This window comes from Parasteatoda tepidariorum, chromosome 2 (genome assembly GCF_982258835.1).
Source record: "Parasteatoda tepidariorum strain Cologne lab strain chromosome 2, Ptep-v5.0, whole genome shotgun sequence".
In the NCBI taxonomy this organism is placed as follows: Eukaryota; Metazoa; Arthropoda; class Arachnida; order Araneae; family Theridiidae; genus Parasteatoda; species Parasteatoda tepidariorum.
Genome location: NC_141756.1, coordinates 73154889 through 73226977, shown reverse-complemented (window position 1 = coordinate 73226977; position 72089 = coordinate 73154889). Strand labels below are relative to the sequence as shown.

Here is a 72089-nt window from a genome sequence, read left to right as displayed (position 1 = left end):
GTTTGTTTTCCCTGTGAATAAAATACTCGTAAAATCAAGATATCAGGATTTTGGTATACCTGAGTGGGCTTTTAAAAACTTTCAGGAAAATTGAGAAAAATCACTCTTACACTATCACTCTTACCAATCATTATCTAACCTATCACTATCTAAACTATCACTATCTAACCTATCACTATCTAACCTATCACTATCTAACCTATCACTATCTAACCTATCACTATCTAACCTAAAACTATCTAACCTATCACTCTTAAAAAGCACTCTTAATCTACCTTTTTAACCGGAAAGGAAAAGTTATTTTAAGTTTGTGTAATAGGAAATTACATTAGTTATAAGCGAATCATAACAGCAAATTTATTTTGATTCTCAATTTAATGCTTTAGAACTTTTCATACAATGCAAACTGATCCCGAATTAATAAAAAATAATTTAAAAAAGAGAAGCAAAAACAATTTTTTTAAACTTTTAACAAAACTTAAAATGAAAAAAAAATATTTTTAATGAAAACAAATAATAATTTTTATTAACTCTAAAAGTAAATATCAAAATATGATTATGAATCGAATAGTATGTAGAACAAATGGCTTTAGTGATTTTGCTGCTGCGCAAACCGTTTCACTTTTTTTTTGTTCAAAGTTTTGTCCTGGACTTGTTGGTTTAAACTTTTTATTAAGCAAAAATCTGTATGATGTGAGCGGAAAATTTTAACCATCAAAATGGTAAGCACTTGACTGATGGTAAGACATAACAACAATGCGCGATACAGAAACAAATTGGTTCTTTCGTAAAATGGAAATTTTGAATACTTTAAACCGTCACTTGATCAACTGTTTTTTCCTTTCTTTTTGTTGGTTATATTTTTTGCTCAAATTTTGCAAAATTCAAATAGTTGGTCGATTTTGCGACCAACGGCAAATTTTAACGTAGAAAACAGTGAAAATATGGAGAAAAAAAATTAAAAATATAATAATGACAACAGAAGCTGAAGTCGTCAGGGGTTACCAGCCCCCAAAATCGTAAAAGTACAAAACCTTTTCTATCAGGAGTGCGCGTCAAATGTCCAAAACTTGCTCTCTCTGTATTCCAAAGGTTCTGCAAGAAGTCCAGGAAAAGGAGAATTCAAAACACAAAAACAAAATATTTTGTATTATGCATTTTGTATTAGAATATTTTGTATTTTGATTTTGTATTTACAAATCTTTTACAAAAAAGTGATTTCAAATCGGTTGTGGAGAGCCTGGAAAGTACGAATCGTTTTCTTTAATACATAGGAAACGATTGCATTTATTTTTTTCCCAAAAATATTAATCACTAAAGCATTCGCATTTTTTACAACACAAAAATGTTATTTATTATTTTTAGCATGTTATCTAAGTAAGTAAATCCAATCATCGCAAAATAAACCATAAATACAAAAAAAAAAGTTATTCTTTAATGCGTTTCAGGAAACAGATGCAATTGATAGGCAATTTTCCCTACCATTTGCTCAGCCTAATTTTGATGTTATGCTGCTAGGAAAGTAAATTGGTTGTTTTATGCTATTAATTTTATTCTTAAGAAAGTTTTGATGTTTCATAAAATACATAAATTTCTGATAAGATAAAAAAGTAAATTGCTTTAATTCTTTTAAGTATCAATAAGCTTAAACAGTAATATTGTTTTAATTTTTGTAATGATTGCTTTTTAAGATTTTTTATTGACTCAAATATTTATAATGATCAAGAAAAGTAATTTATATTCAAGAAGGAAGAACATAAATTGGATTTTTTCCTTTTAATAGCCAAATAGAAAAATATATTTTTTTATAAACAAAATTCATTACAAATAAATTAATTTAGTTTCTAATGTAAAGGCAAAATATGGTATAGGTAGGAAATTTGAATGATTTTTCTTACTTAAATTCTGTTGTAAAAACAATATTACAATTACTTCGTTTTGTAAAATAATAATTGTCAAAATGGAAAAAAAAAGAAAAAGGTTTCAGGATGCAAATTTAAATAATTTGTTTATATTGCTGAATTAATAGAAAAAGATATGTGCGTAGTGAAAAAAGCTCTTTAAACAAAATTTTATCGATAAATGTTTTTTTATTAAATGCTTGAATTTTCAGTTTTGATTTTTTTTATTTTGCTGTTACTAGTGCTAAAGAAATATGAAAATAAAAAAAAGTTTAAATTTTTTTATTAAAAAGAAAATTTTATCTTTTTCCGTTTGTATTTTCGTATTTCGAAACTACAACAAAATAGCTATATGTTTTGATATGTTGGAACTAAGAGTGCTGTAAACTCTAAGAGAAACATTATTAAACTCTTGATTTTTAATATTATATAATTTGGAATTTCTTTAAGTTCTTGGATAAAATAATAGAAAAAAAGTTTTTTATTATTTCATTCCTTTTTTCTATATTTCTTTCCTTGTGTGCCTTAATGTTTCATTTAACACTCATAAGAATTTAAATTTTATATAAATTCACTCATGAGCAATAAATTAGAGTATTTACTAAACCACGCGTGTATTCGATTCCATATAGTTTAATGCTACTAAATAATTAAGCAACTTAATGTAAAAAAATCTAATCAAAATAATTATCCTAATCCTTTTAATCACTGGCCTATCTTTATCTCTGATTAAAAAAAATAATAGAAAAATATATTGAATCTGTTAAACAGAAAATTATATTTTTTGCAAGGTCTCTTTAAACGAAATCAGTTTCGATCTAACTGCACTTAAATTTACAAAGTTTCTCTTCCATTTCTAATTTAAAAATTGTCGACTTTTTGGTACAACATACACTTGATGTAGTGTTAAATTTGATTAACTATTCGTTTCTTTAAAAAAATAAGTCTTTGATATTTTGTGTCTCAAAGAGAAGAGTTTGAACAATAACATAAACGGAATTCTTTATACACACTAGTAATGCTTGATTGCTGTTGTGTCATGGACAGAAAATAATTTCAAATGTGATCAAAGGTCCTATATACAACATCTGCAATTTGAAGGCAATTTTCTTCATTTAAGTCTGCCCGCGGATTGTCACTTATTGGCTGCAATTGCGCCAGTATAGCGGGACAGTTGAAAAGATGTATGAGGGTTAGTTCTATGTCTGGGCAATTTTTGCAGAGGCAGTAAGTCCTTGTTCCGTCACCATGAATCTTCATCCCCCTAAAGTGTCCTGTTCGGAGTCTTGTTAGTGAGCTGGTGAGAGTTCTATTGGTACTGATTTCAGGTATTAGGTGTTTGATTTGGATTTTCCTATCATTGAATTTTGCCCTAGTCACTGAATTGATGTCGCTGAGAGTGACACAAGTAACTTTGCTGTTGTTTAATTGTCTTGCCTCTTTTGCCAAGGCATCAGCCATCTCGTTTTCATTAATCCAGCATGCGCGGGAATCCACTACATGTTTTCTTCAAATGGAAAATCATACGAAGTGTACTGTGTATATTTATAATTATCAGTGAAGTACCCCTTTGAATTGCTTGAAAAGCAGCTCCACAGTCGCTGAAGATGATTAACCCTTTGGCTCTTTCTTTTTCTTCAAGATTTATATACTCATCTAGGGCTTTTTGAATGGCAATGAGTTAACAAGTGTAGTGTGAGGCTATTTTGCCCCCTACGATATTAAATTGCTTTGTGCTTCCAATCTTTGGGAAAGTAAAGTTGACACCAGCTTCTCCGTTGTCAAGAGTTTCATCTGAGAAACCGTCGGTGAAGTTAAGAAGTTAATCCTTTAAGTAATACGTAGTTGAAAGCTCAATCATTTTTGCGACACAGCACTTGAAACAATTAACTATATACAAGATGTCTATTAAATGGCCGACCTAATTTGAGCATGTTATTGGCTTGTTATTGAACTGCATTATTATTAGAAAATTAGTAAATTTTGAAAAATGCATAGCTTTAAAAATAGTCCCGAATTTCACCATTAGATGGCGCTGGCAGCTAAAAACAACTTAACAATATTTTCAATATAGCCGCCCTTTGCAGCAATTGTGTGCATTGATTGTTCACTGTCCACAAAAGTGTGGAGTTTTTCCTGGAAAACCTCCTCTTTCAAGTGCCTTCTCAGAAACATAACACAAGGATTCAAATCCGGGGAATAGGGAGTCCAGTACATGCCTTTTATGTTTGTTCTGTCTGTATTCCTATAGTGGATTGACGGCGAGCTATGGTAAACTATTTTTAAAACTACGCTTATTTTACAATTCATTCCTTTTCTAAAAACAATGAAGCTGGAAGATCATTTTTGTCTAAAACAGTTTTTTTTCTCACCCGTTCAAAATGAATCAGTGATTTAGTGGACACCCTGTATTTGCAATACTAATGAGATCATTTTTAATTTCTATAATCTTGGATTTGTCTCATTTAAAAATAATAATAAGTAAACATTAATTCGCTTGGAAAAAGCGTAAAAATCGTTATTCTACCATTCATGCCAATGATGCTTAATTTTGGCAATGGATCCAAATTGGAACTTAAATTTACTGAATTATTTTGTTTTTTAACAGAAACTTTTTCAGTGCAAAGATCCAAGGTACTATATTTGGAGGTTCAAAGTACAGTGGACTATTTTACCTCATTTAGAAAAATAAATTCTAAAGTGCATGTCATTATTTGTTCACAAAAACTCATACTGATGCACAAAAATAAGCAATGCTATCGTTATAATGTGAATTACTTCAATTACTGTATACCTTATTGAATCTCATTCCAAAATTTTTTTCCTGTAGTACAATAATGGAAAGACTGTAGAATTACATGCTGTTAGGTTTCACATAAACCGAAAACAACTTTCTCAAACTTAAAATTCATTTTATAAAACAACGAATTTAACCAGTTTTTATAATTTAATCGTCTTAATAAACTAAAGTGAATTCTACGAGCAATATTACATAAAAAATGTATAATAGGCATTTTTTGTAAAACAGATGTTCCTGACTAGCAGTCATCTCACCGGCATTATTATCTTTATTCTGTTCTTAAAAAATGAACCAATCAAGAGGATGTTTAAGTTATAATCTCTTTAAAAGCTTTTTGTTGCAGTTCCTTGATACATTTTAATTTATTTGATGATGAAAAAAAAGTTGTTTTCATTGCTTTAAATTTATTTCGCTCCATTAATTAAACTCTTTGAAGATTCCTCTGACAATGCGTTTTATAGATAAAAGTTTTAGTAATTATCTTCTATAAATATCTAAAAAATTCTCGAAATTTTTTCTTAAATTATCTGGAAGTTAAATTATTAGATTCTTAGTATAAAGGGTAGTATTTGAAGAAGAAAATTTAGTTTATGATAGATTAATTATTAGTGAGAAAGAACAACTGGTGATTTTTTTAAAAGAATACTGTTTTAAATTTGCATGTGCATTAGAAAGGAAAAAGAAAATTATTATCATCAACGTCTAGGAAAATTGTTTCTAATAATCAACATAGTTCAAATGATGTTAAAAACATCGTTAAATAGAACTCCGAAATGTGTTGCATTAAAATGAATAAATTAAACTAAACTCAGTGACACAGCAGCCGATTAAGGGCCAAGGCCTATCGTGTCCATCCCAGTTTTCTTGACCTTGGGCTTTGGGATACAAGGGCTGATGTTCCAGTTGGGTGGTCAGAAAATGCGGAACCCCAGTGTTTAGTCCCCAAGCATGCTTGATCCTTATTTTACCGACCCACTGATAGGATAAAACAACTGTAGTAAATAAAAATTTATAACATTTAATTAATAAATACTTTTAGAGATTAGTTTACTTTTCAAACTGAAATTGTCCTCCTATTGCCTCAATAGGTGGCAGCACTAGTTAGCTCTGCTTATTATCAAATTCTTGTAAGCTTTAATTGTGTATAACATGATGTGCATCCAGGTGGCAACAATATGATAAGTTTTAAAGTAAATCACAATAGTGATATTTATCTTACATTTTAGTTATCTTTTTAAATAAGGAATTATTTGGTCGAATTATGTTTATTTAAGTTTATTTATATCAAATTAGTATTGTTTTATCAATAGTATAAAATATTATTTCATTCATGACTGTTTTTATCGCTGAACTATTTTTTGCGTGACGTTCACTGGTGTTGCGCTACTGCTCGTGAGTGGAAAGAGGTCAGACTGAGATTCATTCGCTTTGCTGATACGTTGATAAAGGTGGTTAAGAATGGCTGAAAAAAAGATTAGTGATAGTGGAGAGAAAAGTTTGACCGGAGCCACTAAATAAGAAACGGATTGCTTTTCCAATTCCTCCCACTGCTGGTAAGATGAAAAATTCCTGTTGGGAAGAGTACCTGTGTCGATGAATTAAAAGGAAATGCTGTGGTGACAATCTTGTTCCTGTAGTGTTGCCTTCGGGACGAATAATAAAAGTGTTTGGGTGCTTAATATCAGAAAGCTGATCCACATGTTCCAGCTGCAATACTAGAAAAAAGCGGTAAATGAGTTTCTGTGTGCTGCATATGAGACAAAGGAGTGTTGACCTGACCCACGAGTTCTGGCTGCAGTACCGGTGAACATTCAAAGGACTTGGTACAAAATTCGGTGCAAAGTTAAAAACTCTAAGTTCAATTTCAGAATAGTTTTAAAGAATAATATGTCTTTATTTTTAATTGTTTTTACTTGATATATCGAGTAATGTGTCATGTACTTTTAATTGCTTTTATTAAAAAGATAATTTTATATTGCTCAATTTTAGACCATAAGTAATTGATAATTTGCACGTGTGTGATGTCTGCATAATAACTTTCGGAAATGGTTTAGGATGTTTTTTGGAAAAACTAAGTATCAATAAATTCGTTTGCAAATGATTAATGTTGTAAGTAATTTCTTGATTGACTTTTTTTTTTACTCGATCCTGGGTAAAATTGTTACCAAATTTTTTATATTGATTAATAGCTAACGTAAACTTAAGTTTTAGAGGTAACAGTACACAACTAAAACAACCTTGCCCGGTCCGAAAATCGGACCCAGGACCTGTGGCATGGAAACGTGATTCACTATCACTCAGAAGACGGGTGACGATATAAGTAAAATGGCTATAAGACTTTTTTATTCATTATTTCCTTATTTTATATAGTTTATTTCATTAAACACTTCGACCGCTTATTAAAAATTCCTAACCCCCATACAAACTATATTGAACCCTTTTATTTGTGTTTCCATAGAATTTTAAACTATCGAGTTACCATTTTTTTAATCAGAAATCAAAGCAATCTAATTATAGAGTGCAAAAATATTGTTTTTGAAATAATTATGGAAAAGTTTGTTTAAACTGACCAGACTATTGAATGATTCTCTTAACAGTAATATTACATATGGAGTACTTTAATTCACTACTGATATTTACAGCCTGTTATTTTTTTTTATTTGGAAACTAATGAACAACGAAGCCGGAAATTATTAGGAAATTCGTAAAGAGTTTTTTCTTGTTTACCATACAGAAATTTAAAAATATTTAAGCAAAAAAATAAATGCGAGAAAAAACTGGAAAGTCATGTCTCAAAGAAAGCAGCACACAGCACAGAAAATTATTTTCCGAGCATTACAAAAATAGCATTTAGTATTGAATGTCTTTGGGTTCAAGTAATGAATATCTGAGTTTTATTAATGGATGTTTTAGGGTTTTAGTAATGGAGGTCTTTGGGCTCTAAAAGTGAATATACACCGAAGAGCCATTACATTATGACCACCCTGCTAATAACATGTAGGACCACCTTTAGCCCTCAAAACTGCTAGCACCCGCCGTGGCATTGATTCCACAAAGTGCTGATAGGTAGTCTAAGGTATCTGGTACCAAGCGCTCATCAACTGGTCTTCCAATTCCCTCACATTGCGAGGGGGTAGCGTGGCAGCACGAATTTGGTTTTCCAAGTCGGACCACAAATGCTCTATTGGATTAAGGTCAGGTGAATTTGGGGGCCAAGACATGACTTGAAAGTCACTGGAATGTTCCTCGAACCAATCCATGACGATTCGACCCTTATGACATGGTGCATTATCCTGTTGGTAAACACCATCCCCCGCAGGAAAAACTGTTGCCATGAATGGGTGAACCTGGTCGGCAACTATGTTCAAGTAGCTTACTGGCGTCAGGGATTGTTCTATGAGGATTATGGGTCCTAATGTGCCCCATGAAAACATTAATCCTGGGCGAGAAACCATGAACACCTGGGAGAGCCCATTGTTATAGATGGAGGGTGGTTGTAATGTAATGGCTCTTCGGTGTATTTAAGTCTTAGTAATGAAAGTATCTGGGTTCTTGTAACGGTTCGATTTGGGTTATAGTTATGAATGTCTCTGGGTTCTAGTAATGGATGTCTTAATCGTAACTGCAACATATTGGTGACAGCGACTTTTCATGTTGTTAAATAATTAAAATGCTAAATTGGAAAAGAAAGCAAGAAGTAGAATAGCCAGCAGAAGTAGAATAGCAATAGAAGAAGTTCCAGCGTGTGAAGTACTCAAAGTTGCAAGTTGAATACCAAATATTACCCATTCGATTCAGATTCGATTCAGAGATTTGGTTTGCCAGTACTTTCTATAAATATCTTCATGTTCTTTTTTTTTTCAGAAGTAGATAGTTGTTTTTAAATTCATTTATATATTTTTGTGCCAATCAAGAAAGTGCGGTTTAAAGCATATTTTCAACATATTTCACGTTTTTATGCTCATTCATTTTTAACAAGATCAAGAAAAGATATTACACTATATTTTAAAAGTGAAGTATTAAGTTTATTTTAATTTTTAAGTGTTGGTTCAAGATATGATGTTCGCAATTAGACGTCGAACTGAGACTCAAAGGTTCTAGAGTCGCCTTCGTTACTTTCAGTTACATGATCTTTAACTCCTTTTTAATATAAAATAAATATGTTTTGATAGCTCGTATTTTATTAAAGTCAATTATCATTAATTAAAACAAATTGGTCTTTTCATAAGTACCCAATAATTTAACATGGAGCAGAAACATTTCATATCTTGAATTAGTCTTCATTTTTACGGGGCATTTCTCCGAGTTAGAAAATTATCACAATAATCCATCTTTGTTTTCCCAATTTTCCAACTGATGACATTTTAACTGCAACCGATGATCTAATTGGACACTAAATTAGGTTTGTTTCTCTTAGAACTACTCATCCAACAGAGCTGGAGAAATTATTTGTATCTTTAGTTAGGTGTTTTAATTACTTCGCTCCTCTTTGTTTAAATTAAGTTTATTGATATATTCCACTGATAAGCATAAATTTATTATTCCCTTTTGCATATTCTGAATAATTAGTCGCATTGTTCAATTAAGCAAATTCATGCAAGGGGAATTAATTGAACTTTTCAGTCAAATATAATTTTAAAAGAACTCTAGCGAGTTAAGAAACTTTAAAGATATTTCTTATTGTATGGTTAAAAATCGTTAACAATTGTCTTTAATATAAATTTAAAAATTCAACGAAGCCAATCAAAAATATTCTGCTTGTTTGGCTTTAATATTTATTATTCTAATAATAATGAAGAAATTTTTTTGTGGTTTTAAGTAACAAGTTTTTAATTTTTTTTTTATTCAGAGGAATTAAAATTAATTCGTAATGGTGATAAGATGTGAGGCACTTTGTTAATCGGTTTTCAAAATAAAATTTTAACTTAATTTGATTTTAAAATTAAAATTTTGTTCAGAAAATATTAAATCATACCCTGAACTCATTTAACTGTTTTTTAATTCTATATTTTGACTGTCTTAGTTTTTTATCATTTAATTTTAACAAAAAGCATTACCATTTCCTTAAAATTTCAAACTCTAAAAATTGACCATTTATCTCGAAATTTGTTGAGCGGAACATCATGAGTATGACTAAGAAAATAACATTGTTTAAAAAATAAACCTTATGATTGTGAAGAATATCAACTAAGATAATGTAAATCAGAAAGTTAATTTGGAAGAGTTTTTACTCTTTTATTAAATTTTGATCATACTTAAATTCCTTAATTTTTACTACAATTTTCAAAGACTGTTGTAATCTTATGTCTTATTTTTATCAAAGGAATGCAGTGTCTTTTTTTAAAATTTATTTTAAAATCTTTGAAGTTACCATTTATTTAGCATTTATTTTAAAATTTGGTGAAAATTATATAATAAATATAACTATGAAAATAATAATTATCTAAGTTTTTTGTAAGATAAATTGTCAATAATCATTGGTTAGGACAAATTCAAAAAGTTTATTTGAAAGATTTATTTCCCTTTTTATTAAATTTTGAAGAATAAAATTTAATAATTCTGAAAAAAAATTCAACACCACGATTTGTACGAAATTTGCATTAAAAACTAATTACAATACTTTTTCGAAGTATAATACTTATACACGATTTTAATTTCAATAACGCTTTATAGTATATATTTTGTTGATAAAGTTTCTTAAAATCAGGGGGGAAGCATTGAAGTAAAATGCAGTTAGTGTAAAAAATATTTGATCTGTAATCCTTAACCGAGCGATTCCTTTCTGTTAATGTTATAACAACGCGTATTTTATCTCATGGAATTGCATATTCATTTTTTACGATAACTTTAATCACAGACACTGGGTAATATACGCATTAAGTTTCCAAGCATTTGATGAACTAGACTCTTGTAGATCTCTGATAAGTGCAAAACCGAAACTTAAAATTTAATTGTAGTTTATCCATTTATAACCTTTCAAAAGTTTCAGCACTTAAAAGTTAAATTAATTCTTTAATTTTACTGACGTGCCAGAAAAATTAATGACGAAACCAAATTCTCAATGGTCACCAGGTTTATTATTATTAATGTAGTTGTAGATTTACATAACTGTTAACTGTATAATAATATATTGAAACTATCATGAAAATAGTAATTTACTCTCAAATTTATCAGATTCAATATTTACTAATATTTACTACAGAACTAATATTTACTTAAGTAATCTTACAAAATACAAACTTAATATACTTTAGTGATATTAAATTAGATTGCTTAAAAAATTAAGACATGAAAAAATTATTAAACTAATGTTTCTCATAAAAATATTAATTTAGTAAACTAATATAGTTTTTTATACTTGAACTTAAATATCACGAATAATTTTAATTCTCTTATCACTGTTCAGTTTATTAAAAATTGAAACATTTTATTGACTTCAATAACATTCTTTTGAATTGCTAAAGTGAACCCAGATTATGAATTAGACAGACTTTATGAGTGTACTATGTATAACAATTAAATGAACTAATTGCAACTGTACATTTAGTTTAACGATTCTAAAATCTCTTAAAGGTACTACGATACGCAATTTAAGTATTTAAATGATTGTAAAATAAATGATTGATCAAAATCTGAAGCAACTCAAATTTAATTTTTTAAAACTGCGGGCATGATAACATTGCGTAAATAAATCTTGTTGAATAAATTATTTTTGTAGTGTTAAGGTGAGCTCATAAAAATGTTAAGGCATGTTTATATTTCTGCTTTTCATTTTGTTCAACTTAATAGTTTTTCCTAAAACTTTATTAGTTGCTAAACTTATTTTTATTATTAAAAACTAAGCCAAATAAATAAGGTAACTATGCAGACTAGCCATACAGACTGATTCAATCGTTTTTTAGAGATATAATTTCAGAAATTCTAATCTAACAGAGTAATTTTCTGCAATTTTTTAAGCAATTTTTCAAAAGCTTTTTCGCAATTTTTCATGTATTCATTCACATTCAATTAATGTATCTTAACAAGACGAGACCGCGCGAGGGTTAAAAGTAAGAGCTAGATAAATTCGTTATTGAAAATCACGAAAAATTTTCTTTAAAACATTTTTTCAATTGACTTTTTCAATGCAAACAATAGGTGATTATCATATATATTGAACTCTCACATTACTCATTCTATTAGGTTAAATCCTTTTTAATAAAAATAAAGTGTTTTGTTGAAATATTCCTTTTTTTCCTCTTATATAAAAATATGTATTATTAGAAATAAATGCAATAAAGATGAATTCTGTAATTGTCAATAAAAACATTCAATAAAATATAAATTAACTATATAGTAATAGAGAAGGGATTACATTTTATCATTTTGTACTTTTTTCAAACACACCAGGAAAAATAATTTATTTTAATTTATGCGGTCAAAAATCCTAAAATATACGCAACTAAATTAATAAAAAATAAATAACAACGATAAACCTAGAGTGTTATAAACATTAGTAAAGTTTATTTCAGTTTAAAAGGATAGCTAAAAAAATTATAAGCAAAATTTTCTTGTAGATTTTAGTTTTTTTACTAAACATTCGGCCTTTATGTTAGAGAAAATTTAAATCCTGTATTTATTTAAATTGTAAGAAATGAAATGAATACTTCTATGAATTTCACTCAAAATACAATAAAATAAATTTTAAAATATTTTTGTTTTTATATTTAATTTATTTTTTTCCTTATTAAGTGCGAATTTAAATGAGGAAGATATTTTGTTGGCTCTTAAAATATCCCTTGTTATGCTGAATTTTTTTTTTTTGAATTGTAATTTTATTTTTGAGAACAAGAACTTGAATCTAAATGAGGAACTAAAACAATCATTTCTTTCTTACGAAAGAAGAAAGATATCCCTTGTAGATCTCATACTCATTTGTTAATCTTTTTTCTTTTCACTTAAAGTTTTTTTTAAGCATTAATTTCAATTTTAAGAGAATTACTCGGTTCCTGTTTTCTAAACAAAACATCTTGATACTTTGCATGCAGAAACTGGAGAAGTGAAAATATTATCTTTTCGTAAATAGTGCTTTCTAAAAAGATGAGATTAATACTTCCTGGCTTTTTATTTAAAAAATAAATAGATAAATCATAACAATTTTTTTTTAACTGTATATTTATTGTAATATATTGGTTGCTTGTTGTTATAATCATTTATTGCTTAATATAGTATGTTTCTTAAATGTTTTTTTATTTTTTAGCATTTTATGTAGTACATAATTTAGTTATTTAAATTCCAAATAATAACATGTTTAAATCATTTCAAGCTTTACAACTTAGGGTCAAGAAGTCGAAATTTATGCACCAAGCAGTATGCTTTTTGTAGAGTTGACATTTATGCATCAAACTGTTCATTTTAACTATTAATAGACAAAGAGTTAGATAGATTTATTTAATATAATATACAACAGATTTATTTTAAAATTGTCGTTGAACATTTTTTGGGCTTACCACTACCAATGTTCTACTCCGTAGTCTTGTAATTTTGAACAAAATCCAGAAGATAAGGGAACTCTTCGACCAAGTATTGGACAAGTTTGCCTTCGCGGAGGACTTTTTGATGGAACTATAACGCAATTGCGTTACACGGAGAGGAAAATCACAAAAATCTCCTACTGTTAATCTGACGTCAAGGGGACTCTAACCCATGATCCGTCTACCACTGAGGATATTTTACGTTAGCACTGTGGTTGGTATGAGCCGGGTGCAGAATTCGTATCGACCAGCCATAGCTGGAATTTGAGCCCGGTTCACCACATTGGAAGGTGAACGCTCTGTCCTCATTTAACTGTTCTACCTTAAAGTGTTCGACTTCACGCGAAGGGTGTCGAGCTACCAAATCAGGGAGTCTTCCCTTCTGCAGAAGATCAAATTTGTGATAGTATGTCTTCGGATCATTCTGAGGGTTGGATTTAAAATCATCGACAAAAGTTCATTGGGCAGTTCTAGTGTGACGAAATAAAGTACGACTATTTAGATATGAACCCTTTAATCACATTGTATTAGAGTGGAATCTAACAAACTAAAACATAAGCGAAGAAAGTGCAAATCAGACAAACAGCTTCTAGCACGAGAAATCAAATCTTAGTCGAAGCTGGGTAAGACCCTCCTCGTGTTAGCGGAACACTCAGTTATATGAGTTTGAACTATAACAAGAGGAACTTAACAAATATTCTAGGTTTTCTCGCTGTATTGCTAAATAAATTTTTAATAGTGTATTCTAAGTATTTTAAATGTTTAAATTTAAATTATGAAGCGGCAAGTTGATGCATTTAAAAAAGAGCTTGATTCGTCTTAATCTTAAAAAATATTTATTAAAAACCGTGTTAACCTAGAGTAACACATACGCCACGCCAATTACGAAAATTCTTATATTAAACAGCACTGTTTTCACAGCAATCAAACATCTTTCATTCTTTTCAAAAATCAAGTAGAAGCTAACAGAAGAAGGTAGCCATTTAGTTAAAAAAAAAGAAACCTTTTTGTTTAATAGGAGCTTTGTTTGCGTCATGGCATATAATATATTCAAACGTTAATGGTTTTTAAATTTACTTTTCATTGTACTTTTAAGAAGTAATTAAAATAAATAGTTTTATTTCTAAAACATCAATACTAAAATTAATTTTAGTTACAGAATACAATATTAGAGAACTGTTGTAAAAGTGTTCGGAAAATTTTTAATCAAAAACGTGGAGAAATAGAAAAATGGGGATTTTTTACTACATTTTAATTAAAAGTGAAATATTGAGTTTCTGGTGAAAATTTAAGCAGCAAAGTTTCATTCCGTTATTCTCAACTAGATTTTCCTTCACTTTCAAAATCATTTTCCCTATTTTAATTGGCTTAAAATGTGGAGTATCATAATTTTCCGTTACGACTACAAACCTCAAGTTCTCTAATATATTGAAATGGACTCTCACTATACGACAAGATGTTTCCTAAGGTAATGAGTTTTCGAAAGATTAACATAATGAATTTCTACTTAAGATGGCTAGCGTGCTATACATATTTCAAGAGAGTTTCAAAATTAAAGGAGCGACGCCGGAGTTTATTAAACTAGAACTTGAACAAGCCAATTCACGCGTCTTCTAAAGTATTCTCTAGTCCAGCTAACGCATGCGCTTCATGTGGAACCTGCCGGCTATCGTTTTTCTCTCTTTCGATTCCGAATATTCTCCGATTGTCAGTTGGATGAAGCTAAAGGCTTAGATTAGAGGCGCAAGAGCAAAATCTCATCCAAACATTCGATCGCATGCTGATCTTAAAACTTTGTGAGAAAGGCAATGTTCTTATTAAGTTTCAGAACTTGTTTCGAAGAGATTTCCTTCGATTTTCAACTAGATATATTATCGTTTGGTCATTAAAATATATTGAAACTATTTTATGATGTTTTGAAAAATAATGACCATTTTTTTAACTTAAGAATTTTTACGCCATTTTTTCTTCTAAATCATTAATTGTTTTTCGGAATAAAATTTAAATATTATATATCGATACACTTCCTTAAACTAAAATTATCAAAATATATAAAGTTTTAATTTAGCAAAATTTAAATAATGACCATTTTATTAATAATTTTTAATGACATATTTTGAAGTTTTCCTCTGAAAGTATAGGAAAATAGTATTTAAAAACCTTAACTATTAGTTGTTTAGTTAAATCACAAATTTATAATAAAAACTGCGATATAAAATAATAGTAAACCATATTAACCGAAAATAAAAAAATTATATTAATCCAAATTCTATACATATGATTATAGATATGCATATGATTATTCAGCTACTTATCAAATTTCTAATTCAAGAGTTGAAGAAAATACCCTAAGTATAATAAATTCAGTACATAATTGTTTCCACGCAAACAACAATGCATATTTTGCATTTACATAAGCACGACATAGTATATCATCAGAATCAAACATATTCTATCACTAAAACACATAGGCATAAAACTTACAATGGGTGTATTGCCAAATATATTTAAAGAACTTCTTCTTTTGTTGCTGATAATTCTCAAAACTGTGAGCTTTAAGCAAATGGAATTGGATTCCAGGCATTTGAGTACAAGAGTGGTGCATACAAGGTATGGTATGTTACGAGGATTTATCAGTACTTTGTCCAATCGGCAACTACAACCAGTCGAAGTGTTTTTAGGAGTACCATATGCTGGAGCACCAACTGGAGCCTTAAGGTTTATGCCACCTGTAACGTCACCACACTGGAAAGGTGTGAGGTTGGCAGACAGTTTCGGATCTGTGTGTCCACAAAAATTTCCGGACATTAAAAATGAGACCGATGCATTAAGGAAAATGCCTTTAGGACGGTTGAGATATCTTCAGAGACTTTTACCACTTTTGGCCAACCAGAGTGAAGATTGCTTATATTTAAACATCTATGTACCAGCAGTAGGTAAGTTAAGAAATATTTTCTTATTATTTTCATTAAAGACTGTAATTTATTTTAACCCGTAACGCATTTATTATAGGGACAAAAACGTAAATGACTAAAATATTAATTTTACCACGCTTTAAAAAAATCAGGATAAAATTATGGTGAAAAGTACTGGTATTCAGGAGACCGGTACTTTTTTTTCCAGAAAATTTATTTTTATCATAAAAGTTTCGCGAAAAATCAATCGAATGGACCATAATTTTTACAGTAATACTTATTGTAAAACCACTAATTTAATTTAATAATAAAACATTATAAAGTTTTACTATTCTAATTATATTTACTATTAAAGTCGTTCTATTATTGTTTTATAAACTTATAGCGTTTCGGTATAAAGTTTTACGATACAAATAGATTAAACGGGTGATGCACCCAGGGTTCCTTTTTACTGAAATATTAGTACATTACATAGTTCCATGTTTGAAACATTACGCGTTCCATGTTTGAAACACAATATCATTTATTTTTTTAAGCAATAATTAAGCTTTATTAAATGAAATTCGCTACAGTTTTCTGAATTTTTGCTTGTTTGGTTTTATTTGTTTTCTCAGGTTAAAATATATTTAGTTAACTAAAATGTTTTGCAGAAATATTTATTGCCCGCAGATATAATATGAGCTAATCCTGTCAGTTCTATCATTCTTTTTAATTTTAAGTTTTGGTTTAGCAAAAAATCAAATATAATGATTCAATCTAAAATAAATAAATAATAAAATCAGTTTATAAAAACTGGAGATATGTATATTGTTTCCTACAAATGCATGTTAAATGAAAAGTTTATTTTTTATAATCACTAAGTTCATGAATAAATATTTTTTTTTACTATTATACGTATTTTTAAACTTCCATAACTTTACATTTTTTTCATAACTTTTAAGAATGCAATGAAAAAATTTCAATCAAAATATTTCGTTCACATTTTAAAATATATATTAATTTTTTTACCAAGCTTAATTTATAATTTCTTATGTGTACTTTTTTTAGCAAATTAAAATACAAAACAAATTTTTCACAAACTTGTTTCTACTACATGCTACTGATTGTTTCTGCTACTAAGTTTTTAGCATATGTAGCATGAGTTTGAAAATTCCAATATTTCTCTTAAGATTTTTATTTTAATTGCATATTTCTCCTTTTAAAATAAAGAATTATATGTACCAATATTTCAAAGAGTAACTCGTTAAAATATCTAAACAACTTCTCCCGTCATTGCTGCTGCACTTTAGGCTGTTTCAATCTGCATTAAAGGATGAAACATTATATAATGTGTAAAAATACAGAGAGGAAAATGTGCTAGAATAAAAGTAAATGAAATTAATAGTAAACAACATAAATAATTTAAAAATTATTAGTACTCGAACATGTTTAATATCAATTATATATTTTTTTTAATAAAAAAAAGATTACCTATACTTACAGAACCAGTCAGAAAAATAGTCGAAAGACATTTCTTTAGAACATTAAATACGATTCTGAAAGTTACAAACTGTAAGATGAGCAATGTCGTGTAAATAAAATAGAAAATCCAAATAAAAATAAATTTTAAAATTAAGATTAGTATATTTGAACTCGGTTCCAAAGCAGAAGTTGAATTTGGAAGCGAAGGATAATACACATCTTATCAATGCAATAAAATAACATTTATAATTTTGCTTTTAAACATTTTTTAACTAAAGACTGTTTATTCCGTTGCTTTGAATATTATGTATCTTTATAAAAATAGGAATTCTTTCAGTTCGTGTTTTTTTAATAAATAAAATTAATAGTTTTTTTTAATGATTATTTCAATTAAAAAGTTCAGCAACGTTAGTAAATAAAACAATTGAAATTATATTTAATTTTTATGAAATTTTCATAAAAAAAGAATCATTGGAAAAAGTTTATATAGGATGACATCTTTACTTAAATAACTAGAAATGCTTTAATGAAAGATAAAAGAATTTACATTAATTGTTGAATTTGAAATAATTCCTGGTTTCAAATATCTGAGAATTAAGTATATATATTTTATTTAAATCTTTCTTCTCAAATTTGTTATTTACGATAATTATAAATGTCTTTTTTACAGTAACACCATAAATAATTGTCAAGTAAAATTGAAGAGTTTGAATTAATTCCATACAGTCGTTTTATAATACCATATATTCACAATATATATGTTATTACTAAATTTCCTCTTTGGTAAATAAATTAAGATATTTGTTCAAATTTTTGTTTTTCCGTTTTATTCAACATATTGAATTTGATAATGCCGTTTCTTTTTATGAGATTGAAATTCTGGTTGTTAAGTAAACTAGTAGTCCAAGAACGCATCTCATTCATTTGAAAATTATGAGCTTTTCTAAATGAAAAAAAAAAGTTTTAAAAATTAGCCATTTTATTTTTTAATAAAGGAATTTTTTTTTGCTTAAAGCAATTTTTAATAAATAGATACCAATACAAATAGTTCCCTCACATAGCATTTGGAAGAAAAAAAGAAAGGAAAACGTTTTGTAAGATTCATGGGATGTTTCAAAATGGCAAGCAGAGCTGGAAATGTTCAGGCATTTCCATATTTAGTGTCATTTACTTTTATAAAATATTATTTTTCTCGCACAATGTATTAAAATCTTATTGTCTGGGAAAATAAACTAGAAAAATATTTTTATTTTCTAGAATATTTATTGTTTCTAGAATTTTAATATTTTCTAGAATACAATGATTTTTTTATTACTATAATATATATTTCATTATAAAATTGAGAAAGTAATATACTGCATTTTAGTTTCAATAGAAAATTGCTGCTCGAAATTAAACTAATATATTAAAATGCTATTAATAACTATTGTTTCTAATAGTTATTAAAAATTCACTAACTATAAGCAACCTGGAGTAAAATGAGTAGCTTAGATTTAAAAAAAATTATTATTAGTCAAAATTAAAATTGTATTCAGCTTACTGGTTCTTTACAATCGATTCTTTTGAATTATTTCATTCTAAATCTTCTACAGTCACGTCACACTCCTGGGACTAAACACACACCCAAATTAAAAAGGGGGGATTATGCTAAAATTAAAGGGAATGTCGCTAAATTATAAAAAGACTGACTTGTCGTACAAGAATTATTTTAATGTTACCACGAAAAGTAATCATAAGGGAATTATCTAATTTATGGCTAATAAGCTAAGGTAGATATAATAGGAGATAGTTATAAAAATTTAAAGCTCATAACCAAAGGCTCATAGTTATAATAATTAAAGCTCATGACCCAAAGGCGGTTTGCTAAATTTGTGATTAATTACGATTAATTAATTTTTACTGATGAGAGTCTTAGTTTATCATTATCTTAGTTTATCATTCTTAGTTTATCATCTTAGTTTATCATTTATCATCCTATTCGCATGTATTTATTCACTAAGTAAATGATATGAATCTTTAAAACATAAATGACTTTTTGAAAACTTGTAGAAAAATATTTCAACGAAAATCAAATTTCGAAAATTATGTTTAGAAATATTTTAAATAATGTGTTTATATTCTTCAAAATTTAAATATTGTTTTTCCTTTTAATTGTTAAAATAAGTATTGTTTTAATTTTAAAATATAAGATATCATAATATGTATAAATAGATTTATTATTAAGTATAACATTTAATGTTATTTCATTTTACGTAGATCACTTTCTACGACAACTGCAGACTTAAGGAAATATACATTCGAAAATAATTAACTGTTGGAAAATTTAGTTTTGTAGTTAGACTAAGCTAAATTATTTCAAATTTTGATAAAACTTTAAGTCATAATAAAAAGATAAATAAGCAAAATATTGTGGCTTTAGTTATCCCGAATCCTTCATAAACTAGCAGTAAGAATTCAATATTTAGTTTATATTAAAAATTGACGGATCAATAAAAATCTGGTGGTGAGGTAATCAATAAAGTAAAACAACTATGAAAAAATAATTTGAGATAATGTTTATAATATTTTAAAAGGAGTACAACTTAAAATTACAAAATTGGTAATAAAATTTATAAAAAGTTTTAAGTTTATGATAAAATCCAAGATGCCTAAATGTAAAAGTTTATTAACTTACCTTATGCATAACAAATATATACTAAAACACAAGATAAAAAATGTAACTGAAACCAGGAACTTATCGCATGAAAGGAAAAATCAAATTCAAAACTGTATTGCTAGAACCGGCATCTGAAATTTTCCCAGAAAAAACAGCCTTGGATTCTCGTAAAGGTTTAAAAAACAGTACTTGCTGTAATGATGGATCTTGTTACAAAAAGAGTTTTATTTGCATTAATAATATTTTTAATGTTGCTTTTTTCCTTGAAATAATATATTTACATGCATTATTTTAGGAAGGATTATTAATAAGAATGCCTAAATATTTTTAAAATTAATAACTTGCATCCATTTAATTTCAACAGATGTCACAATAAATTAATAAATTATTAGTCTGGTTCAAAAATCTATTTGCGTTTGATTTCTTTGTAAATAAAAAGTTTTAAGCTTGAAAATAATTAAAATTTACTTACCACAAAGACAAGAATACCAAACATAAAAAAGATGTCAGATAGGTAAAATATAAAAGCACAGAACTCTATTTTAAGTGATTTAAAATTTTTGCACAGCAAAATTCCGGGTCAATTTGTCCTGCCATTTTATTTAACATTTTAAAATGTGGAGGTAGTGGATTGGAATCCCCCCTTGATGCCGGGTTCATCCTTGAATTCCTTTTATCTAATTTGTGTTACATGATTTTCAATTTTTCGAAGTTTCATAAGCCATAATTTTAATTGAATATGTAAGTCTGCATATTTATATGTTTACAAAAACCATTGTTGGCCAATCGGCTTCATCGTTTCACAAAACCGTATGAAGATTGGAGGTAGAAGGTTCAAGCATAACCGTATCTTTGTGTTGTCCTTCTCTGACTTGTTCAATCTGTTCTTTTACCTGACAAGGGCTTGTATGTATATGTACACACACAGAATGCATAATTATACGCACATCTTCGTACAAGCAAAATCCATTGGATACCTCTTCAGATGCGCAAAATCAATGAACGGAATTAAATGCTTCCCAGTGTTTACTCATTTGCTTATTCAAGACTAAACTTGATTATGATCTCTGGTGTATGCATAATGCAGTAAAGGCAATTCAGTCAGTTTGGTGGATTTAATGTTTATTTACCAAGGCATTTGGCTGGAATTTAATTCCCTATGTGAAGGTGGATGATCGAACAACACTTTTTCTGCAGAATCATGTAGCAAAGAAACCGCTGTCAGCAAATATTGCTGATAATCTCAAAAATCTTTTAAAAAAGTTAGGTGAACACATAACCAGTAATTTTTGAATACTTTGTAGTTGTAGCAGCACTGGAGTATGTAGTAGCAGTGTACTAATGTTGGCGGTCATAGAAACATCCCCTTGGAAGACTTGAGATGCCATCACAATTTTGATCCTTTTCCGAGGGTATGGCATTCCCGCTTCAGTAGCCCGACGACTTTCGCGTAAAGTTGACTTTACGGTGAAACAGTTTAACGAAGATCAATACCATGAATTATCAGTTCTTTCACATGCTGATCAAGATGGTCACCCACCCGCTCACTGACGTTATGCTCTGTTATGCTTTATATCGGTTCTTTACTGGGAAGCGTATTTTAGTGATCAGTTCTCTGCGAGAGTAAAATGTATTTATATATGTGTGTACATTTGCAAGCACTTTGTTTTGCATCTAAATCATAGCAATAACAAACAGTAAATTCAAAAACTATTACGTACAGTGAGCAAAAAAATGATATCACCCTGAATAACTCCTATTCTAATGATCGAAATTTCACGTACTAAGTGACAATCTTAATGGTTCCTGGGGGTGACCTTAAATAAGCTAATTATGTAGTGCTAACTATTAATTAAGTTACAAAATTAGACACAAAAACGTACTTTCTCTGAATAAGCATAGACTTTTTTTACATATTTGAATTCTTAACTTTCAAAATATAGGGGGTAGCCGTCATCTGGGAAATAATGGTTCCCATTGTTTGGTCTCGAGAGCGATTCAAAGTTCAGACCTCTTAATGTTAATTTCACTTTTTGCGTTTTAAGTAATATTTTTAAAACTAATCAAGCAATTAAAAAAAATTGCACCTACTCATAAAATTCGTTTACCCAAACATAATTTCATGCAAAAAATAACTTTCAATAATTATTTATTGTTTAATATATTTGTGGGTGATTTTGAACGAAAATTTAAATTTTGTCGTATAATGTTTCATACCATATTAATCAACGTATTTTTCTATTGCAAAATCTTAAGTTTTAATTTTTATTTGTTTAAGTCGGGAAAAACAAAGATTTATTATTTAAAAAAAAATAATTTGGTAAAAATGAAGAAATATTTAAATGTTTTTAACTTATGAGGAACTTAACTTGCGAGCGCGTAGAATAAAATTTCAGTGATATTTTTTCGATAAGAACCAATTGCTAATCCTTTTTTTTAAATTATGAAATACGATGTTTCTTTTTAAGTCGTGTGAATATTTACTCGTAATTCATCAAAGCGATTAGAATAAAACATTTTATTGAATAAATACAATTTATTCAACGAATGTCGAGTTTTATAAAAGTATGTTTTCGATAGAATGTGATTAAAAAAACATCAGCCTTTTTTAAGTTTATTTTTTAGTTTGATCTTTCAATAATTGATACAATTTTAATAACATACAAAGCTATGCGTAGATTTGGAATCATATGCTTATCAATTCCTTCAATGCATAATTTATAATTATTAATAGGAATGCGTAGTCAACATTTTAAGCATCTTAAAATTTCTCAACATCTTATATATCGTCTTAATCTTAAAATAAATTTGTTAATTGCCTGTCCACGTGTGTTTCGTAGAATTATTTTAGAATTATAATTATAAATTTCTCAAAATCTTACAGCTTATCTTATAGCTAGCTAAGAATTAAATCTGGTTGAGAAATTAAAAATTTTCTGCTGATTAAAATTATTTGATGCATAACAACTGACTATTTACTAAACATACTATTTTTTCGAAAAATGAAGATAAACTATTGTATGTCTTTTTTTATTGTTTCTTATTTATTTGAGAAATGAAGGATAAATGCGTATATGTGCACAGCAAAAAATACAACAGTCTACTTTATTTTTTAAGTAAACAAAAAATTATGGACACACAATTTTATTTCCACGTTCAAAGTTATTCTTACGCTCAAACTTTACTATAGTTGCCCTTTCAAAAAGGATAATGTTACAAAAATTTGTTTAAAAAGTTGTTAATATTATTTTTCAACTTTAGCACAATTCAAAAATATATTGCTATAGAAGGTAAATACTTGATATGCCTTATTTTGTTAAACAGCAAATACTAAGAATAGAAAATTATAAAAAGATTATAACCATGCAATTTTTAGAACCATCAGCTAAAAAAGTTTTTCTTTTTTTTCATTAGAAATTCCTTAATGCTAATATAAGATATGTTAAGAGATTTTTGGGTAGCAAATTATTTATCAATGCAATAAATATGTTTAGTAAATAGTTTTAAAATACTTTCTTTCGAAATTATAAATAGAAATTGTTTTTCTATTTTACCGTAAAAAACAAGAATGTTAATGTTTCTTTTATGCTCAATTAAAACGTGACAGTTATTAAAGTAACCCCGGAATTGAAATCTGTTTGAGCGTAACATTTAATTGCTTGAAGCAGTTAGAAACAATTAATCATTAGAAATTAAACTTATTCTTTTATTTCGTTAAGAGCGGTAGGAAAAATGAGGAAAAGTAGTGAAAAGTCCCGTTTGCCATCATACTTACTATTCATATATTTAATCATATAACTTGAGTTATTTAACCAAATTAATAAAACAAAATAAAGGGTAAAATATAAATTCTATTGAAATACGTCAGTAAGTATGTACTAAAATGTATCTTGAATAGATTTTGGATCGATGAATGAAAAATATATTTTCCAAAAATTTCGAATAAGGCAAGAGACGTTAACATGCCGAAATAATTGACTTATAACTATACTTAACATTGATTCCAGGGTAGAGTGGTCATTGTATTGTTTCATTCGACTTTTGAAATTTTACGTGTAGACAGAAATGTTTAATATCCTGAAAAATAGTTTTCAGAGCAACAGACGAAAAATAAATTAATAAATAAATAAGTAAAATAAGATAAAATAAAATGCTTTGTACTTTCTGGAAAGTTTGAATTATATATTATTATTGTTTCCGTTTTCAATCTAACAGACATAATCATTATCTTACGTAAAACTAATTTTAATATCACATTGAATATTTTAATTTAATATACTGGGTCATAAAATGAATAATCCCTTGAAACTTAAGCGGGAAAATAAAAATCTCCTTATCTTCAAAAAATATGAAAATTTAAATAAATGTCGGTATGTTTTGATCACTCAAAAAATCACGTCGTGAGTCATTAACCTCTAGCGATCCCTGAGAATGGCAACATTTGAAGTAAGTCATCGTTCAGCACGCTCAAAAGACTAAAAGAACACGGTAGAGAAGTCCCTCTTCAAGAAAACGATAAATCTATTACTGCACATCTTGGGGATAAATTTAATCTTGATAATGACAAGATTCTAACCACACCTGCCACATCAGCTCATCTTGACACCCGGGAATCTTGTTTTGTTCACATGAATGCCGATTCTCTTGTTAATGATATAGTTCTCTCCATGTTTTCCGATATTAGTTCTCACACCATCTTCTCCATGGAACGTGAGAATGCATTTTTGATTTTTTGATATTTGATTTAACTCTTGGAGTACTGTGGTTTTATTTTCAACTTTTATTTATGCTTTTTCGTTGCAACTTCACATATCTGTTTTATATCAATTTTTTCTTCATTTACGTCATGCGAGTCTTAAGAATGGGCTTTTATTTTCTTCATATTCTTTGACGCCAATAAAGTTTCTACCATCAAGTATAATGGATCTTTCCTGATCAATATTTTGATCTGAATATTACGCTGAAAGAATCAAGCATCTCCAAATTATTATTTCAACTGGCTTCATGCTGTCCTTAAAACATTTATAAAATCTAGGCAACGATATTGAAATATAAAAGTCATCTTTAACTTTAAAATAACGAAAAGTTAAAAGTTAAAAATTTGTTGCCAGATATTTGAAGTATACATTGAAATTGATTATTTAATACTGCGGCGAATACAATCTTAATAAAATACTTTTATCTTCTTAGTTTTTCTGCCACTATTACAGTTTTTAAGGACATTACGAATTCTGCTTAAAAGGTGACTATTGTATTAGATGTATGTATGATGGTAAAAATCGTAAAATTGTTATATATTAGTAATAAAAGGAATATAATAGCAATATTTGGTGATTGCAAGAGTTGAACATGTTAAGTGACATTTTATGGGGAATTTGTGAAAATCCATTTCAGAATGTATAGAAACATCTGGATACTATTTGCGAGTTATCTTTATCTAAAGAAAGTCACGTAACTCATAAATTTGTAGAATGAAACATTTCTTTTTAAAAGAAAATGAATCGTACCTACTATATTCTTAAACATATATTTTTCAATCTTTTTAAAATATCACGTACCATTCACTGATTTTTTCAATTATAAAAAAAAGAATAATTACCATAAAGAAATTTAAGAAATATCGAAAAGAAGAATTAAAAGAAACATTGAAAAGGAGAAATAAAAGGAAAAAAAATATTTTGTTTTTTTGCTCACTGAATATAAAAATTTTATGTTTAACAGGGGTTGTGCAAATGCTGTGACAAACTTCTAGAGAAGTTAGGGTACATCATCAGGAATAAAATTTTATAGGAACCAATGCCCTGAAATTTCGTTGTACGCGACTGGGTGTATTCTCTATTCAGGAGCACTCGAAGAAACGGTTCATAATAGGGAGGCGACCCTAGCGGAGTACGGCAAATTTCCAGGAATAGGTTTGCATGCAATATATATTCTGATTAAGTGGCCCTAATTTCTCTAAAAGTTTCTCGCAGCATTTACGTGACTTCCTGATATATTTAATACTTTTAAACTTGTGCATTTCAACAAAAATGTCATTATTAAAATGTCATTTAAAAAAATGTAGATTGAAAAGATAATCTGATTTCAGGTTTGAAATCAGTGATAAGAATGTACCTAAGATCTGTTAAATCTCATGCAATAGGGAAAAAAATTATTTCCGAGTGCTATCGGGATTTTACTGTATTAAAGCGCTTAGCTAAGAATTAACCAACTGAAACAAATATATTTGTATTTTGGATATGCATTTAAGTCATAATTTATTGAGTAAGAAAGGAGCTTGTGCAGTTTTCTATCCCTATTTCTAAATACAAAATAAAAAAAAAAATATTTAAAAAAAATAGTTCTTCGAAAATTTAGTCTTAAAAATGGTGCGGTTATGGGATGAAAGAGTAAGAAGTAAATGTGGGATCTAGTGTTATTTAAAACTAAATTGTTTTTCTTTAGCAAAAAGAAAGATTCTTTGTTTCTTTAAAAGAGAACACAAAATTTGTTTTTAGGTTTACCTTACTTAAGACGTTTCTTTTAGAGAGCTTAGAGGAAACTTCTTAATTGCTTAAGATTGAGGAGAAGGAATTTTAAATGCTAAGCTAAAATCACCTGAATTTAACGTTCATATTTTTTTAAAACGAAAAGAAAAATGTTTTCGTTCATTCTACTTACTCTTTTAAAAATTTCTTTTAATAAATAAACTCGTTTTTTGTTTGGTTGCATCGCTGTAAAATTCAGAAAAAAATTTATTTTAGCGATTATAATCTTATGAGTTGAAAACAAGATTAGATCTTTTCATTGCTAAAATTTCTAAATTCTAAACTGATATATAGATTTTTAATTTTCTTGATTTTTGTTCTTTTTTATAACTATATACTTTAAAAAATGTTCACACATATTACCTGGCTACAGAAATGAAACAGGGCGAGTATTTAAATTCTTTATTACATTTAACTCATATTGATAACACCGAATCCGTTGCTCATCAAGAAGCTTGAGTGCTTCGTTTTTGATAGAATGGATTATTTTGATAAAAATGGTGCAAGAAACTTCCAAAACTGGGGAAAACTAACTATTTTCAACAGCTATTACAGTTAAGGTCAAACTAGCCAAAATTCTTTATCAAATGCCCATCATTAAGGTAAAAATTATGAATAATTTAATTTGATTATTTCAATTAACTTGATTTTTCAGCATTTAGCAACAAAGAAGCACTTTTTTAATAAAAAAAAACGTAAGCGTAAAAAATAAGCAGATGGTTTAGAACAGCGGTTTTCAAATGGTGTTCGGCCGAACCCTAGGGTTCCTTGGAAGAGTCATTAGAGACTGTGATTTTCTAAACCAGTATTAATTAAATTTAAATCCAATTACAATCCATTATTTATTTAATATTTCCGTATGAAATTATTTAATTGAAATGCTTGTGAAGGAAGAATGCTCAAAACAATGTTTTTTTTTCAAATAACTATATAATTAATTAATTATGAAAGTATATATGCATTTGAGAAAATTTCCATTAGTATTTCACATCGAATAAAAATAATCAATTTTAACAATGAAGAAGTATGCTCTCTGAAAGAAAATCATATTCAATCTTTAATTTTCTTCCTTTTTCGTTCTTACTTTAATAGTAACCATATTTTAGTCATTCATTTTTCAGTTTATACATGCACTAAATTCAACTGGAATATAGTTTCCACTTTAGACTTTTGAATTCAACTGTCTAATGTGAAACTCAATTTTTAGTTTAATATTGATAAAGCGATATGATGAAAAAATTTCATTCATTCACAAAATATTTTCAAAATGATAAATACAATTTAGTCCCTTACGTATTTTCAAATAATCAATAGTCTTTCCTTAATTAGTATATTTAAAATAGCTATGAAAATTTATTCATTCAGTCTCGTGGTTCCATTAAACAAGGTCAATCATTTTATATTCCACAGCCGAATTAAAGGGAGAACCACTGGTTTAGAAGCGTTTCAAAAATGGCGTGTGGTTTTTGTGTTTTACTATGTGTGATTTACCATAATATAAAAAATTTAAATAATCAATAATTGCAAAAATTATTAACTATTAACTTTTTCATAAAAAATACCACGTGCTCCACCCTTCATACTACAAAATGACAACTACAGAGTTGATATTTGCCATTTTTATTTGAAAAATTATACACGATTCAAATTTTATTTTTTAAAAATGAATTGCAATTTTAATTTCTTTTTTCACAATTTTTTCTCACTCTCTACGTTAAATAATGACTCTATGCCCTCTGTTGCAAAGAGAAGTAGTAAAATTTATTTATTTCTCAATTTATTTCATACTATTACTCTTCTTTGCTGCTTAGGGTGGAAGAAATGATGGGTTGCCGTAAAAGCATCAAGGTTTTCCCCAACTGTTATTTAAATACTCGTTTACAAAGAGAAATGGTTTTGATAATAATAGATATATGTCGACTGATCAAAATTTATATGTCGACTGCCAAAAATGTATCGATAAATTTATAAAGATAGGTTGATTTTTAGGGAAAGCGGAAAGATATGCATTAAAAAATTTAAGTTAACACCATGATTATGCACTGTACTTCTAAGAATATGAATTTTTTTTCTCAAGTATGTATCAGAACTTTTTTTAATTACAATAGAAATTTGTACTACTGTAAATGCAAAAATTTTGCTTGCATAAAACCATTCTGTTGAACCATCATCAGTGGTAGCTAAATTGAAAGTTTGGGTTTTGTTTTGATGGTAATTTTGCTGATTTTTTTTTACTCCTTTTATCTGATGCTACATAACTACACAGGCAAGTCATTGACGTCGAGCCTGTTTTAATACTTGCCCTTGTATTTGGATTCAAAATTACATTAAAACAAAGAGATATATGACATATGAACTACTTTAAATAAAAATTGGAATTAGAGGTATTTGAAATTTTTATTAACTGAAAGTCCATTTATTGATAAATATATTTTATTAACAAATTCTTTGCTAGATAATTATAACTTATTTTCCTTTACAAAATTTCTCACCCCTTCATGAATTAAAAAATTAATTTAAGTTTCGATTTCATGAAAAAATATCGATATATTGTAGTAAAACAATGATGAATACTTTGCAGTCATGAGTTGAGAGGGGTATCACAGACTTTTAAATAATTGAAAAGGAAAAGCGTCAGTTGTTTAATTGTAACAATGCCTAATGCTAAAACTATGGAAAGAATTCATTTTTCAAGTGTTTCTCGTCTATGAACTAATTGAAACTGTTTATCAACTTTTTGACGGAGGGGGAGGGGCAGTAAAGTTGCCCCTTTGCACAAGGACACTATTTTTTTCTATATTTATAAGAGAGAATCATTTTATTATTATGATTATTTTGCTATTATGATTATTTTCTCTTCATAATAAATATTGAAATTGATAACGTGATTTCTATTACAAGTTTAATGTTATTTCCGGTCATTTCCAATGATTTCATACTAATTGTTGTTTATTTACTTTTCTCAAATAATGCAGGCTTTAAATTTGGGATTTTTTTAAAAGTTTTACATTTTCAAAAGCCTAATAATAAAATATTTTAAGCTATTTGAATATATGTATATAAAAAGCACCATCTAGATGTTTTTATATATTTTAGATAATAAACGTAACTCTTAAAAATACGAATTTAAATATTTTTTGAACTGATCGAGACAACATCCCTGAGGAAATTTATTTCATGAGCTTCTTTTCCGGCTATTCTGATAAAAAAATAAGTATATGTCCTTCTGTTTGCTTCATGCCCTTTGAAATATAAGTTTCTTTGAATATATCTGTTTATGGATTTAGTATTCGAAAATAGCCTGTTAGCCATAGAAAAACTTCCAATAAATAAGAGATTTAGGAATAGTAAATGGTAGCTTATCCAGATTTTGATACAAACGTAGCGAATAAGAATAATGTATTGGAAATCCCGAACAACATATCTATGGAAAAAGTCAACAAATTTATGATATCTATTTTACGATAATCCTTACCTGATAGCCAAAAAAATAGCCTATTATGTTTCAAAATAAGTTGTCCGAAAATCTATTGAAAAAAATTAGTTTAATATTTCAATAAAAGCCTTGTTATTAGTAATCGAGTATCATTATAAACTAAACTTGAAAAACAAACAAAATTTTGATACAATTGTAGAGAGAATAATAATAATGTATCGGAAATTAAGAACAACATATTTAATGAAAAGGACAACACATTTAAGATATCTATTTGACGTGGACTATATTCCTTACCTAATGGACAAAAGTATGACCGATTCAATTAAATAATAAGCTGAACGGAGGACTGTAGCAGGAAATTTAGTGTAATATTTCACTAACAACTTTGTTGTTTATAATCGAGTATCATTGTAAGGTGAAAATGAAAATTTTGATTCGAAAGAAGCGAGAATAATAATAATGAAATGGAAATTCTGAACAACATATTTATAGAAAAGGGCAACACACTTGTATCTATTTTAAGGAGAAAGCTATAATCTCTATCTGATAGACAAAAGAATGACCGATTCAGAATAAGATGCCCGAAAGTTTACTAAAGACAATTTAGTTTGATATTTTAGTAACTACTTCGTTATTAGTAATCAAGTATAATTATAAAGTTAACATTAGGAATGCTCATGACGGAGAGAAGCTTTAAAAATCTCATATGAAGAGAAAATCTCAGAAAAAAAACTCAGTTTTCTCGCTTTTTAACTAAGATAAATTATATAATGACCGTAAAATTTGATGCTTAATGTTTTCAAAATTTATGATACAATAATTATGTTAAATTGTTATAAAATACCCAGATTATTCCAATAATATACTGCAGAGTTTCGGATTGTGCCTAACTTGGTTTTTTAGGCCGACTGCAAGCAACATTTCCATTTTACCCTGAGCCCGACGTGCAGCATATTGACAAGAGTTCTTGATAGTTCTTCTTGATAGTTGAAGAGTTCTTCAAGAGTTGACAAAACATGGTTTCTACTAATCTATGTCTTAAACGACTCTTGCAGGAGAATCTTCTTCAGAGACTCGTGTTTTGTTTGTGATCAAGAACAAACAAAACATGGTTTCTACCAATCTATGTTTTAAACGACTGTCGGCAGAGAATCATCTTCAGAAACTCGTATTTTGCTGGTAATCAACAAGTGTCAAGTTGAATTTTTCGTGTCATTTGGCAGTTTCGTGTCAAAACAGAGACATTGTTAGCAGAAGATCTTAGGCGTGTTTTCTGGTCGTGTTAGTCACAGTGGTGATTTAGTTCTATCGGGTAGGTTGGTGCTACTCGTCATATTATTCTAATATAATTCCTCGTTAAAATAATTTTTCTTCGAAAATATTTGAAGTATTATTTATTAATTAATATAAACAACTATTAATTAAATTGTGATTCAAATAATTGTTGTCACCGCAATAGTTGTTCTTGGCTCCAAAAAATGCGGTTTTGGCCTATCTACTATTTGTGTTTCAGAGTTTGTTTGTGATCAAGAATTCTTGGTAAGATGTTTCGCAAAAGCCTCATGACAAAATGGAAACATTGTGTGCTGGAGAATTTATGCGTGCTTTCTACTCGTGATAGGTTGTTGTCACAGTGGCAAGCTATAAAGATAGCAGTTACATATTTTATTATTCTAATAAAATTAAATCATTGAGATAAATTTTGTTGAAAAATATTGAACGCGTTGTTCATTTATTAATTAAAATAAATCATTATTTTAGCTGCAATTTGCTTGTTGTTAAAATGGGAAATGCTGTTATTATTTAAAACGTTTCTAAATAGCGTTTGTCTGTGAAGCTTCTACAAGTGCTACACATAAATCACAACTTAAATGCTTGGTGGGTGGGAAATAAAAATCGAATTTTATTAAACAACGAAATTAGAACTTAAAACTATTTTTTTTTTAAAAATGGTTCCGATGGCATCTGATTGAGGCTATTCGAAAGGCATCCAGTCTACAGCGAGAAAAGGCAGCAATGTATAAAATCATAGTTCATATTTTTCAAGATTTTAATTCTTAGTCACAAATTAAGATATTGTTTTAACTTTACCACAAACAACCATACTTTACCACGAATTACCAAACGATGTAGCTGTGGAATGTTTGATCGGAAAACTGAGATTACTTATTCATGTTGTTTTACAGAAATTCCAAGCAGGATAAAGTTTTTACGTGTCATTTTTCATGTACACTACCCATTAGATTTCTAAATTCTTCGGTAAAAATGCTCTCGAAATTTTTCAAAGCCAAAAGAAACCTTTTTTAAAGGGTTGGCCGTAAATTTTCTTTGAAAAAGGTTTGTTTTCTCACAATATTTTACGAAAAAAAGGGCTCTGGTATCATTCTTTATTCAACTGTATGAACATTCATGGTTCTACTTTTGCATTCATGAAGTGGACAAAAAGCTAACAGTTTTATCTGAGTATTTAAAGTTGTTTTTCTCTAAATGGAAAGTATAAGAAAGCTATACTAATCTTTTTTTAAGAAGCTTACAGTAATTAATTTATGAACTACTACTTTTGAGAAATCTTTAAGATCTTTATTATGCCCTATTATAAATAAAAAAAATTAACAATCAAAACTATTACATAGAGCAATTATTTGGGTAGACGCTATAGATTTCTTTTTTTGTAACTTTCAATTTTTTATTTTAATAGCGCATTTTAGATTAATAAAATATTAATAAATGCTTGGAAAAGTGAAAATATTTTAACCTTTTTCTTTCAAAAAAAATTAAGAATTTCAAGCATGAATCGGAAAACTAATTTATCAGTCTCAAATTAAATCACTCCCAAAAACCTGTCATGCCAAATTGGATTACATGTATTCGGTATAATTAAAGAAGATGTGAGTTTAAAAACGTTTTAATTGTTTATTAACATGATAAAAATAGTTAAGATTTCAGGAATAGCAGATATTTTATTACTATTTTTTCCATTGATAATGAATACGTTAATTCCATATAAATTTATCACCTTACTGAGAGTCATTTTGACCATTATTTTTAATTTCTTTCTACAAAGTGAAAGAATTCATTTACGCATTTCTATTCTGACAGTAATTCAGAAAATGGCATTTGAATTAAAATGCAAATGTAAGTAAATGAGATTCTTTTAAGGAAGTGAGATTCTTTTTTTCTAAAGCTTTGGTTAATAAAATTGTAACTTATTAGCAAATCATTAATTAAGCTTGAAAATCAGTGGTAAGAGAGTATTTACTGCTGATGAAATTTTATCCAAAATTGAATACATTAAAAATGATATATTTCTTGCTATATTCAATATATTGAAGCAACGCTAACACTTTTTTTCGGCGTTTTAGATTATGTTACATTTTGTTTTGCTTTACAAAAACTATAAGAATCTGAAAATTTAAATTACAAACGGCTGACAAAAAAGTACATAACGTACGATAAAAATAATAATAATAGTAATAAAAAACTTTGTAAATGACTTAAAAAATAAGATCAGGAGTTTTAAATTAGAATTATTGGCTCAACAATTGTTAATTCGATAATTAGTTAAAGCTATTATAAACACAATAAAGCTTTCTGTAAAAAAAAGCATGCAACTGATCTACAACGCGCAGAATTGTAACAACAAAGATGAAATTTGAAGCTCTGAAAAAGCTATTTTTATCCAAAGATATATTTATTGCATGTTTCTTTCTGAATTACAATTTGTAGGGGAAATTGATAAAATTTTTAGTAATTTCTTAATTATTTCATAAAATTTTCTTCAATTAATATCTCCATTGTTGTAGAAATATGCATCAATCTCTTTCGAGATTTCTATATTATAAGCTAGTGCATGATTTGTCAAAAAAAATCGAAGCAACAAAAACAAGATAAAGGGAGATAGACAGATATATATGTATATATATATATATATATATATATATATATATATATATATATAAATATATATATATATATAGAGAGAGAGAGAGATCGGGTGTTGCCAGAATTTATATTTATTTTTCCTCAAAATGTAAAAAAAAGAAAAAAATTATTTACGAGAAATCAAATTCATTTCCTGTTAGAATTGTTATAATAATATAAACCTCGTTAACAATAAAATTACTTCTCATTTATTTGTTCTTATTGAGTAACAAATTTTTCTAAGCGTAATTTTTAATAATAGTTATTATTTTGATTATTAATTATGGAAGTAATTTAGAAGATTTATTATTTTTTTTTAAAAAAATACAATACTAGAGGCTAAAGAGCAAGGAAAATATTTAGATTATTATTATTTAAAAGAATGGCACTCTTTATTATAAAAAAATATACTTAAAATTCTAGTAATAAATATTACAATGAATACAACAGGTTCAGCTCACAATTATCACAAGATTGATAGTCACGCCTATATCATTTCTTACTTCTGAAAAGGTGTCACTGAAAAAGCTTTTCTATTGAGATAAATCCATAGAACTTAGTAACTGAGAAATAATTAAATTCATTCCCTTAAATGCTGCTATGAAAGTAATTCAGAAGATTTTTTTTAATTTTTTAAAAAAATACAATGCTAGGAACTAAAGAAGAAGGAAAATATTTAGATTATTATTATTCAAAAAAAATTTGATGCATTTATTACAAAAATATACTTATAATTCTGATAAAAAATATTACAATGTATACAATTGATTCCCTTTACATTTATCACGATTTATAGTCACGCCTATAAATTTTTTCATATCTGAAACGATGTCACTGAGAAACACTTTGCTATAAAGTTAAATCCTTACAAAATTAGTAATTTAGAAATGGTTAAATTTATTTGGGTAATGCTGCACTGAAAGTAATTTAGAAGATTTTTAAATTTTTTGAAAAAAAAAAATTGATACTAGACGATAAAAAACAAGGAAAATATGTGAAGTATTATTTAAAAAAAATTTCACTCTTTACTATAAAAATATACTAATAATTATTTCAACGAATACAAAAGATTCCCTTCACAATTATCACATGAATGATAGTCACGCCTATACCAATTCTTACTTCTGAAACGATGTCACTGCGATAAATTTTTCTATTAAGATAAATCTCTAGAAACTAGTATATTAAAAATGATTAAATTCATTTACGTAATGCTGCTATGAAAGTAATTATTCCAAGTAGAAGGTTTTTTTATTTATTTTTGAAAAAATACGATGCTAGGATCTAAAGAAGAATTAAAATATTTAGATTATTATTATTTATAAAAATTGGCTGTATTTTCTAAAGTATACTTAAAATTGTAATAATAAATATTACAATGAATACAATCGATTATCTTTACAATTATTACAAGATTGAGAGTCACGTCCACTACATTTCTTACTTCTGAAAAGATGTCACTGAGAAAAATTTAGCCGTAAAGATAAATCCCAAGAAAATTAGTAATTTAGAAATGCTTAAGTTCATTTGCGTAATGCTGCACTGAAAGTAATTTAGGAGATGATATCAGAAATGGAAGGCTGATCTAAGGAAATAAGATTCTCTTTAGGATGTTTTAAGGACGGATCAATGAAAGTGTGAACTTAATAGTAAGGCGTCCATTAAAACAAGAGTGCGATTGTGCCAGAAAGGAAATAGTAATTGCTGATGCGATTTATCCAGCTTTGGGTGATGGAGATAAAAGCTCGCAAGTCTTTAAGAAAGTTAATGACTGAATAGTCAATATAAACAAGAATATTTGTTTGCTCAGTAATTTAGCATAATCAGGAATATTCGAATTGCTTTGACGTTCATTGCGAAGGCGCTAAAAGCAAAAATTAGGTTACTTTATACTAATGTTTAGAGAAGGAATTAAATTCGATAGCATTAGATTTTTATAGCTCTTTTTATTAAGAGGAATGTTTTTTTTTTCTTCGGAAATTGGTTCAATCATTCTAATTACTATTTCCAGTCATTCAGGCATATAGGTTGATCGATTTAATAGTTAAATTATGTAAATCATTTAATAAAATGCATTACTTGATTTCTTAAATATATGTACGGAGAAAAAATTTCTGGTAAAATTATCTTACTGTATGGTAATGACATTTATGGTAAAACAAACCATAATTCTGGTTAATGGAACCAAAATAAGCGATATTTAAACTATTTATTTGGTAACTTTTCGTTCATATGGTAATGATTTACCAGAATTCCGGTTTTTAAAGTTTTAGTGTTTAATACCTCGCATTTAGTAAAAAATAGAAAATTGAAAAGTAAATTTAACTGAATAAAGGATTTCTACGCCATGTTTTGAAATATCATGACAAAATTACCACATTTAACAAATTTTATCACATTTTGTTAAACCATGTTTAATTGTTAATTTTACTAAAAGCATTACCAAAGCACTTCGGTAAAAATCAAGGAGCTTTCTGGTGATCCCATAGAGCCATAAATATGGTAAATTCTACTGTATTCTAAAAGTTTTGGCCGAACTTTTCTTTTCTCAGTATAGTGTACATATTTTTTAAAGTTTTTATACTCTAAGTCCGTATTTATGCACTAAGTAAAGTTAGATGGTCGATACAAAAAATCTTCAATATTTAAAAATAGCTTGCTTACGTTCAATTGTTTTATTAATGTTCTTGATATTACCAACTTGGTCCATAATATTAACAAAAAATACTACTCTGAAAAGGTGAAATGCATAAAAAAATTCATGCAATAAAAATTTAAGCTTATAAATGTTCTTTATCCCAAGCTCTTACCAAATTTTTCCACTTTAACAAATTTTGAAAAATATTATAATATTATATTTTATTGTTAATTTAACTTTGGTAGAAGCTATCGGGTTCCTTATTGTTCCCATAGACCCTGAAAAACACCAAATTTTACCATATTCTGATAGTTTTGACCATACTTTTTCTTCCCAGAGTGACACAACACATTATTCCCTTAGCTATTATTATTTAACTGTATCATTCAGATTCAACTTTAAATATGTTATTTTTATGTAAATTTATATGTAGATTTTTATACGTAAATGCTAACATTTAATTACAGTAAGGCGTCCATTAAACAAGAGTTCAGCTTCACTAGAAATGAAATAGAAATTATTGATAAAATTTGTATTAGATATTATTAGAGATAGAAATAAGAGCTAGCAAGCTTTTTAAGGAAGATAATGAGGCAGCATTATGAACAAGATTATAAGATATATTTGCTTTGCAATATTTTCAGAATATTCGAATATATAAATCATTTACTAAAGTTTATAATTAATATTTCAACTCACTCTTGTGGGTTAGTTAATAATAGTTAATTTATGTAAATTATATGCTAAAATGCACTGCTTGATTTTTTTAACAACCTCAGGCGATGGCTTGAACCTTTAACTCCATTTTGAAGCGCATTATGTTGAAAAAAAATGTAATATGTGTCATTCTTACGATATCCGTGATTTTTAATAATGTACAGAAAGTCTTAAAAATTATATCTATCTTTTGAAAACTCATTTGAACGAAAACAGAAGAAAATAGAAAATTGCGCTTTGCTGAGTTCTGCATAAGGAAACAGAACAATTTATTTTTCCCGAATTTCAACATTAGAGGCGCTATTTTATAGAATGAAATGGGAGCTGTTAATTCGAAAATCGTAAAACACTGTCTTCTGAAGGTTACCAGACAATTTACACTAAAATATTTCATCTTATGTATAATGATTTTTTTCCTCATTCTAAACAATGTTGTTATTGCAGAACACTCACTTTTCGAAACAAAATAAAAATAAGTAATTGACTAGGAATATTTATTGTGGTTCATAATTAAACACTGATAGATCGGGAAATAGCTAAAGATTGATAATGGAAAAATCATTCCTGTTTTACTCACAGTTTTATTTAAAACCAAATTACCTCAACAGTCAGAAAATTGATAGTTCGTGATTTCTACAGAATATGTTATTTAATACGCTATAAAAGCTACTAAGGTAGCATAAAATGAAAAACTTTATAAGATTTTTTTTAAGATTTCAGAAGAAGAATCTAAAAAAAAAAAACTTCTCCCTGATGGTAATCACCACAGAAACGAATAGCTGTTCCCGATTATGCTATTTTCAGGTTTTGGTTCATTAACTGAATACGTGGATCTATAGCTTTTCGTGCACAATTATCGAACCAGGCAAGAACCTAGATTGTTAAACTACTTCTACCCCTTTGCCTTGAAAAGGTGCCTCTCAAGCCTACCACTCCAAATATTAAAATGCTTACATCTTAATATTTAAGGACCATTTTATTTAATATTTTCGTGACATTATATGGTAAGTGTGCAAACAATAAGTTTTTTCTTATAAACTTTTAGTTGTTGCGTCTATTTCTATAACCATTAAAAAAAAGAGCAATTTTTCTTTCGTACCAGTGTATTTATTTTGGAATTACAGTAGCATATTGAACAATCAATGTATCATAAATTATAATAATATATCATAATATCGTTAAATATCGCAATGTCGTATGATATCATTAATCTTCTATACATGAGACTATCCCAATACTCCTTTGTATTCCTTGCTGACTCTTTTTCATTGCATGATAGCATTGAATTTATCAATTTATGCGAGTAGCAAGTAACGCTCTTTGCTCCGGTTTTGCAGAAGGCATATGTAAGTTATAATGTTCATTGTTTTATAACTGTTTTTATTAAATATGTAATTTATGTTGACAATTCACTAACTCAAAAAAGAAGTGTTTTATGTAACCTGCACAAAAAAAATGCTGCGAGAATCAAATTCGAAGTAAGACAGCTAATAACGGAACAGAATTAGATGCCACGCGGTGCGTCACAAATTGTTTATTCAATAGAGAAACTATGTAGCAATTAAATGTAGGGCTAAGCAGAATTTAAATTTTATTTTAACTACTTATACTGTTGAGCTCTATTACTAAAAATATTCTTTGATTTTTAGAGTTTAGCAAAGAAAATTAATTGAAATGCGAAATTGCTTCAATTATACGAGTATTTTGATTAACGGAAGTAAGTCCATTCGTAATTACTTTGTTTAGTAGAGGACTTACTGTAAAATGAATTTTCTATTAATGTAGGCAATGCATACAAATTTAAATGCTTGATAAATTGCTATTTCTTTCAGTTGGAAGACAAATTCTGCAATTGCCAGTCATGGTTTACATACACGGAGAGTCCTACGAGTGGAATGCCGGGAATCCCTACGATGGGCGTGTTCTATCCAGCTATGGAAATGTTATTGTAGTTACCATCAATTACAGGCTAGGAATTTTGGGTTGGTAATATGCTTCATAAATATTTTATGAATTATTTTTACTGCTAACTACAATTGTTAGACGACTAGGCACCTTTAATAAGGATTATAGACTAGATCAGAAATACGTAACAGCTAATGTGTTTTGTAAATGTACATTTACAAATCACATTAGCTATAGACTAGACATGCAAAGTGCAAACTTTTCTAGAAATCTTTTAAAAAACTTTCCATTCCATACCCTAACTATTCTAGAAACCTATTATCCATAACAGCAAGACTTCGAACACGACACTTCAAGGATATGAAGATATCTCCAGACAAGAGCACCGGATACTAATCCATATGCAGATCTTGCCCACTAATCCAATTAACACCAGAACATCTTTTCGACTGCTAGGCTATTCTGGCTACACTATTTAAACTCTGCCCACTCGCGTGTCACTAGTTACAGTGGTCACTTCAGATCTTTAAAATATTCAGGTGGTACCAGGTGGTTTGATACCTGCGCCATGTGTTATAATGAACAGGAGTCCCCTGACAACAACCTTGCTTGCCTGTGGCTTACGAGACTAGATATATCGAACAATCCTGTGATGTTATTGGACATTTTTAGGGTGCACAAAATCATGGACCTGATTTAGCCCTGCTGATCTTGGGGATGTATAACAACAACTAGGCTCACCACTAGAGGACATCTTATACAGACGCCAGAACTAGCCTAACTCACCCTCCGAACTTTTGGAGATATTTAGCACTGATATAGACAAGGCAGCAATAGCTACTAGAAATTCATTTCAGGCAATAATAAATTTCATGAACAGAGTAAGAATGATATTTATCGTCCCTATTAATTGTATGCTTGATACTTGTAGTGACGCGTTTCATAAAAGTCATAATAAAAAAAATTGAACATTTGTTGAAAGTGAATAATAAAATTGAAAAAATAATTGAAAGTTTCAAGTTATTTTAATTCCCAAGGGAATTTAAATTTTAGTTCAAATAACTTTTTTTTGTGCATTAGGAATATTAACTGAAAAAATTTAGTTGTAGAAAATAGAATTTACCAATATCAAATTTCAATATTCAGAAACAAACTATTTACTATGCATATTATTTGCTCTCTTTCAGGTTTTTTACCAGCTCTTGATCGTTCTGCAAGGGGAAATTATGGTTTAATGGACCAAGTAGCTGCTTTACATTGGGTACAAGATAATATTGCTGAGTTCGGCGGAGATCCGAATAACGTCACAGCATTTGGACAAGGACATGGAGCTGCCTGTATTAATTTACTTATGCTTTCACCCATGGCGAAAGGTAAAAGAAAATAAAGGGGTAACGATGTATAAATTGCCCATTGCGAGAAATGATTTATTTGATATTTACGGTTTTCAATTCGAAAAGTGGTCAAACATAAAGCAATGCTACTTTACCACTGACTTGGAAAATAATAATTATTATTGCTATTACGATTATATATTATTATTATATATTATTATTATATATTATTATTACATATTATTATTATATATTATTATTGCTATTACGATTATATATTATTATTATATATTATTATTATATATTATTATTAATAATAATAATAATAATATTACGATTCTTGATTCCTTCCTTTTTTGGACAGGTTTTATGAAAATAATTCAAAGTAGCCAATTTCCTTAACATGTTAGTAGACAAATCCATACTTCAAATAAAAGTGATAATTTAATCATCAAAAGCTAGAATAATGCATACTAAAGAACTGTAATCTTTATTTACTAAAATGCGTAATTATTATTTTTTAATATTGTGTCAATAATGGATTAGTGTTGGAGAAAGTTTGTATAATTCGAAATCTCTTTATTTTCATTATAACTAATGCACATTACAAGTTAAAAAAATTATTTCATTTTCTTTTTCAACTTTTGAGATCAGGCCCTCAAACCATTAAAATTGAGTCTGGTAAGCGAAAATGAGATAATTAAATCAAAAATTATGCAGGATTTTTTTCTCACTATACTGTATTCATAACTGTATTGTATTCAAAACATAGCAGATTGAAAAAATAAGTAAGGAATATTCTCTTAGATTTAAAATAAGCCATTGTGTATAATATTTGATTAATTTTTCTTTTAGGTCTGTTCCATAGAGCAATTCTCCAAAGTGGTTCCGCCTTGTGTCCATGGGCTATTGCAAAAGATGCAATTGCTCATACTCAAAGACTTGCCAAATATCTTCTCTGTCCAATACACGAGAGCATGGCTCTCATCGAGTGCCTTCGGAAAAGAAGTCTGGAAGACATTATGTCAGTCATGATGCCATACCCAGACCATTTAAGTGCCTTCGGACCAACAATTGATGGAATCGTTATAACACGTGATCCCCTATATCTAATGCAGTCAAAGCCAGAGCTCTTTCTCAGTTATGATTTGATATTTGGTGTAACTAAAGTAGAATCTTATTTCACGTTCTCATCATCTGAAGAACTCAGAGGAATCACTTTTCACAGAAGAGACAGGATTTTAAGGACACTAGTCAGGAATCTATATACGTATCATTTACATCAGGTAATTTATATAAAATGCACTCATATAAATCATATGCTTTCCATTGTGTGTTACTGTTTTATATTTTAATGCAGTGACAATAAATGGGTATTCCAAACTGCATACGAAATTTGTATACTTTTAAAGTTTTACAATTCTTCTTAACTGCTTCAGCTACATAAAATGACGCAAGGGAGTAATAATAATTCCTTTTAAGCAAATTTGAAATATTTGTTAGTAATATTGTTCCCAGAAATACTGAAGCAAATTTCTGTTTTATGTAAATACTTAGTACTTAACTTTCAGATGGAAAATAAATTCCACACGCAGTAACTATTTTCAAGAATATATAGACCGGAACTAATTCTGAATTACAATTTTATTAGTAAGAAATCTATTCTAACGCTAAATATTTGAAATGGAATATTATGGTTCACATAAAGCACGTTGTTTATTCACTTAAATCTCACATATATTTTCACAAAAATAGTACACTTTAATGCATCAACTTTATTGGAAAAAAATAAGAAAAAATATACTGCTTAAAAAAAGGGATATTTTTATTGAATGAAGTTCATTAAAAAAATCATTTCCTATTAGTTTTTAATTTACTAATTTGAAATGAAATAAAGTATAAAAATGAAAAACATATGCTTTTCCTAAGTTTTTTTTTCTGATGTTTGTTAAATTATTTAAAAGAGATTTATTACATTTTAAACAGAATTTGTTTTCTCAAGTACGATAAAAAGCAAATTTATATTCTAGAAATAAAAGTTAACTGCCAATATTATGGGTAGAACATTCTATTATTCTATACGGAACATAACTAGGGCCGTGGTAGCCCAGTGGTTTGAGAATAATACAATATAAAGTGTTCAAAAAATCTATGGAATCGAAGGTCATGTAATCGGTCGCCTAACAGTACAATGGGTACAGGGATCTGGAAAATATTCCTTCCCCCTTCAGATCTACGTCTAAATTGAGGAGGTGGCCTCACGAATGAGTGGTGCTGCATGATGGAGCTGAATGGTGCTGCAATTAATGGGGTTCTGAGCTAAGACGCTTTATCAGCATTGTGGTGCTCTTTTGTCAAACAAAAGAAAAGATAATTTAATTTTCAAACGACTGGCGAGTTTGGCTTGTCCTAGTGACATTAGAAGCAACAACAACAGAAAATAACTGGTAGTAATAAAATACAATGTAAAAGAACTAACACAACCATCATACTCATTAATTTTAAATAAAATAAAAACTTATTTCTGTTATTTTTATTTTTAGTTTATTTTCTTACTCTATTTTTTTTCCTAAATTTTAGATTTTCTTGACCATTATTAATGAATACATGGACTGGTCCATGCCACACCATCATGGCACTGACATATTTAGAAGTGCTGTTGAAGCTTTGAGTGACGCTACAGTTGTTTCACCTATTATCAAAATGGGAATTTTTCACAGCAATCCAAAATCTACAGCCAGCTCCTCACTCTATAAGACTTTGTTTTTCTTACCGAAAAAGACGTTTTTCTATGTATTTGCTCATCAAACAGAAGAAGGAGATTATTTATCAAGACTAGGTTGCGTCACAGGAGAAGAGTTGGCGTACATTTTTGGAGCTCCTTTAGTGGGATCTCTTGCTCATTTTTCTACTAATTTTACAGCTGAGGAAGTATCTTTGGCAGAAATGACCATTATGAGATGGACAAATTTTGTTAAATATGGGTATGGTGCTATTTTTCTTAAACTTTTAGTTTAAGTAACATGTTATGTTAAGTATATGGACAAAAAAAGATAGGAAAAGTATTAAATTGATAGTGTAAAATAAAATAGCCTCAGTTTAAAAGTAACAAAGTTTATATTTTCATCTTCACGTGCACTATAATAGTTTGTATATTTGCGGCATTTTACTGTTCATTCTCGCACTGCGAAAAAATGAAAAAAAAGAAAAACTATGATCAAAACTACCGGAATATGGTAAAATTTGCGGTGTTTCGCTCCATGAAATTACAAAAAATACTCGATAATTCTTATTGAAGCATTTTATTAAGGATTTTGGTAAAATTCATGCAAATATGGTGTTATAATATATGATAAAATTTGGGAAATGCGGTAAAATTCGGTAATTTTATCATGATACTTTAGTGCGTGGCATAAAAACCATTTATTCGGTTAAATTTATTTTTCAGTTTAGTATTTTTCGTGAAATGTATGGTAATAAGAACAAAAATTTTGAAAACTCATTATCATACAGTACGGTAACTTAACAAGAATTTCTTTCTTCGTGTGCTGAACGGATGGTAAATGTCAAATGGTGCTACCAAAGGAACCGCGATTGCTACAGATTTACTTTCCAACAAGTTCAGAAAGATAGCTACGTTTTACTTTCTATCCATTTTAATCTAACCCTAGACATGTGGTAGGCACGTACTTTATTTGCGTCACACTAGAGCTGCACAATGGGCTATTGGAGACAGTTTGGTAAACATCCCTGAGGATAATCTGAACACATGCCATCACAATTTTGATACACTGCAAATGGAATGGCTCCTCCGCTTTGGTAGTCCAATAACCTGCGTGTGAAGTTGAGCACTTTACGGTAGAACAGTTTAACGATGACCGATACCACGCACCCTTGGTCTCTACGCAGGCTGATCAAAGTGGTCACCCACCTGCTTGATGAGCTCAGCCAATGATGCTTAACTTCGGTGTTCAATTGAGACCCATTTTCTTACAATCAGTCCATTGCAGGATCCATAGATATGTACTGGTTAATTGCGATACTGATAATCTATGATACGTACTGCTGAACTGTGAAACAGTAAATTTATTCAGCACAATATTATGATCAAACGAGAACTTCACATTTTAACATTTGCACAGTGTTATTTTTATTAACACAGTTCTCAATATAATTCTATTGAATTTTAACTTGAAGAAATTTACTAAGATTTTTAAAATAAAATTTAAGTTTAGAAAAGATGCAAATAAAAATGAGAAATTACATCGGTATATTCTAAATTAAATACTCAACTAAAATTTAACGTAAAGCTAGAGCATATATGAATAGTAAATGTGAAATCATATCGTCGAGTATCATATCGGCGAGGTATGAATAAAATTCATGGCTTTGAAGGTTTAAATAAAAAGACGGTATAAATAAAAGGTATAAATAAAAAGAAGACATAAATAAGAAGGTATAAAAATTGATACTGGTATAAATAAATTAAAAAAGTCCTTTTGCAACAAGTTAAGAAAGATAGTTATGTTTAACAGGCCGTTCAATTTAATGTAACCTCAGAATGATATAGTCAAGTCAACTGGTGATTACAGTAAACTCTTTGCGCACAATATTACGAACAAACAAGAACTAAATATTTTAATAGTTACGCGGTGTAATCGGATTAGCATAGTTCTCAACCTAATTCAACTGATATAACTTAACAAAATAATTATGATTAATAAAATAAAATAATTTAGAAAGTTGGAAACACAAATCATGAAGTAAACGAGGAATATTTAGAGATATGAATGTTAGCAAAATACCATTTAATCAGGGGACACACTGTCTCCCAACATACAGGAGCCTTTCTGTTGTCAGTGGTAGTACCAAAAACTGACTAAGGCCCCATAATGGATAAGCTAAATAAGCAAAAGCAATTAAAAAATCAAAAATTGAAATATAAATGCAATGAAAAATTAATTACATACAAACACAATTCAAAAGGACACAGAGAAAGACATAATAATGAAATGCCCTTATATTAGAAAAATAAATAAAGATAATGTTAGTTCGAAAAACCAAATCAAAATAAAATATAAATTACCAAATATTTAAAAAAAATCTTTAGAAATATATTCAAGTGCTGACCTCCTTCAAAAATTTTAAAAAATAAAGCAAAAACTTTCAATAAGTAAAAATTTAAGGAAAGTGCTGCCATCTATGAGCTTCAGGAACAAAAAATCTTATACTTCACCACATAGACCTATTAATCCTTGTTTCAATATCGGCCGAATTATTTGAACGTCTTTAAAATACTTTCAATTAAAAAATTATAATTACAGTAATTGAAAGAAAAAATATTATTCTCCAATGTAATTTTGAAATTCCCAATACCTGAAAGAAAATTGTTTTATTATTATAAATAATTAAACTTAAAATCTCTTCTTTCTTTGTTGTCTCATGTTGGCAAACAATGTGTCCCCTGATGAAGTGTTGTTTTGCTAACATACATATCTTTAAATATTTTTCGCTTTCTGCTTGATTTGTTTTCCTAACTATCTAAATTATTGAAATAAGGCAAATTTGATTTTAGCTGCTTTTACCGCTTTTCCATATTGACTTATTATTTTAAATGTTATTTTCCTTTTTTGTCCTTTTCTGAATTTGAGTAAGTAATTTTCATTCCTTGATTAGATAATAAATTAAAATCCAAGTCTAGAAAAGATGTAAATAAAAATGAGAAATCGTATCGATATGTTTCAACTTAAATAACGAAAATTAAATGTAAATCCAGATGCAGATAAAAAAAAAAGTACAATCATAAGGGGGATTTTTAACTTGAAGATACGAAATATATTCACGGCTTTGAAGGTATAAATAAAAATATGGTATAAAAAAGAAGGCTTAAATAAAATGTCGGAAGAATAAAACGGTATAAAAATTCAAACAAGTATAAATAAATAAAGAAAATAAACTATTCATTAATCAATTTCCTAATTTAAATCTATTTAGAAGAAATTCCCTTTTTGGCATTAAAATTCTATTTGTAAATCGAGTTCTATATCATGCGTGCATTCTAATATCTGCGAAGAAAAGAAAATGGGATTTAATTATCGCACTAAATGGTGTTAAATTAATTTTAAATTTCGAACTTAGTTAATTAAATTATTTTTTACTATACATTAACAGTAAGAAATTAATTGCACTAAACAAAAGTGAATAAATTAGTTTTGAAAAAAAAAGATTACTTTTTTTGTCAGTAATCCCCTATATAATTCTTTCTATAGAAATGTGAGTATTTTTCTATTTAATTAAATTGGGTAGAAATAAAAGTTAATTTAGATTTCAGTTAACTTAATTAAGCAACTCACGAAATCAAGTATTTCTTTGAACATTTTGATAACCCATAAAGTAGTTTTAAATTGATTGAAAATAAGAAATGAAGTTTTACTTAATAACTTGAATACTAAAGTTTTTATCAGAAGTTAATATTTTTTTCATTTCTTTTGTTGTGTTAATGCTCTTCAAATGTTTATTTAATAACAGGTGATCAAAATATCAAGACTACTTGAAAATGGAGAAAAAATGCATTATCACAATATTTTTTATTATATTTATAAAAAAAAATGTCTTATCATCGAAGAATTTTGAAGAAAAAAAATATACACAAATGTTATCAGTGAAAAAATGACGAACTCTGAGAAAGTTCCAGAAATCAGTTTTTCAACCTCATTTGTGATTCAACTCAGCGTGTTGATGACAACAGTTTTTTTTCCTGAATATATATAAAAATATTTTTCAAAGTTGATATCAATAAATATATCAGCGAAACAAAAAAAATATCCTTCTTTAAAACTCAGCAAATGTTGCGATCGTTAAGGATAACCAACGAAAAAGAAAAGACATGTCAAAAACAGCTTTAGGCGTTATCATGTTTTTTTAAATTTATTTTTCAGACGCTACCGAATATGCCAATGTCTTCCGAATTTTTCAGAAATTTCTAATTTCAAGTTATGTATTGACAAAAAACCAGGTATAAAAAATACATTAATTAATTAAATAAATTTACACTCTAAAATATAAAAGTTTCTAACAGTCGTATGAAGTTACATAAATTTCACATATTTTTAGTAATTTTTATAGGACGGCACAATAATTAATATTCACACTAATGACGAAAGAAATCTGTGAAAAATTTTTACAATTTTAATACACGTAAACGTGAACTGTAATATATTGTTTTGGATTTTATATATCTCAAGATCCTATCAACCTAAGCATTATTGTTAAGTATTCGCGCTATGAACCAAGGGATTCATGAAGGTTATGATTCCAGAATTACGTGGTCAACGGCATGAATGTGGTAATGGGGTACCCATCGAACTGAAACTGGATGGTTTTCAAGCTGCTGCTGAGGATAGAACTCCAGTTCACCGCAATGATAGTTCAGTGCCTTTATTATTGAGACATCCCATGCTCAATAGAATAAATCAGTTATTGTAGCAATACTGTTCAATGCAATAAGCATTTTTCTAGCTCCTGAATTACGTGATCAACAGCATGAATGTGGACCCATCAATCAATCCGAAGTTGGGTGGTTTTCAAGTCGCTACTGAGGTTAGAACTCCAGTTCCCCGCAATAAGAGTTCAGTGCCTTTATCACTGCGACATACCGATTCAATATAATAAATCAGTCATCATGACTTTACTGTTCAGAACAATAAGCATTTTTTAGCTCCTGGATTACGTGATCAACTGTATGAATGTGGTAATGTGATACCCATCGATCTGAAGCTGGATGGTTTTCAAGTCGCTACTGAGGTTAGAACTCCAGTTCCCCGCAATAAGAGTTCAGCGTCTTTATTTCTGAGACATCCGGGGTCTATAGAATAAATCAGTTATCGTAGCAGTGCAGTTCAATACAATAAGCATTTCTTTTCTTTGGAGGCTAAGATTAGACACATATGATAGAGCCATTAGTTTTGGTGGCTAAGGGTTCATATACGACCCAAATGATTAAAAATTCAAGAGCTTAGTGTATATAAAGCCCATTACGACTGGGTGTTTCTTAAAGACCACCCTTAATATACAAAGTATGAAAAGTTTTTTTTAATCAAAAAGGCAAAATGATTTCCAGAACCAATCACAAATAATTAAATAAGTGATAAAAAACGCTACGAAACGTGAGAGATCACAGTTAAATAGAGCGGTCGTAGTGTATGCTAAAGCCTGGTTGAATTTGGAAAGCAACAAAAAGGAGCTGAAGGCTGAAAAAAAAATCTAGAAAATCATTTTTTTAAGAAGTCTATAAAACAGTTCATTTTAGCATTACGTTCTAAATAGCATTACGTTCTATTTCAGTTCAATTCTAAGTTCCTAATTGTAAACTTATTTTCCAAATTCTGCAATTACTTTAAAAGAAAATTGAATAAGTAAGTATCAAATACTTTGAAAGTAACTGACTTGATGGAATACAAATAAGAGAAATTTAAACTAAGATTTAAAATTATGGATTCAATCATAACTTGCAGTATGCGATTCATTCTCTCATTTGTTTTTTCGTAGATATTATGCAGTTAAAAATTAAATATTCATTTGAGCCTTTGTAATGCAGCTTCTAAGTAATGAAATATAACTTTATATTTAAATAATAAATTTTTGGGAAGTTATTTTTTTAAATTATGTAGTTTTTTAGAAAAAAGTTACTTAAAAAATATGTGGAAGAAAGTATAGTTTTAGTACTGTATTTTGTACTTTTTAATTCACCTGATTTTTTTTTTAAATTCTCACAATTATCGTTATTTAATCAATTGACAATTAATAAAGAGGTATTTAAAAAATATATATTTCGTAATATGCATAACTAATTGCCTTTTAGTGCTTGAGATTATTAGTAAGGAAACTAATTTATTACTAATTAATGTGCAAATTAATCTTTTTTCTTGAAGTCACATTCATATTTTAATATGCCGTGTTATTTTAATCTTAATATCTTTTTTACTGTCATGTTTTCTTCAAATTTGACATATTTTTTCCTCTTCCCGAATTTCTCTTTTAATTCTAAAAATTATCTTTATTTTACCCATTGATTATTAATAAAGAGGTATTTAAAAAATATATATTTCGTAATATGCATAACTAATTTGCCTTTTAGTGCTTGAGATTATTAGTAAAGAAACTAATTTATTACTAATTAATGTGCAAATTAATCTTTTTTCTTGAAGTTACATTCATATTTTAATATGCCGTGTTATTTTAATCTTAATATCTTTTTTACTGTCATGTTTTCTTCAAATTTGACATATTTTTTCCTCTTCCCCAATTTCTCTTTTAATTCTAAAAATTATCTTTATTTTACCCATTGACTATTAATAAAGAGGTATTTAAAAAATATATATTTCGTAATATGCATAACTAATTTGCCTTTTAGTGCTTGAGATTATTAGTAAAGATACTAATCTATTAATAATTAATATGCAAATAAATATTTTCTCTTGAAGTTATATTCGTATTTTAACTTGCCGTGTTATTTTAATCTTAATATTTTCTTACTGTCATATTTTCTTCAAATTTGACATATTTTTTCCTCTGTCGTGTGTGTTATCTTACCTTTAATACCCTTTTTTTACTATTGCAGAGATCCAAACTTTAGTTCCAAAATAGGTGATATTAATATAGATATGAGTAGAGGACGATTTGAGAGAGTCATATGGCCTGAATTCACATCCAGTCACCAGAAGTTCCTAAGCATATGTAAGAAGCTATCATGAACTAATTAAAATACATAGTTATTTCCTTTTACGTCCGTATTCACCAACACGGATTACCTCCGGGTAATCTATGAGTAAGAGTAAAATCACGAGTTTAGTGCGAAACGTTATTCTCCAGCCGAAATTTCGCCAAACTCGCAAATTTCATCGACAGTTCTGACTCTCCGGGTAACCCTCCGTTTTTGCCGTGTTATCGGAGGGTAACCTATTGGCGAGGAGCTTGTAAACAAAAAAGATGGAGGATTCTATCGCTGCGTTTGAGCCTGAAGATCTTGAATTTCTTGAAACTGTTGAAAGAAGGGAAAGATATGTCCCAACTATCAGAAATAATGACCTAGAAGAGTTAGATGAAATAGACTTTTTTGAAAGATATCGTTCCTTAAAACCTCTCCACTTAAATTAGCGATACTCACGCTAATTTGTTTATGCACGATGCACGTGTTTATATTATATACAAAGTCACATGGTTTTACCTTGCCCAATCAAAGGCCTCGTTATATTTCATGCAAGTGTTAAGCTCGAGTTGTGAAATCCTCTGTTGAAAACGGTTGGAGAATAAAAAGCGAGGGTTAATCCGAGAGTAACTCAGAACCGTGGATATTCCGATCCCCGAGTTACTCTTGAATTTAACACGGCGTGGTGAATACGGGTGTTATTCACTTTATCGATTTCCTTTAATTTTTTTGAATTTTAATTGGAAAAATCTAGTTAGTTAAAGTTTCTAGTTATAGTAATGTGATGGGGCACTTGCTCTGAGAAAAAAAGCGATCAAAACTACAAGAATACGGCTGAATTTACTATGTTTCTGGCTCTATAGGAATACCAAAAAACTCTGTATTTTCAACAAAAGCTCTTTGATAATGAGTGCGGTAAAATTAACAATAAATTATGGTATTATTTGTGATAAAATTTAGTAAATGTGGTAAAATCTGGTTATTTTATCGCACTGTCTTTGAGTGATAGCATAAAAACTATTTATTCAGTTTGAAAATAAGATTTAAATCAATTAGAATAACAATTACTGGGCTCAAATTACTGTTGGAGCAGTCATGGTAAAAAAATTCAAATCAATTAGAGCGAAAATCGCTGGACTCAAAATAACGTCGGAACACTCATGGTAGAATATTGAACTTTAAATCATTTCGAACAATAAATGTAACTCTTAAAATTCTGTTTTGAGCACTGCTAAAAATTAGAAAAATCTGCCTTGTGTTGAAATTTAAGTAAGAATGCCTATTCTAAAGGAACTCTAATTTTTCGAATTCGTATTTGATTTTTAAAATAGTAATCCTTATTTGTTTTTTCGTTCGATATTCAATTATTTTAAGTTATTTTAAGATAATCAAATGGAGCCAAATATTTATTGCAGAGGCAATCGAAAACTAATTTTTTTAAAGAAAAATCTTACAATGCTTTAAAATTTAGCTTTACATTTGTGATTGATTATAAATCCAATTTATTTTGACACACATGTTATGCATTTCAAATAACGAACATTTCGAATTGTTAAATTTCTTCAAAATCTTCTGTTTCTACTCATTCACAAATTCTTCAAATTCCCATTTTCTTTCTTCATATAAAAATAAGACACAAAAGCCACTTTCGTAAACTAAGTGAATTTCTAAAAGATCCACGATTTGGAAAACTCCCGTCGTAACACTTCTTTTGTCACTTAAGCAGCACCCAAAAGTATTTATTTTCCCATTATTCTTTTAAATTTCAGCACTTTTTGTAAGGCTATTATTTCTCCATTTAGAATGTTTCACTAATATTTCATATTAAGGTAAGAGAAATAAATACCTAACTTTCTTTTTTCTTCTATATTTGAATTTTTCTCTAAGGTAATTTTCTTTTTCCTTTTATTGAAGAAATATTTGAGATATTGTAAAATGCAATTACGTATCGTTTGCTTTTTGTCTAATCGTTTGCAGATAATGTATTCAACCTTTAATTTAAAAACAATCTGTTTTTTTCCTTGAACAATTATTTTTTTTAAATGATGTTGTGAAAGTGAAATAAGAAGAAATAAATTTAAAAATAGTCCGAAAATAGTTTTTTGTCACTTGAATATAAAAACCATTATTTTACTTGCACTGATATTATTTTATAACAGAACATTTAGAAGATTGTCAAAGATTATATGACTTTATTTCAGGTTTAGAAAATGCTCTGTAACTAAACAAATAAAATTTATTTTGGAAAATAAACAGTTGATAATAACACCAAAAGCTTTAAATTTAAACAAAAATCAAAATAAGCTTTTTTAAAGAGTTATGCTAGATCCTTTTCGCTAATTTTAATTCCTAATCCTTTCTCTATGATTTTTAAATTTTTCTTTGTTTTTAATTATAAAATGCTAAATATTATTCTTATTATTTTATTATGAATTTTTATAGTTTATCTAGATCTATTTCTGATTATTATCTAGATTTATTTTGAGGTTCTAAGTATTGGTTATTCCTTAGTAAGTGTCAGTTTACTGCAACTTGTGACTATGTTTTTCTATTTTCATACATACTACATTTTTAAATGGTTAGCTTGCTCTGTTGGTATGGAAACGAAGGGAGTTTGTAATGCATGCTTATAATTATTTTTCTGTCAATAATATTTATTACAAATGTTTTAAGGGTAGTATACATTATATCTGCTCTTATACATGGAATTCCATAATGACCACACTTAATACGTTATTTTTCAATCAATCCTTGTTAAAAAAATTAAGTAAGAAACTATACAAATTAGAAATTACAGATTAATATCAAAACGAGAAAAGAAACAAAAATGATTTTAAAATCAATCGAATCCAGGTGAGTAAACTTTAAAGGCGACATCATAAACCATTTGATTGTCGGATGAAACTTGAAAATCTTTCTAGCAATCGTCTTTCAATTCTTTAATCAAATAAATTTTTGAGTGATTCATTGTACTTTAATGGCGCTTTTGTTTTTCTCCTTTAAATATCAATCAAAAATACTTTATTGTACATTGCAAAACATTCCAGATCAAATTCCAGTACAAAGTGCTTTTTTACCGTAAAATCCTTTTTTACCGGACAAAAAACCGTAATTTACCAGAAATTTATACGGTAATAATGCATACCGTAAATTATACAGTAATAATTACCTTTGAAATCACTGAATGATCTTAAATGAAAATTACTGTAAAAATCACAGTATGACATTTTACCAATGGATTTTACGTGTTTCAAAAATGAATTTTACAGATGATGCACCCAAAGTGCCGGTATTTTGAGTCGTAATTCAATCCGGAACTTTTTACAGTACATGCTATTACTTTTAACAATGATTCTAATAATGTATGGCCAACACATGACCCCCTGTATTCTTTTCACAGCTTTGTATTTATTTTATATTCTTTCCATAGCATTGAGACCCAAAATAAAGGATCACTACAATGCGCACAAGCTCTCTTATTGGCTGAATTTAATACCAGCACTGGACACTCCAGATACCTACACAAAAGATCAACACCATATGCTTCACGAACATCATAATCGATCTTCTTATGATGGAAATGTTCGTGATCTCTATATAAATATCATCCAGCATTCGAGCATGCCAACTTTTGATGAAAAGCCGATATTTAATGAAACGGCGGTTGATAATAATAAGACAGATCAAAGCTATTATCCGACCATGAATTCCACCGATATTTCTGTCTTTGGACTGGATGGAGGAGTCTATTTATCAGCTCTAGGAATAACAATTGCTGTTGGATGCTCTTTATTAGTTCTCAATGCAGTACTGTTTGCAGGGATATACTATCAGAAGTATAAAATAAAAATGGCGAGGAAAATACAAAGAGCTATACAAGAGGTAAGCATATTTTTTAGCATTATAACCTATATTTTGTGTTCAGAGAGAGAATAGTTGACTAAAATGAGTTTGACTTTTAAAAAAAATTATGTAAATTATTTCAAATTATTATGCAAAGTTTGCGATAGTTGAATTTATTTAAAAATATATTCTAAATATATTCATAAATTTTTATTAGGTTATTTATTATTATTATTACAAGATTTAATATTGTATTCTATTTCTCAGTTTATGCAACTTTACAAAATTAGAGAGATTTTACATAGTGTTTGCTTTATGTTAAACTTTTTTCTTCCCAAAGCGATGCTACGATTTGTCGGAAAACTACCACTATGCAACTCTTGCGCTATGCAACTCTTTAACCGTTAGTATTGTTCGGAGAAACAATAACGCTTTCCTAAGTATCTTCATTATTATTAATATATGCTGACATTTTTCACTTTTGTATGCTGCCATGAGCTAGATGAGAGATAAATAATTCTAAGTGGTTAACGTAACTGGAGCTAATAAATAATATTTGAAGTTTTTTCCTTCAAAAAATAATTAATGGGCTGGTTTTTTAAGACTTTGGGAATTAGTTTGCTGTACTGCTCCACTAGTATACGAATGATGAATGAATGCATTATATTTAAAACAGAAATAAAAAAGAATTAAAGAATATAGTTATACTCTCTGAAAAATTGAATTAATGCTGAATCTTATTAGAAGAATTTCTGCCATAAATTTGCCTAGTTTAAAAAGGTATTAAATGTTACTTAAGGAAAGGTTTACTTAAGAATGGTTACATAATACTCCATATTATATTAATGGTTAAACTTAAACGTGTTTCGGTAAAGTTAATCGAAGTATTATGTAATCGATTTAACGAAGGATAATATTCCTGGATAATATGATACGACTTAGCATCATATTTAGATTGTACCCAATTTTCGAAAAGTTAAAGTTGAATACGATTTGAAATATCTAAAACTGTGCTTTATTTTTACAACAACCTTTCAAATTAAAACTATCCTTATATATAAAGAACTTTCTTTTCAAATCTAAGCAAACCTGTGTCCCTAATTTAGAGCTAAATTTTTAAAAGCCTAATTAAATTATACAACTTAATAAGTATTTTATTTACGAATAATTCATCAGGTCAGCTTGAAAAATAAGGTCAATGTCATCATTTTCCATCTCTTCCGATTAATGGTTAACAGCTTCACTTCTTACGATTTTTTAACAATCTTCAATTTGCTTTTTCTTTTCTTCTTTTCCTGAGGATTGCAATTAAATCAGTTTTACTTTATATTTTTCATGATTTCCAAAATAGGGCAAAAATTAGTGGTCACCAACTGCCACAAGGTGACAAAATATAACAAATGGCCACTAAAAAACGATTAGTCAGTATCCGATAGCCCCTTTTCTAGTCAAAGATACACCCAATGTGCCTTTTTTTCTAAAAAATAAATACAGAATTATGAATATCTTTTAATACTCTGAACATTGCTTAATTTCGCCCTTGTTTCTTAAACATTTTTTATTTTAGAAGAGATCCTTGTAATGTTTACCATATTTTGAGAAATGTCTTAAATGATAATTTATACATTATATATATCAACAGATTTTTTGAATTGCTTAAAATTTTAAACTTGCGAAAAGTGGACACTGTGCAAAATGCAACAACTGGCCACTAGCCGATACCCAAATTCTCTAATGTTGACCTATAATGTCCCATCCATCACCCTATCGTCTTTATATTTTCATGTTCTATAATAATTCTTTTTAATTATAATGATTTAAAATGCATATTTTTGAAATACTTTATTCCATTTTAGGAGTAACGTAAGGATTCCATTGAAGATCTTTTTAATAATAATAATTTAAAATGCATATTTTTAAATTACTTATTCCATTCTAGGAGGAGCGTAGGGATTCCATTGAAGATCGTCCATTTCAAAAGCCATATCTTTTAAGGGAATCCCCCACAACTTTAATTTTACATCATGTTGAATCTCTCCAATCCATTAAAGAACAATCCATGTTCGATTTAGTTGAGATCACTGAGAGCAAGATTCAGATGAGCAATACATCGGAAACAGACTTAGCAAAGATAACTAAAACAGCGAAAATAAAAACTGTGACATTTGTGGATCCACCAACTATATTTTGTGATCTTCCTGGACAAAATAAGATGTCGACCATTTCGCCGGAATAGTCCATGGAACAAATTACGGAATAAACTCAGGGTACAGATTTTTGTTTATTATTTTATTTACTTTAATTTACTTTCTTTATTTTAATTTTTAGAAACGCATTACTTTCTGCATATGATAAAATAATATGATGATATAGATAAAAATGAAAAAGAATAAAAAATAAACGTATAATTGCAACTATGTGCTGACAAGTTATGACATAGTATATATTAATTTTCAATAATGCACGACGTTTTATTAAGTAGAAAATACTCGAAAGTGAAAAAATCAACATCGAATTTTGAGAATTGATGTTGAAATTTAAATTAAAATCTGTGTTTAGAATTTACAAAAAGTAATTATTTTTTTATCTGTAGAGAAGAAAGTGATATTAAAACGCAAAAATCAGTTTTATGGTCTGATGAAATTTGCAAGTGTTGTCTTTCAAAATTCGTTAGATTTCAAAAAAGGATTTTAAAACATTAAATATTAAAAAATTAAATAAAAAGATTTAGAGTTTAAAAAATAATAGTTTTTGACACATTTTTGTTTGATAGTTTTTAAATATTAAAATCTTATTTTGTTTCTCTAAAAAAATGTATTTTATTACCACGTTTATATAAACTTGCCTTCGTGTATGTCTGTCCGGGTGGAATTTTGTAATCGATTTTAAGCTAACTTTCCGACTAGCTACAAACTTCAAATTTGGCACACAGTTCAGAATTGGATGACAATGCATGAAAATGAAGAGAAAAAAGACATGCAAAGTAAAATAAAATTAAAATTTAAAAATTTTTTTTTCGAGATTGTCTTTTGTTGTCGATTCCATTATTTCAAATTATTACGTGTCAGGTGAAAATATTTTTGTTGTCGGAGTATTTTTATTGGCTGAAAAATCACGTGGTAGGATCCAGTTTTTCCTCATTCATTTCCAGAATGTTTTGGTTGTCATCAGCATAAAACTAATGAAAGTCGTAAAGGTATTGTTTTTCTATAAAGATTTTTTTGTATCCCTAATTTAAAATAAAAGTTCTATTACTTTAGTAGTGGTCTTGTAGTAGTTTTAACTACTCTTGACCAAGAAAAATAATCTAAATAAAAATATATATTTTTTAAAAAACCACGTTTTTTGTAGTGAAGAATAATAATTAAAAAATAATAATTTTTTAAAAATATAAAATAAAAATTAAAAATTAAAAAAATCATAGTTTAAAACAAAAAACTTCAAAATAAAAAAATTCAAAATAAAAAGTAATATTTTTAAAAACCACGTTTTAGTAGTAGAGAATAATAATTAAGAAAAAAATTGAAAAACGAAAAACGTGGGGCGCATGAAATACATAACAGTACATATACACATACACATTTTCTTACTCATACACATGCACAGCCACATATACATCCACATACATATGCATATACAAAAGCATATTCCACATCCACATTCAGATACAATTACAATTACTGATATACATACACATATTCTCAAGAGCACACATACACACACTAATATAACATTACTGTTATGTATTTCATGCGCCCCACGTTTTTCGTTTTTCAATTTTTTTCTTAATTATTATTCTCCACTACTAAAACGTGGTTTTTAAAAATATTACTTTTTATTTTGAATTTTTATAGTGAAGCTTCGGGTCACCAGCTTTTAAATGTGCCGAATTTCACCTAACTGAGGTTTAAATTCATACAATTAAAAATAAAGCTGATTCATAAGACGCAACTTACATTATGCAAATAACAGTGATTTCATTCTTACATCTTACTTATTCGTACTGCTGATCGGCGTGTGTAGGGGACAGGGAACTGACCATGCATCGGAGAAGTACCTGGGTTCGAATCCCGGACAAGGCATGGATGTTGTTTCATTCTCAATACTATCTGTCCTTAGTCTGGGAGCAACGTTGGCCCACCTAATGTGGTGTCCCTGGAAAAGTGGCCAACAAATCGGCCCTCCGGATGCCCGCATGACATTTTCTTTAAAAAAAATATCTGGACATGTTTTATGTTTATTCGACAAAAATGTAAATATCGTGATGAAACATGTCATGATAAGGGATTCAGTAATTAATACTTAACGGCGCGTTTGGAGGATGCAAATAAATACTTTGTTTCAAAATTAAGTGTGAATTTCCGTATAATTTACTATGATTACTTTAAAATGATACTACTAGAATTTACAGTCATTAAACAGCAAGAAGTAGTCCAGAAGTACTTAAATATAAAAAAAAGAACTTGAAGAAATTATTACAAAGAAATATTGATTGAATTACGTCCTCGAAATTATTGCATGTACATAAATTATTACACGAAATTATTACAAAGGACAGGTTTGTCTGTAGCTTTTTTTCCAAAAATATATGGTCACTGACTGTTGGTTATTAAAAGAGTATGCATATACTCGGAAAAGTTTTTCTTCAGCTCGGGCTTTGATGTTGTTTATGACTCGAACAAGGACGAATCATGAAAAGAAGTTAAATAATTTAGCACTGCTAGCTGTCTTAGGAGTGAGAGAGTTCTGCGTTCGCCGTTGCTCAGGGGGAGCTCAAGGGGTATATTTTTGGTCCTGACTGAGATTGAACCTGGAACCTTTATGTCCATAGCCTGATGCAGTAACAATCATTGAAGATGGAGTATAAGCACGAATTTAATATGAAGCTTTATAGCTTGGCTGTCTCAGTAGAAAGTTATTTGAAAACTAACTAATAGTAAAAGTAATTTATTTAGATTAGATAAAACGGTAAGACCAGAATTAGTTATGAAATATTTTTAGTTTCGTATGAATCCAATTTAAAAGAAAAATTTGATAATTTGCGTTGAATTCTTATTTTTATCATAACTTTGTGCAAAATTATTTTCGTTAAGGCAAAGGTAAAAACTATTTATAAAATATACTTAATAGCACAGGGCATTTTATCTGAAATAAAGAATATTGTTGTATATATTAATACCCGATTCTCCGTGCGGATAGTTAAAACATTCTTCTGCTAGTGAATTATTTTTATTTTTTAAGGTTATTTCCTTTTTGCCAAGCTAACACAAATTTTTAACATAATGACTTTTTTTTATTAACATTTATATCTAGACATCATGCATAAATGCAAGTAATATGTGCAGTAAATAGATATGAACGGAAGTAAAGTGTGCATTAACCAATGTATAATCACCGTATATTAACCAAATTATAAATTTTTAAGCATTACAAAAATCCATTTCATTACTGAAAAAACAATTACATTTCTTAATAAAGGGCTGTCTAATAAGCATTGAATTGCTCACTAATAATCGAAATTATATTCAAGCTTGATTGTTTTTAATATTCAAATAAATGTGCATCTTGAAAAAAAAATGCATTTTTTTACTTTCATACACTTTATCAATTTCCAAATTTTGACACATTTGACTTGAAGCTTTGACGGTTTAAATTTACTCTCAATTAAAATTAAAAATTAAATTTTATATTGATTTCAGAGCTAATAATGTTTTCATATACATATTAAAATGTATGAATGTATGATTTTATTTTTATTTTAGGGACTGTGGCAAGAAAATGAGATAAAATGAAAGGAATCATGTATCAATTGACTAATGTTTATGCTACTATTGTAAATGATCCTTGGTTCAACCTGCTTAAGATTTTATATCACTATGTCTAAACCATTATTCTGTAACGAAAGGAAACACTTTAGTTATGAGGTGAGCATAAATAATCAAAACCGATGTGATTATAAAACTTTCATATGACTTTTAGTGGCTGTAGAAAAAAATATACTTATCAAAACAACCTGAAAAATGAACAACGTATTCTTAAGAAAGATGGGATTGAAATATTATAATAAAAATAATAATTCAAAATAATAGAGTTGAAAGAGAATTGTTCTTTTCACAACATAAATGATTTTAGCTACTTGTGGAATTTAAATCCAAAAATGTAGTATGAAAAGGCAACAACAAAATCTTTATTTTAACTATAATGATGCTAAAATAGTTAAAAATAATCAAAGATTAAAATATATTTCAGCAATTATGAGAATTTCTAGAAGTGCTCTAGAAAGAAGTGCGTCGTCCAATGCTTACTGCCTAAATTGGAATCCATAAAAGAGCTAGCAGCTAATCTATGAAAAAACTTGATCGAAGTTAATCAGACTTTAGGAACGTGCCTTTATGAAAGTGCCTTGATACTAGTTTAGATACAAGTTGCAAAAGTATCACTAATAAAAACACTTTTCAGCAGATCTCACAACCAGAAGTTAAATTATTAAGATCATATCTTTAAAGCCGAACAGTTGAATTGTGATAAAAGACAACTTTACTATTTCCAAAATGTAACTTAAGCACTTTTATTAAGCTACTAGCAGCCTTTGGTTTTACAGCTCGGTCACCTTTCAAAATTATCCTGTACAACAAATAAACTTTAATGGCAACTACGTCAAATGCACAGTATTTAATATTCTAATTCATCAACCCCTCCTCCAATCCCAATACATTAATTTATTTAAGTAGTATAGTTTACACAATAACAGTAAGCTTTAGACAATATATAAATCAAATCTTTTCACTTTCTAGCTGTTGCTGGCGCGGAAGTACTTTATTTTCAATTGTAACTATTTTCTAGAGATGTTAGCAATATTTTCAGTTTTCTAAGTATTGAATTTTAGTTGTAATTTAAAAACTATCCAGCGGCTTTTAAATCACACAAAATATTGTGAGCATGACCTTTGGATATTTCGTCATAGTAGGCAGTAAAAATATCAAAATCGTTTCCTTCTCTGTCATGAGACAAGATAAAAAAAATCTTTACATTACTCTTTTACATATTATACTTCGTACTCACACACCTCTCGAGCCATAACTTGACTATCGCATAATATACAAGGTGTCCCAAAATGCATGGTACATACGTTAGAGGGTAGCAGAATACAATTAGACTTGCATGTATCACTTTACAATCCATGGCTGGAAAGGCACAACGCATGCTCTGTCGTGAAATAATGGGAAACAAGAACGATAGACATGGAATGAAAAGAAATCGATGGGATGAAGAAAAACATTTCATTCACCGAAATGAAGTTAAACAATACTAAGTCCCTCATCAGAGGAACTGCTCAAGATTGTGGTCGTCTACAACAACGTAGGCTTCACCCCGTCGAAGTATTAACTGCCAAAAACACCAAACGTCACTCTTATGGTGTCAGAAGCTACGGATATCCGGGAATCAAGCACTTCGGCAGAATTTATGAAACCATTGTCTTAGAATATTCTCTTTAAATTGCCCCAGAAGAATCAGTCCATACCTGACAAATCGGGTGAGTGGGCCGGACTGTTGGTTGGATCAACAAGACTTGGATACATGATATCTACGGCGTTACATGATATCACCCTGGATATATGATACCTACGGCATTACGTTCTCGGTACTATCTTAGAGCTTTCATTGCATTGCTGTCTGCAGCTCTGTACATGTAATGCATCTCAGCCTTCTCTTGATTTTAGTACGCATCAATGATCCCCAGAAAAGAGAGCTGCTGCAAACAGCTTTCTTACGTCGGTCGCTGGAAGGCGCGATGCGACTTGTGTTCGGACCATGGATTGTATGGATTTTTTCGCTTGACCAGTTGTGATCATCCCCTAATGTACCTGCCATGAGATTTGGACCACCTTGTATACATGCTAGGGCTCGAAAAAGCCTGCTCCGTCATCAATAATTGGTATGACTGTATAATGTGTCATACCACAGTTTATAATTAAAATTTTTACAGCCATTTTAGAAAGGATCAAAAATAAATCTAAAATAATTACTTCGTAACTAAGTTATATATATATATATATATATATATATATTTATATAAAGAGAGAGAGATTAAGTGAAGTGCCATCTATTCCTAGCATCTTTAACATTTTTCTCTTCAACTAATTATTTATGCCATATATCTTTTCCTCTTTCACGCATTTTCATTCTGACAAGTAGATCTTTTCTTATAACTTTTTGAATGTCAAAGTTTAATTAGAATCTCCCTGAAGCATACGCCAAAAATAATTTTTTCTTCAATAAAGTGCTAATATTTTTACCTTTTAGATAAAGAACGAAAAGAAGTTCTTCTGTCATAAATTTCAGAAAGATCGAGCACGTGATTGGAGGCAGTTTTCTCAAGGTGAATAAATTTCGTTTGAAAAATAACCTGGTTAGTAACAACCCGTTTCCATTCTGATAAAAAAACGCTATTTATTTAAATGTCCAAATTTTTTTATTGATTCCTCTTGTTAAAATAGATTTAAAAAAGATTTTAAAAAGCTGCAAAAATCTGTTATCCCACATACGTGATCTTGTGATTCTTCTTTCACAACCCACGGTATCAGTATCATATATAAAAGGAGCCTTTCAGACTCTTGCGGCCCAATATAATTGTGATTTTCATTCGATACGGTACTCTCTTATTATAACTCGTATTGTTGCGCATGTATACGCTTTATTACGTATACACATACAGAGTTTACGGGGCTAGGAAAGCATTTCTTTCTCATTCTGCCGGTCCACAAAGGATTAAAATCGCACAAGTGGCAGTAACCTTGGGTCAGAAAAACGCAAAATATAATATGCTTTTCTTATTTTTGAATATTTTTTATTTAAAATCTTGACAATAAAAATATTGAATTTTACTCTATTTTAACTTGACTTTCTACGTTGAAATGTCTGATTTCCAGAAAACACATGAAATTTTTTTCTCTAATTTATTTAAGAGCGTATGATATTAGAATTCCAAAAATATGTTACTTATAATTATTTGATTGTAAGAAGCTTAGTTGTGGCTATCTGAAGAGACTGTAAGTGACATTTTAATGCACCAGCAGTAATTTTTGTTGAAATAATTCAAAAATTTACAGACTCATCATACTATTATTTATAAATTCATAACATTATTTATAAATATAATTTAAGAATCTTCATAAAATTGATTTTTTTACTGTTACTAAATCTAATCCTTACGATTAATATTTGTAAGCAACTGTTTGTGAAAAACTGGATGAAAAAACCACAATATCGATAAGAAATTTTTTCTCAAGAAATGCATTTTTCCATTTTGGATTCCTGGTAATATCCTTGTTGAGAGTTAATGGGAATAATTAAGATGAAATGTTGCGAACTATATTCACAGTGTTCTGAACAAAAACGTTTCACTTTTACATTTGTCTTAGCATTAATCATTTAGCAGCTAAATAAATACAAAAAAGTCCAAAATGCAGGGTTTTTTTCTATTTTGAGTAGTATATTTCAGTAAAATTTTAATGCCTTTTTAATTCATAACGCAGTAAAGGGACAAAATACGATATAGTGGGAACTAGAATTTAGACTATATTTAGAATTTAAAAGCAGTGTTTGCCTAAAACTTTTTATGTAAGCCTAAAACTTTGATAATTCTTTTCCAATTTTTGAAAAATTTGCAATGCTAACCGAAAGATTAGTAAAACCCGGATTTATTTTTTACTTCATTTTAAAACCAAATCAAGCTAACTATACATATATTTTGCGAAAAACTATTCTTTTTAAGAAAAAATAAATGTTCACAAGTAGTTTTTCAAGCGAAGGCAGACACCTTAAATCTTTATATATGGAAAAAATCCACACGATCAAAGGAATCTCAAACTAAAACTTCGCATTCCTTTTACAGATTCATCGAAGGGTTTCTAGACATGGTCTACAGCATCCTGAAAAAGATATATATTTAGAATACCCATGGAACAAAACTGAAGTATTGGGGGAAGAAATTATGTGCAGTTCTTCATATTTTTTCCTACCAAGAATATTATACTTGTATTAAAAATATATATATTTCAGTATTTCGTATTTTTATCTGTTTTCATGTTTCACTGAAAGGTAATTGCGAACATTAATTACATTAAAATTTTTAAATTAATTATTTTTGAACTTTCTTACTCTTTTTTGGAGTTTTGCCTTTTAACATACACTATAAAGATTTGGCAAGCTTTCAGTGAGATGTATATTTTTACGATCAATTCATAACAATAATTGAAGATGTTAGTAAACGAATACGTTAAGTTAAAATTTTGTAGACATTTAAATTTTCAGTTCTGAATGCTGTATGATACCATTTACTTGCATAAATTATTAATAATCTAAATTAAGTTTGTTTTCAGTTTGAAAAGGTTATTTGTAAATAGTTTACTAATGCTTCTAATTATAAAGCTAATTTTCATAATTATTAAAATATCATAAAACATAGTTCTCCAAGTTCTTAGTAGACCAACTTATTTAGTCAAAGCTTCAGAACAGATCCGCTTTTTATAGTGTACATGATATTCAATAAACTTCACCCTAAATATATATTTTTAGAATCCTTGACAAAATAAATAGCGAAACTGAAACTAAAAAAACGATCGAAACCCGAGAAATCACTATTGAGAAAATCTGGACTGAAATGAGGAACCTGTGTAGTATTTGTTTTAATGAAACCTGCCATTTTATGACTATAGACACCAATTTTTGTTCAGTGGATTTACTATTTCGTAATTAATATTTAAGTTCGCTCGATTAGTTACGGTTTGGCTGATGACGTCAGAATATAGGAGCAATACAACCCATTACCTTCCAATACAATGAAAGCTCCTGCCGCACCTAGTATTGATAAAACTTTTAAAATATAACTCTAAGCACTTAGAACAAATATTGTTTTATACCTGTTATTATATATATTTATTGTTTTATAACTGGTTGACAAAGAAATAAAATCACATTATTCTGATTTGCACAAAGCACAAAATTGACTCCGTCTTCCTTTGGATACCAAATATACGTTTCGTTTATTTGCAAAATGTAATATTTTCAAGATTCTCCAGGCTTTCAAAAATCATGTAAAAAAATCTAAAGCTTTTTTAGAAAGTAAAATATTTTTGAAATTTGACTAAAATTGTAAGTAACATAACAAAAGTAAGTAACATGACAAAACGTGAAAATAACTTTATTAAAAAGTAAACATAATACGCTACGAATTTAAGGATAAAAGTTTTTAATACTAATTCTTAATGCTTAATAATAAATTTAAGATAACTTACTTATGGATAACATTGCTTTAGCTGCATGTAAGTATAATTTAACTTTAACTACTTTAATTTAGCAAGCAATGTGATTTGTAAAAGGATTATTTATATGTAGTTAGGAACATTAAAAAACCAAATATCTAACTTTTTTTGATTGAGAATATGTGCATCTATTTGCGTTAAGATATTCTAACGTTAAAGTGTTTTTCAACCTTCAGGCTCTTATGTATCACATACATTAAAATTACTAACTTTAATTTATGTATCACATACATTAAAATTACTAACTTTAATGCATCACATACATTTAAGTTTATTAAAAACAATCCATTGAAAGGGTTTGGAAAATGGTTACAGATGTGTTAATGGTATTAATACACATGCATAAATCAGACTCAAATTGAAGTTTATGCAAGAATCTCGACTTCAAGGATGGGGCGTGTTGGAATATTAATAAATAATATCGGAATTAATATTAAAGTAAATCCTATATTTATCTATACAAAAATACCAGTCTTTAAATAAATCTATAATTTTCTCAACTCATTGTATCGCATCGATAAATTGGAACCAGTGAGGTTAACGTTACGCATATTGCGAAATTTTTGACGAATTACAAAACTTCGATGCTAAGTAGCAGAGTAATTTTTTCTACTTTTAAAGAAGTATTTATTTGTAATATGTAACTGGAAAAAAAAGTATGTTGCAGCTAATATAAGATTGCATCGATTGGCGTTTTACATGATATGACTTTAAAAACATAAAGAAATTATGCAATTGAGATACAGGAATATTAAAATTATTAATAAAAAATTTTAAAACTATGTGTAGTAGGTATAAAAAATGTGTAATCAGATATGGTACAACTATAAATCTATCTATATGTCATAATAAATTTAGAATAAAAATTTTGAAATCCACTGCGAGTATTGGTTTATCTTTAATGATTTATAATATAAGTAACATATAAAAACTGTGAAATTTCTGTTGCTAAGTGATTTTTCCCCAGAGATCTAATATTTTAAATATTTTGAAAACAACAACTGTAAAATGATAAATAAATTTTCAGCAAAAAGTCTATACAAAATTTAAGAATAAATTATTTCAAATTATTCATTTATTAAATATTAAAATTGCTTTAAATTTATGTTTCAAAGTTTTAAAGCCATGTTTTTAAGTTTTAAAGCTATGTGTTTGTAATTAATTTACGTGAAAAAATGAAATGCATAACAATATTTACAACGAATGATAAAGATAAAATTCAATAACTTTAAAAAATCAAGAAATATTTAGTCATTGGTGTGACTAAAGAAAAGGCTATGGAGATGAATTTTCAATTTATTACAAAAGGTTTTCAGCGAAAAGGTTATGTATATTGCAAATTTTTTGAATGTTGTAGAAACTACATAAAAAGTTCAAACAACCGAATTCGTGTGTCTAATAATCGTTTTATCACAATGGACAAGCATACATAATGATTTACACACTGATAAAATTACCGTATTGTATGGTAATGCTGGTAAGAAAAAGGTACTTTTATTAGAATACTTTTTTGTCTATGTGTATGATCTCAGACAAAATGACTTAAAAAATTACTTTTCTAGGTAGGAAAGCAAAATTAAATAAATTGTTTTAAATTTTCATGCGCATTTTCGTAGATCATTAGAAAACTGATGCATTCTATGTGGAGATATAGATTTATTGTCAATATTGCTTTTATTTGTAATGTTTAGACAAAAGTACAAGAAATAAATACATTTCTCGGAGGAAAACAATTCTATGGTTGTCGATTGGTACCCGCGTTCATTATTTTTGGAACGAATGCAAAAGTTACATATTATCGGACAGATTTTTATTCTGATCATAGCACAAAATACTTGTTTAAGAAAATGAATACATCTAAAAAATGCTTTGAAATAAATTGGCACAGCTGAAAATTCGTATTTTAAAAAATTCGCAAGGCTCATATTAAAAAGTTCAGTAAAGTTAGGACTGGAAAATAGTCTGCTCAAAATACTTAGTCTATTATATAAGACAGTCAACTAACTCTTACAGTCAACTAAAAATGCGCAGTTTAAAAATGGACATAGCTGTTTAAGGAAATGGACATAGAATTTGATTTCGTTTTTCAAGCTTCTTTAATAAGTATTGTTATTTCAAAAAAAATAATAATTAATGATTTCAAATAAATTCGCAATTCGGTGTGGCCCTATTTGCATGAATACGTCAAAATACTATTTTTTAAAACATGAGCTAGATTCACTTTCTACGCATTTTAAGCTGCATCCATTTCCTTAAACACGCAGTTTGAATTATCCTGAATAGAAAATCTCACTGACGATTTCCTAATGAGAGATACACTGATATGAAAGTTTATCTAATATAACAAACACTATGGTACAAACACACAAATACGACGTTAATAAACGTATTATACAACTATATTCCCTTTTATTATTAATTTCTTCATTCAAAAACAGCAAGAGAACAGAGTCTAAGAACAGCAGTGAAGATTAATTTTCTCTGTTGAAAACTGAATCCATGGTAGTTGCTAGTTAATTGCATTCGTTTATCTAAGAAAACAAGAAAAAAACTAAAATTTCTTTACCTGCGATAAAGTAATTTTCCATAACCTTTGTTGAAAAGCCGACTTAATTTGGAGTTTAAGACTGCCAATACTCAAATCCGTAGCCTTGTAATTTTAAACCCAATCCGGGAGACAAGGAAACTCTTGGATCAAGCACTGGGAGGAAGTTGCCTCGGTGGAAGATTTTTTAAAGGGACTCACCTGCATTTGCGTTACAAGAAGAGAAAAATCATGAAAACCTCCCATGGCTAAACAGACGGAAAGGGCACTCTAACCCGTGATCCGTTTTCCACTCAGGATATTTTGCATCAGCACTGTGGTCGGCGCGAACCGGGTGCAGAATTCATATAAGCCAGCTACCGATGGGATTCAAAACTGGGTCACCTCATTGGGAGGAGAGTGCTCTGAGCCACAAAGACTCATGATAAGGCTTGGTCAAAAAAGGAAGGAAATGTACAGCACTCATTTTATTTTTCGTGAGTTAAGAAATTTAATAGCGTACGATATCATAATTAATTGGTCATTCTTATGAATAAAATCAATGTGTAGTCCGTGAACTTATTTTATTAATCATATGGTAAGCTATCTGTGTTAGGAAAACATTTGCAAAACATATAAATCAAGTGGAGGTCTTACCTTCAAGCTGTAAGTGTCTAAACTTACTCATTTTTCTTACTTTAGAAACTATTTTAACGGTATCCGTGAGGAAAGTCCACTGAGAAAAGAAAGGCTTAGAAGTTATATTTTTTGTCATTTGAGAACTTAAAGGGATAAAACCAAGTGATACCTAACCTCTTAAAACAGATTCTTTTTTTTTTTACTCACATCCTGTCAAATCCAATATTCTTGGATTTTCAAAACATGTTTCAAATCCCTTTCGCACATTACTTATCATTTCTAAAACTAAGGTGATGTTAGATGTCAAAATAAAAATCTTAGGTTATGAAAGTTATAAAAGTTTTTGATGTGGCGCGTTCTTTATAAAGCTGATGGAAAAGTGAATTTAGTTTTTAAATAATACTTTTCAAAACTAAGATGTTCTTTGTATAAATTTATGAGGAATAATGCTCAGTGCAAAATAAATTTTTCACAAAATATTATATAAAATATTTAAAAAAAATATTAATACCAAGTATGTTTTAAAAAACAGGAAGGTGAACTATATTGCATTGTGTTTATTTCGCAGTAAATGTTTTCCACTTCTAAAGGGAGCATCTTTGTAATGGATTTGCATATTCTGCTGCCGGGAAATGACATACGCATATACATTTCTGACTTTTTAACCATGAGTCCCGATCTCAATATTATAGTCTTTGTTATTCACATGAACTATATCAGGGTGGGTAGCGCTTTTGAAAAGTGCTTAAAGGTGCTTATTTTCGATTTTCGTTTTTTGAAAGCCCTTAAAGGTACTTTTTTCATCGGGTGTTTTTAAAAAGTGCTTAATTTTACCTTTTTCAAAATGAGATTTTTCCCTTACCATGTTGATTTTCGCTACGAATTATGCAAAAAGACACAGTTCATTTGTTCTATTCAACGTTTTCACAATTAATTTAACCCCAATCTATTTCGGCGTATTGTCAGTCCCTAGCGCATGAAAATGTCGTTCGTTTTACATGATTCTAAATATCATGATTCTGACAATAGTCATTTTTTTTTGACATGACGGTAAAATCATCAATTGTCAAAAACTTTCCAACCCTACCTAGTTATATTTTTTTAAAGTGCTTGAAAATATTTTTTGAGTGATTGAAAAATGCTTAAAAGGTGCTTATTTTTTATTGAATAATTTAACTACGCACCCTGTACATGTATCAAAAGGAAAAAATACTATTTAGTAGTAGCACAACAATGCTTAAGATAACGTTAGAATTCAAACTTAATAAGAGTTAGCGAGAAAGCGACTTTTCGAAACCATCAAATATGCATATAATGCGGCTATGGTAAGCCAATGTTTTTATATTTTGACCTATGTCTAGATTGTGTTGAACTAGATCAGTAACTCAATTTTTACAACCGAGATTAATCTTGGCATAAGAAAGTAGGTCTTCTACTTAAATTCTTTTTCAAACTATAATTTAGAAATTAAAGTTTGTAAAAACCACTATAACCCACTTAAATTTAAACTTTTACGACGGTGCTTTAATTTAAATATTATTCAGTAAAGCATACATTATTTGTCTGAGAAGTTAGGTAACTATTTTTCAGTAAAGTGAATAAACGTAACAGGCTCCGTTGATGGGATCAGTGGTAAAGCTTATTTACGCGTGATTGCTCAATTGTCACTAATCAATCGGAGAATAAAGACAGTACTTTTCGTGTTTCTCGTTATTGTATGCTTTGAAATTTACGCTGAAAATCCGTCAACAGACACTAGAATATAAAAAACGTGTTTCTAAACAGTTGAACTCCGGTGCCGATGACTTTGTTTGTCCGTTTAATGGCAAAGACATAAAAAGTGAGTAAGGGAATATCCTCACTGGTAGACGGGTCACGGGTTTGCGTCCCCTTACCGTCAGGCTAACCCTGACAGGTTTCCGTCGTTATCCTCTCCATGTAACGCAATTACTGGTTAGTTTCATAAAAAAGTCCTCCACGAAGGCAAGTTTTTCCCCCAACACTTGTTCCCCTGTCTTCGGGATTAGGTTCAAAATTACAAGGCTACGGAGTTGAACATTAGAAATCGTAAACCCTAAAAATCGGGTCTGCTGTTAAACTCGGTTATAAAAATAAAAATAAGCATACTGTACCTTTTTATTTTAGAATTAGCGAAAGTATCCTACGTGCTTTTTTTTTTCATATTAATAATTTATCTTGTGTTAAAACGGTAAGCAAAAGTTATTTTGTACTTTAAAAAAGTAAATAAAAATGCCAAAAACTTTCAATTCTTAGAAATGCAATCTACTAAACAAAAGTTACCCAGTTTTGAAATAAAACCAAAAGAGTTAGCACCAGAACAAATGAAGACAATAATTAAATAAGTTAACTTATCACATAATTGAAAAACATGAGATAAAAGTTTGACGCATTCATTTCCTTTTTTTCCCCAACAATTTAATAGTCCTCAGGTACTAAAAATGAAATGTATTGCTTTCAATTCTCTATAAAGCGTCAACAGTCAGAAAATGCTCTTTTAGCTAAAAGTGAAACCCTTTTAGAATAAAATTTCTTCTTTCTGTGGAAGATTTCTGAGTAATTTTATATTATTACTGCCGACACAGAAGTCACGTTCACCGCATGTAATTGCCCAATTTTCGTTTCCACACAATGATGTGATAAGGTTAAAAAGCTTCCCTCTCACGGAGACAGAATTTCGTTTATGGAACTGACAGTTGCTGAAATTTACTACAATTCGAGGATATCAAAATTTTTACCACGAGTATTTTAACTTTGTTTTCTCAAAATGTTTTCGATTCTGATAGTTTTTATTAAAGAAAAATTAGTTTATAGTTTAAGGAGTATAACTCAAAATAACAAAACTTGACTGTTTCGATAAAACTTTGATCAATGATACTATGTGCCTCATACATATTTTGGAAAAAAACCCAGACATTTTATATTAATCAGTCAAAGTAATGCAGGTTTTATATTGATACTTATGGTTTTATTTTACTTTATTACAGACGATGAACAGCCTATTCAATTCTGAGTTAACGACTTACAATGTTCAGCTCAGTAGCTTTGTAATTTTTAATCCTACCCAGAAAATAAGAGAACTTCTAGATCAAGAATAGGGGTAAACTAGTCATCGTGGAGGACTTTTTGATGGAACTAACCTCCATTTGTCTTTTCATGGAGAGGAAAACCACGCAACCTCCCCTCTCCCACTTAGCACGACGGCAAGGGATTCTAACCCATGATCGGTCTACCGCGGGGAACATTTTATGTATATACTGTAGTCACTGCAAGACGCGCATCAGAATTCGTATCAACCAGCCATCGCT

At 28.7% G+C, this 72089-nt stretch overlaps 1 protein-coding gene across 1 annotated transcript; it reads left to right on the top strand.

Annotated features, from left to right (window-relative positions):
• Positions 1-15559: 15559 nt before the first annotated feature.
• On the top strand, positions 15560-64340 carry LOC107453573 (neuroligin-4, X-linked-like). The gene is made up of 11 exons (XM_087157523.1): positions 15560-16150; positions 39321-39470; positions 40581-40766; positions 41583-42013; positions 43308-43711; positions 50347-50462; positions 53864-54315; positions 56216-56543; positions 60039-60200; positions 62581-62656; positions 64172-64340. The coding sequence occupies exons 1-8, from the start codon at positions 15700-15702 to the stop codon at positions 56510-56512; spliced, it is 2487 nt and encodes an 828-aa protein (XP_087013649.1). The 5' UTR covers positions 15560-15699; the 3' UTR covers positions 56513-56543; positions 60039-60200; positions 62581-62656; positions 64172-64340.
• The last annotated feature ends 7749 nt before the right edge of the window (positions 64341-72089 follow it).

Excerpts from the sequence above, each read along its gene's own strand:
- LOC107453573 (XM_087157523.1), top strand. The coding sequence starts at position 15,700 with ATGGGTGTATTGCCAAATATATTTAAAGAACTTCTTCTTTTGTTGCTG. Across the intron at positions 50,463-53,863 it reads CCAGAAGTTCCTAAGCATAT|CATTGAGACCCAAAATAAAG; the intron begins GTAAGAAGCTAT and ends TTCTTTCCATAG. Across the intron at positions 54,316-56,215 it reads TACAAAGAGCTATACAAGAG|GAGGAGCGTAGGGATTCCAT; the intron begins GTAAGCATATTT and ends ATTCCATTCTAG.